The sequence below is a fragment of the Apium graveolens genome, chromosome 9 (genome assembly GCF_009905375.1).
Source record: "Apium graveolens cultivar Ventura chromosome 9, ASM990537v1, whole genome shotgun sequence".
NCBI classification, from domain to species: Eukaryota; Viridiplantae; Streptophyta; class Magnoliopsida; order Apiales; family Apiaceae; genus Apium; species Apium graveolens.
The window spans coordinates 1,631,602-1,703,321 of NC_133655.1; the positions used below are offsets into that span (position 1 = coordinate 1,631,602).

Sequence of the window (71,720 nt, forward strand, 5' to 3'; positions counted from 1 at the left end):
TTTTAAGTATATAGGCGTTAAATAACGATCCTTACATTTTTACCCTTCTGGAAGTAATAGCCGTTTACAATATTTTGACGGAACGCTATCGTGTGTTTAAATTTTTTTGTTCGACCACTCATATCATAGTTTCTATATTTGAGCTATTTTACTGTTAAAAAATAATAGTTGAGGCCACTTTACTGCAATTAAGTCTTTATTTTATCATTTTAGATATTCCAATTTATAAAAGTGGACATAAGTTGGCTAATTTTTTATACTAGAAAAAAATAAAACATTTAATCACTACGATATACATTAAGGCTAATTAATATTTTCACTATTATGTGTTTTTTCAAGTTTCAAATTTGGAAAACAACAAAATTCGGAAGAAGGGGATAAACAACTTGGTTTTATGAGTTTTTTTTATCGTTAAATATTTATTGTTGCCTAAATATTCAAAGATATATTTATGTCTTTTGCTTAGATGATTAATTTCTTAAAATAAAAAAATATCTTTGAACGTAAATATTGTATTTCGACACAATTTATATACATATATTTAGACTTGACGTAAAAATTTAATCAATATTATCTCTCAATAATATTTCAACCCATATTTAAATCGGGTTAAATGGCTATTTTTCACTGAAGTGAATCGTAACTTGCAAGTAGGTACCTAAACTAAAAAGGCTTGCAGTTGGGTAACTAAACCTCTATTTAATGTTAATTCGGTACTTGAACTATAAAATAACTTTCACATCCGTTAAGTTACTTTGACTTTTGGAGAAATCCGTTAAACTTAATGGATCAATTACCATATCAAATAGAAGAAGTACCTACCTGCAAATTGAACTCCAATTAAGTGACCAAATAGCCATTTTACAATATTTTTCAATGAATACGCAAACACTCTATCTCTGTTCATTAAACAACTCCATCCATTAAACGATCATCCATCAAACGATAATACCATCCAAAACAATTCTCAACAAAAAATGAAATGAACAAGGAAAAACCAATCAGGTTCTTATTTTCAAAACATCCTCCACCTCTAAATACTTTTTGATATACTTATTTTCTCATTGGTCATGAAACATACATGTACCGAGTAATCACTACCTAATTTTCGGGATTGGATTTACCTTGTAAAAATCTATTGGTAACTAAGTTATTTGATGGCAACGTGCATCACTTATGTTAAATAAACAAACATCACTGATGTTTTTAGAACGAAAAAATGTCAAAATAGCGCTGATAAATTTGTTCAAAATAATTTTCAAAAGATAGTGACCTAAAAGGAAATTACTAAAAAATTTTTGATAAATAACACAAATAATGAAGGTGAAAAGTTGTCAAACAATCAATATAATCAAATCTTTGCATATATGGAAATGATTTTATACGCATACGTATATATATAAGCAATTTAATTAAATCAAAAATACTATCCTTCTTTCTTATTCAAGTATAATCCTTGTATTTTTAAAAACAACCTGGTTCGCACGATCAAAATAAAATTTACGATAATCTGGATGTGTTTCTAGTTCTCTCACTAAAAAGAGAGCTCTTTTAAACCTCCTCCTCACACACATATATATGTATATATTGTATATATAATGTATGTATGTTTAATGTTCTTAATAATAATTTCCCCAATTTGTGTGTATATGGAGTGTTATTAAGTCGGGATGTATCAAATTTGACAGGTTATGGTTATGACAAATATGTTAACGGCGGTGATGTAAATGTAAGTTTATATTAGTTCAGTTAGTTAATCTTTAAGTTTTTTGAGTTGAAGTACCTAATTGTAAGTTGAACTACACTTCAGTGACCAAATAGCCGCTTAACAATGTTTAAATCAAACAGTACTTGCAATACCCAAGTTTATATCTCAAGTATTCCCATTCTTGTTTAACTCAATATAATGCATATAATCATCTCAAAATTAGCCACCAAATATACCAAATTTGGTTCCAGACTTATTATACAAACCTCTCATTTTTGGTACCTAATCATCTAGCTGTCAGATCTCAGAAAACATGTGATAAATCCTGTCGTAACAAACTCATGAAGTCGATACACATTTCATTATTCGTTCAAATATCGGATTGCTAGCTTGATTTATAAAAACTTAAACTATATTCTTTTGAATTCTAGCGAGGAGTCAGAGTCTCACAGGGAACATAGAAAAAGAGGTCTCCGAAAGGACCCTCCCTCATAACAGAACAGAAGCTGTGAATTTGTGGTAGCAATGATGCCACAAACAATTACAAATAATTAGGCTACCGCCTAACTGTGTTCTTACTTATAAGTTACTTTTGTCTTATAAGCCGTAACAACTTATCGACTATTGTTTATCGATCCAGTTTATAAGTTGAATTTGCAATTTATAAGCTGATAAATAAAATATTGGTAATAACGTACTTTTTTCTTGACTTATTTTAATATTTCGCATTTTTATTAACATTAATTTTAAAATATATGTTTTAAATGTTAATCTAATTTAAAATTTATGAATTACGATAATTATATTTAAAATTAATTATTTTAGTACATTTAAGTTAAAAAAATTATGACTTATAAGTAAAATTATTCAAACACTTATATAACTTACTCCCTCCGTCCCTGCCAATTCTTTACGTTTGGTTTGGGCATGGAGGTTAAAAAATATGTATAAAGTAGTGAAAAAGAGAAAAAAGAGTGTGTGAAGTGGTGGGTCCCATTGAGTTTTAATATATAAAAGAGAGATTGTGGAGTAAAAGTAGTGTGAAAATGAAAAAAAAAGTGGGAAAGTGGTGGAATCCATTGACTATTTTTGGTAAGTTTTGAAATGTAAATAATTGGATGAGATATCCCTAAAAGAAAAGTGTAAAAAAATGGTTGGGACAGAGGGAGTATAAGTTTTCATTTACTTATTACTTTTAAATTATTTATTCATTTTAAGTTATAAGTTAATTATTTTAAAATTTCACAAACGGGCACAAATATTAATTAAATTATTAGTTACCAAAAAATTGTATTATTTTTCAAAAATATTAATGAATACTTAAATTATCATATCAACTAAAAATGAACGATAGTTTTGAAATAGACCAAATAAAAAATGTGGTCCCAATGAATGAGACGGGGAGTACAATTTTTACGGTGTATCAAAGATTACGAGACCCATCATTTTCTATTCACAAATTGTGGGTTCTAGTGAAGATGAGAAATTCATTTTTTTCTTCGCTAGGGAAATATAGATGGCGACTAGTCTAACTAGATTTTTGCATCAATTTAATTTGTTATTCTGAAAAATAATCAATTACAAAATTTAGATATATTCGCGATTTTCTTAATATTAGAATTGTTGGGTTCATCTAGTTATGTATAGTTTTGCCGGAAACGATCACAAATAGCCCGGCAAAGATCGAAATACTGCTATTGATGTGGACTATTTGGAAATTGGAATCCATATATTAATTTGCAATAAATGTTTTCTTTGTGTGTTTTAACTCTGTTTATTATAATAAGGTAGATCTGTTAAACGGATAATTCGGATACAGACCCGCCTATATCGGTATTCGTAATTATCGGATTAAAATACGAATAATATTCATTTTATTTCGAATACGGATAATATCCGTTTTTCTCGGATACGAATGTCGATATTCGAACGAATATCGGATTTTTAAAATTTTTGTGATGGCCTTGCCGTATTGATGATGATTTCAAAACGTTTTTTTACGACTGAATTCAAATGATATTATATATATACATATAGTATTTGTAAGTATTTATATAATTATATAAAATTTGTATAAATATATTATTTAATATATATACACACTATAAATTAATAGAATAAATAATAAATTAAATATATAATTTTATATCATATATATTTAATTTCAGATTTGAATATTCCGAATTCGGAAACGCCTATTATCCCCGTTTTCCGTTTGAGACGAGGAGGTTGATGCAAAATACTAATGCCCGTTCCGGAAATGGGTGCCCATCCCAGCGTTCACTTTCAGCGTTGGATGTGGACAATTTACGATGCTGGTCTCTGACACATGTACAGTTATCAATGGCTTACTGAGCCCAGCCATTCAGTTTCGTTATCTAAAATGGCCCAATGGCCATTAACCCATTTCTAGTCACATTCCCATAGACCATAGTGTAGTTAGATCATATTGATAAATTTCACGGTCCCGAAAATGTTCCGGATTCCGAATTGTAAATTTACTTTTGATTATTATTTTATAATATTTTTTTAATTGAATATTAACAGGACCCATCCTAATTTTTGAGATTTTGTGCCCGCCCAATTTTTGGTAAAAATGAATCGAAAAAATATTAAGCTCTCATTAGATGAAAATTATTTGATCGAACTCATCGTCACCATGGGTTTCAATGAAAACATGATAATAAACAATATAAGAGTACTAGGATTTAAAGACAAATCGAAAACAAGCATCAAAGTATCAAATATATTGAAGAATATAAAAGTCTTCTTCTCTGTAGCCGTCTTGTGCTCTCTAGGTCTTCGTATTGCTCTCCCTAGACTCTTTATTATTAAAAACGTCCTTTTATTGGTTTATATAGGTTTCTAGATGACCTGGACTCGCTAATTCTTCAAAACAGACTCAAATCAGGATTCTTGGCCAGACGACCCCGCGCGGCCGCGGGCTTCATATTGCTCTCCCTTGACTCTTTGTTATTAAAAAACGTCTTTTTATTGGTTTATATAGGCTTCCAGATGACCTGGACTCGCTAATTCTTCAAAACAGACTCAAATCAGGATTCTTGGCCAAACGACCCCGCGCGGGTGCACGCAAAATCTAACAACCTGGCGCGGACGGCCCCCTTCCCGCGCGGGCACGCTGTGCCTATGTACTTTGACTGCAATTTCTTGTTTTGGCTGTAACTTGAGTTCCGCTCGTCAGAATTTAATGATTCAACAGTCCATGCAAAGCTATCGAGATGCTCTTCAACATGAACATGACATAAGCTTCCAATTATGATCTCTTTTCAGCATATTTCTTTGAAAAGATCATTTATTCATCCAACTAATGCCTGTGAGGCAAAAACACAAAAACACATCTAAAATACCAATAACTTGAGTCCAAAATACCAACTCAAGCCTGTAATGAAGCGTTCCAAATAGATATAAAATCCACTTATCAGTTCCTTTATTTATAATATTTTTCAGGTTTTATTTTTTTCTTACACTTGATAAATTTATTTTTATTTTTGTATCTGTAAACACCATGTCACTTTTTCATATTAATTGCACAAACATAGACGAAAACAATCAAGGCTTATTTTCAGTTTGTTCCAAGTAAACTCACACATACCCGATAGTCGAACCCTTGCTTGAACCCCTCTGGATGAAGCAAGAGAAGATCAATTTTTCGTTCGCGGAAACAATCAATACCTGCCTGCAAGGGTTGGTTCAGTTGTTTAAAAAGGGGATAATTATCCTCTTGGTCACATGTTCGAATCCCACAGGAGGAGAATTTATGATAATGTCTTCTGAGTCAGAGCCTGTCGCTTAAATACGGTTTACCTTGGTTCACGTTACCCAAAGGATAGCGGCTGCGGGTTACCTACGAAAAAAATAAAATCAATTTATAAATATGTGAGTTAAACGGATAATTTTTTTTACCTCGAGATTTGTTGAAATACAAATTACATATGCTGAAATATGTATTTAGCCGAAACTGTTATCGTTACATTAATATCTATGATTTTTTATACTCTTCTCAGAAAATTTGTAGTATCAAAAATCAGAAACAAAAAACTCAAATGTTTCAAAACCTAATTATCATAAAAGTGTGTTGATTATCTATTTTGCCTTTTTTCCCCTCTTGTTTTTAAAAATATAATTGAGGAACAAATTGTGTAAAGACATTCTCTGCCTTCAATTCTTTGTGAAAAAAAAAATGTTTATCGAACACGGTTTTATTGTTTCCGCACCGCACATTTACTCGATCTCGAATAAATATTTGACATGAACAATTAAAAACCTGGGAAACCCGTTAAAGCCCTAAATACAATGTATGTGGAGCTAGCTAGCGCTTGAACACGGACACGCGTAAGCTCACTTATGGCCATAGCCAAAGAATGGAAGAGATAACTTAAATTGACAAGACAGAATGATATACACCACATGGAAGCTGAGAAATGAAAATTCAGGACCCTATAATTAATTACAAACTTCTATATATACCGGTAGCTTGTTAGCTCTTAGATGCAGCAAGCAAAACAGAAGCAACACAAGAGGAGAGTAGAGAAAGAAGGAGGATAGTTTTTTAGGCTACACAACACAGTTCTAAAAATCTTTTATCGTTTGTTAGGTTTGACAATGGCAATAACTCTTAACAGCGGCTTTAAAATGCCCGTTCTGGGTCTCGGCGTCTGGCGTATGGACCGTAATGAAATCAAGAATCTCCTCCTTTCCGCGATTAACCTTGGTTATCGTCACTTTGACTGTGCTGGTATGGCTCCTGTCAATTTTTCGGTTTTACATTTATTATGTTTACTGGATCGTATACTATTCAACACTTACGAGTTTTTTTATGTACATGCATCGTTCTTGCATGGCAACGTGATGCTTAACTATTGCTGAATTTGCTTGCAGCTGACTACAAGAATGAGTTAGAAGTAGGGGAGGCATTTAAAGAGGCTTTTGATACTGATCTTGTCAAGAGGGAGGATCTGTTTATTACTACCAAGGCAAGGATCTGCTGCAGACCTGCAGTATTTACTAATTCAGTATCTCGTCGTAATTTTACCTCTAATAAAATTAAAAAATACAGATTGTTAATATTTTCAGACCCTTAAATTACAGTTAATTTCGTTCAAGATTGCCTGAAAACAAACAACAAATCGAACTGTAGTCATTTCCCATCCTGCAATACAGTACAGAACGTGGACTGTTAAAATGTGTGCGTGAATATTCAAATTTCATAGATCTTTACCGGAAGGCAGAAAAATAACGAGTATTATAAGGTTTGTGTTACAAAAACGTAGTACTGGTTCAGTGGTTCTCATAATTTTTTTGTACTTTGTTGCAGCTCTGGAACTCAGACCATGGACATGTAATTGAGGCATGCAAAAACAGTCTCAAGAAGCTTCAGCTAGAATATCTTGATCTTTACCTCATTCACTTCCCAATGGCTTCTAAACATTCCGGTGCTAATTCCTACTCTCCCCTCTCATGCTTGTTACTTTACGTTCCCTACTTTCGTGTTCGTGTACTGAACGAACTTAAAGATTCGATAACTTCCCTCTCATGTTTGTTACTTTACGTTCCCTCCTTTCATGTTCGTGTACTGAACGAACTTAAAGATCCGAAGCTTCCGGGACTCCCGAGAAAAGAAAGTTACCACTGGACTATCTCATCACGCAACATGTCGTTATTATATATATTCAAAAAATATCTTAACTAAAGTTATGAGGTCAAACATAAGATATTAAAAAGTAATCACACTCCGACCATCATATTAAACATGGTCCTCAGTCCTCACTATTTGGAATGACATAAATATAATAAATAAAAAAGTCGAAAATATAATAAATACACACCACAAGCACCTGAGATAAAGGGCCAAGTTGATAAAACAACGACAAGCTTTCACGTTCTTTCAATTTCAGTTCTATTACGTGAACTTTGCATATGATGGTACTTTTAAACTCTTTTGTTTTTCTATGAATACTACTTCTTGTTTCCAACTGGTCCAGCCATTAGTGTTTGATGTGATGTACACATGCAACACTGTTAATTGGACTGATAGTTTTAGAATATTATTTATATTTACCATTTTTGTTGGTTTGTAGGAATTGGTACTACTCGAAGTATCTTGGATGATGAAGGTGTTTTGGAGGTTGATGCAACCATTTCACTGGAAGCTACATGGCATGAGATGGAGAAGCTGGTTGAAATGGGCTTAGTCCGTAGCATAGGAATCAGGTGATCCCGTAATTTTATATGGTCGAGTGTCTACTTATTATTTATCCATTCACTAGTCTATATATAGTCGTGGTACAGGAATCAAGTGGTTCCCTGTACTCAAGTGTCTACTCATTATTTATTGATTCACGAGTCTATATATAGACGTAGTATAGGAATCAGGTGGTTCCGTGCAGTCGAGTGTCTACTCATTATTTATTGATTCACGAGTCTATATATGGAAAATAAGAGACTTTTAACCTTACATCTAACAAAAGGCTGATAGCTCGATTTCGGGTTCATCTAGATTCTAGAATGATTCTGATGGTATTTTTTCTGTCTGTGCAGCAACTATGATGTTTACTTGACCAGAGATATCTTGTCATATTCCAAGATCAAGCCTGCTGTAAATCAGATCGAGACGCACCCTTACTTCCAAAGAGATTCTCTGATCAAATTCTGTCACAAGTATGGCATTGCTATCACAGCACACACACCACTAGGCGGCGCATTGGCTAATACTGAGCGATTTGGATCAGTTTCGTGCTTAGATGATCCAGTTCTTAAGGTAGGTTCAAAACTCCGCGATTCACATACTATAACAAAACTTTCTGAGAACTTGAGTGCATACTAATAAGTGTTTGATTGTGTCTGTCTCAGAAATTATCTGACAAACACAACAAGTCACCAGCTCAGATTGTTCTCCGTTGGGGTGTGCAGCGCAACACAATTGTAATTCCCAAGTCATCGAAAACTAAAAGACTCGAGGAAAACATCAACATTTTTGACTTTGAGTTGAGCAAGGAAGATATGGAGCTCATCAAAACAATGGAGCGCAACCAAAGGAGTAACACACCTGCTAAAGCTTGGGGAATAGATGTTTATGCTTGATGGCATAACACATTCTTCACTGTATTTTTATCATTGTTATTCCACAATTCAGAGTGGTTGTCATTTTTACTTGCTATTGTGTGTGGAGGGGAATGTGTGTTGAGTTGTTGTAGTAATTGTACAAGGCATAAAGCCTTTAAATAACCCATCATATGTAAATGGGAAATGCCATGATTTGGTCACTTTGTATTCTTATTTATTCAACCACTTCCCCTCATTCTCTATTGTTTGTATTGCTTTATTTCCTAAACATTTGAGCAATTTATATCACCATTTCATCTTATTTAGTTGATTCATAATGTAGAAAGCACAATGACAATAAGAAGTTCATCAAGTGCACTTGCCTTGCTGAAATTGATCATAGAAGAAGAAACCTGCTTCCTCACAAACGATTGTTGCTAACCATTTGTCTGTTATAAGCACGGATAGACCTATATGTCACTATTTCATCTTATTTAGTTGATTAAAGACAAGTTTATCTTTGTATTCATTTGAATCATGCATAATGTAGAAAGCATAATGACAATAAGAAGTTCATCAAGTGCACTTGCCTTGCTGAAATTGATCATAGAAGAAGAAACCTGCTCCCTAACAAACGATTGTTGCTAACCATTTGTCTGTTACAAGCACGGATAGACCTATACGCGAAAAGTTATAACAGATAGATGATTACAACAATCGTCTGCCACAGGAAAAAGTGCGTACACATGATCAACGGAAGGTCCCAGAAAAAGCAGGTACAAGGCTTCACGTTCTCTCGCTGTCGTTACTGATACGTGTCCGTTAACAAGTCAAGTCTTCCACAAAATAGTCACTTTACATAGTGATTCATTTAGTGGAAAACGAGCAGGGTAGTGTTTTTGTTTTTGTTTGTTAGCAAACACTTGTTTGTTATTGGTATAACCATCTGTGTTTCCATACAGTGATGTGATTTACACATGCTACACTGTCAAGGACAAATGTTTGTTTTCGAATGGTAATGAATTTAACAATTCAAAATTTCTTGGATGATGAAGGTGTGTTGGAGATTGATACAACCATTCCTCTGAAAATTACATGGCATTACAGGAAGAGCTAGTTGTAAGTTGTAAGTTGTAAGTTGTAACTTCTTAGTTGCACAAAATCACGTCGTTTGTGAGAGAGGCAGAGCAAGTGCTTTGCAGCATATGATAAGAGTCTGTACGATATGGTATGATGCTCACAAATAACAATGAACATAATCTTATACTCTTTGACACTCCCCCTTAATCGTAATCGAATTCGTATCCCTCCCGCTGATACCACATTACTTAAGCAGTCGCACTACGACCTCAAGGTGAGGAAGGTCCGAACATGATCTTATACTTTTTAACTACGTAAATCCGATCACATTGTTAAAATCATCCCATGTTAAAATTGTTAAAATCATCCCATGTTATCACATCACATCACATCACATCACATCACACACACACCACTCTGGACTCTGGAGTTTGCATTGGTATATACTGTGAAGATTCGGATCAATTTTGTGCTTAGATGGTCCAGTTATAATGCTACTTCACAAATCCTCCTCTCACACTCTTGTTGAACATTCAAGAACACACAGTGCTTGTGTGTTCTTAAAGTCTATCTCACGGATAGAAGATAACCTCAGCTCCGGTCATTTAACACTGTGTAGCAGAGCTCTTTATCGAAGAAACTAAGAAAAATAAAAAGAGAAGGCAAGATAATAGTAACAAGTATTTCAAGTTATTGTAAAAATATTTTTTTAGTTTTTATTTTGCAATAATATAAAAGGGAATTTATAAAAATACAACTTTTTGTAAAATTACTTGAAATTTTAATAACTCCTGAAAATATTTTCAAAATATTATTTTATTCTAAAAATATTTACAAAAATACGATGTTATATAATAGGTTTCATTTATTTTTAATTGTAAAACTTATTTAGCTGGCATTGTATGTTGCATTTCGGTTAGAAATTATGTTGTAACTTCCAAATATGATTACAAATTTGCAGAACGTATTTTTGTAAATATTTTTTAAAATTCAACCTGCACACATAGTTACAAAATATTTCCAAAATTACAGAACATATCTTAACAAAAAATTTAAAAACTTATACTCACATACACTATTTGCACGCATTTCGAGATTTTCATAAAATATAGTTTCATAATATATTTTTTTAATTTTTTTAATAAAAACTTAAACATAAAACTTTTATTCAGAAAAAAATTAAAAAAAAATATTAAGGAATTAAACTATAAAAGTAACATAAATAATTCACTCGTAGTATTTTTGCAATTGAAGAACTTGGTTTTTGTGAAAAAAATCTATAAAAGTACGAGTTGCAACCAAGTATCCTATGTGCAATCATTACAATTTCAAAGGGAATCAAAACAAATACTCCCTCCATCTCATTTTAGTTGTCACATTTGAATTTGTGTCCGTCAAATTGACTTAAGTTTGACCGAAGTTTATTAAGAATTTATAATTTAACAAAATAAAAAAGTTACATCACCGGAAAGTAGATATAATCTACTTTAATATATCATTTTAAGTTTTTTAAAAAAATATAAGAGTAATGTGTAATATTTGGTCAAAAATTGGTCAATTTGACTTCTATAAAAGGAATTTGACTTTTCTGCACTCATTTTCAAGTATTTTGACCGTATATTAAAAATAATAATATTTTTAATTTTTTTTCTGAATAAAAATGTATAACTTAAATTTTTATTTATAATTTTTTTTAAAAAAAAATTATAATTTTTATTATACAGTTAATACATCTTGAAATGTGTGCACAAAACTAAGCCGTAGATAAAATGAAACAGAGAGAGTATTTGGTAATTTTGTTAATTACAAACTTAACTCGTGCACCCAACACTTTTTTTTATATAGAAAATCACCAAAAAAAAGGTTCCGGCAACAACAAACAGTAACCTACTTTTTGTCAGAAAAATGAAACAAGGCCAATAAGGGCCTTTGAACCCAACTACCCAACCAAAGAACTCAAACTGACCCAATAATAATAACATTAAACAACACACTCTCAGCTCAGACTCTACACTCTACAGCGAGATTTAAAGAGAAATCAAGCAAAAATCTCAACTTGAAAATGTCGATAAAACTAAACAGTGGATTCGAAATGCCAATTATTGGTCTTGGTGTCTGGCGTATGGATGGCAAAGACGTCAAGAATCTCCTCCTTCACGCCATCAAAATTGGTTATCGTCATTTCGATTGTGCTGGTATTGTTTTTATTTTGTCTCTTTTTTATGAGATTTATGAGTTGTGTGTGTTTCTGCTAATACCCTTTTGGTCTTTTGTGTTTTCTTGAATGTGGTAGTGAGTTTTGGTTATGTTAAAGTTGTTATTTTTTTTTTACATTTATGATTTGTGTGTGTATCTGCTAATACCCTTTTGCTCTTTTGTGTTTTCTTGAATGTGGTAGTGAGTTTTGGTTATGTTAAAGTTGTTATTTTTTTTGACATTTATGATTTGTGTGTGTATCTGCTAATACCCTTTTGGTCTTTTGTGTTTTGTTGAATGTGGTAGTGAGTTTTGGATATGTTAAAGTTGTTGTTTTTCTTGACATTTATGATTTGTGTGTGTATCTGCTAATACCCTTTTGGTCTTTTGTGTTTTGTTGAATGTGGTAGTGAGTTTTGGATATGTTAAAGAAGTTGTTTTTTTGAAATGTTGTAAAATTGTGTTTAGTTTTGGTAATGTGTGCGTTTTAGTGATGTTGCGAGATTGATTTTTAAGTAGAGTTGGTGGAGTGATTGAATGCTTAGTAATGTTGCAAGATCGAAATTAGGTTGAAAGCTTAATAATGTAGGAAGATCGATCGAGCAAGTGATTTGAAGCAATGTTCAAGGTTGGATGCTGTGCTACGATCTTTAGTGCTTGATTTGTCTAAGAGGATATCCGATTAATTATATAATATGTTAGAGTGTAAGCAGAGGATCTTCTAGCGAGTGAGTAGGGAATATGGTCTTGGCACGAATTTCAGACAGTTATTTAAAGTGGTAGGATTAGGTTCGTTCTCATATTAAATTGCAATTTTGATGATTTCAAGATAAAAGATTAAATGACCTTTTAGCGAGTGACTAATTGATTGAAAGGTTAATAATGTAGCAAGATAAATTATGGCTAGACTTATTAGTTGAGCAAGTGATTAAAGCAATGTTTGAAGAAGTTAGACGTTGTCTAAGATCTTTAGTGCTTGATTTGTCTAAGAGGATGCTATCCGATAATTTATTTAATATGTTATAGTGTAAGCAGCCTTAAATGTAAAGTCGGTAGAGGATCTACTAGCGAGTAAGTAGGGAATATATGGTCTTGGGAGGTATTTCGGACAGTTACTAAGTGGTAGGATTAGGTTCGTCCTCAAACTGAATTGAATTTTTGATGATTTGAAAAAAGAAGATTAAATGAATGGGCTGAATTGATTTAGAAGATTTTATTGTTTGGATTGGTTGGCTATATACAGTGTGTCTCCTTCATTTTAATTTTGTAACTTCGTCGTGGTAGTTTAACCTTTTGTTGCTTTAATGATGATTGGCTACTTATTACTGCTTGCAGCTGATTACAAGAATGAAGCGGAAGTAGGGGAGGCACTAGCAGAGGCATTTAGTTCAGGACTCGTCAAGAGGGAAGATCTTTTCATTACAACCAAGGCAAGGATGGTTATATTTATTGATTTCTGTTTTAAGGATTACATATTCTAGAGTTAAGTTGGACAATGGAGGGTTTTTCTTATATTACATGTCGTGATTGCAGCTTTGGAATTCAGACCATGGACATGTCGTTGAGGCTTGTAAAGACAGTCTCCAGAAGCTGCAGCTAGATTATCTAGATCTGTACCTTATTCACTTCCCTGTTGCTACAAGACATACTGGTGCTTCCTGCTTTAACTCTCAAGTCTCACCATTGACATGTTTCTGATTTACCCACATATATATATTATATATTTTAGCCAATCATTGTATATATAATAAACAGTATCCTATATCTATAACCCAATTAGAAGTTTTTAAAATTATTAAAAAAAAACCCAATATTTTTTCAAAATCTGCATTTCAGCTTCAAATGTATATTATTATAATTTATGGAAGCCCATGCTATTTGAGATCTGATATGCCTAGGGTACCAACCAACCGATTATCTCTATCTTTAGTTGGGATTTAATTGTATATAAGTATACAAAAGCTGCATATGAGAAAAATTAAAAAGAACGCCTTGGAATGAAATGATTCTTGTGAGTAGGCTGTATTGTCAAAACGTTTGTACTTTTAAAAATTTAGCTAATAGGTAGCTTACCACATGCTAGTCCCTTTCTGCGAGGTTTATGTTAAACCATATCTGTTCTGCCTCACAGGGAATGCTATTGCTAATTAAACGCTTGCTTCTGGCTTATTATATGCAGGAGTTGGTGCAACTGGGAGTGCATTGGGTGAAGATGGTGTACTGGATATCGATACTACCATAACCCTGGAAACTACTTGGCGTGATATGGAAAAGCTGGTTTCAACGGGCTTGGTTCGTAGCATAGGAATCAGGTGGCTTCACAAACTCTAATACATTTCTATCCCAGTTTGTTCTGTTTATGTGTGGAGTTCATGAAAACATGTTATGTACCGTAAGATAATCATATATAGGATGAATGCAACCAAGATGGACATCTTTAATACCTTGGTGTAATGTGTCTATGACAAGAATCAATATTAACTTTTTTGAGTGATGTCAATTACATAAAAATTAAATACTTATGCACACAATTCACTAGGAGGCAACCCAAGTGAACTGAAGATGCATAATAGATTATTCTTCATGTAGGGTTTAGTTAATTACAAGAAATTTCAGTACTCATTTATCAGCCTGGAGACTTGAACCTTCGATCGCTTTTTAGCAACGGTGAGTGATGTCGGAGCCCAAGACGAGACTTAGGTTAAATATTATATTAGGCTTTGGAAGCCTGTAAGCCTATTCTAGAGCTAAGTTAGTTGATTATCTTATAGTAGGAAATTTGTAGTTTTAAGAATCTTGTTCTATTTAGGATATGTTATTTTTCTTTTAACATACACTAGCTAATAAATGCACGGGTTAACTGATAACTAAATAATAAAAACATAATCATTTACTTGGTCATCCGGAACTCCAAGGAGAGTAGTGCCAACCCAAAGACATCTTGCAGACGCGATCAAGTTATAGGAGTAGTGGAGTACAAGTATACAACTAGGGGAATTTTTAAGACACACTTCAAGAGATGTGTTTCTTGATTGGCTACACAACTTAAAGCATTTTTCGGATGACATAATATTTCATAATATTATGAAATACAAGGAACAGTTCCTATATTAGGAGAGCAATCGTCATGTTGGTAAAGTAGAAATACAATTTTGAGATGAGATGACAGCTTTAGACAAGCAACAACATCATTAACAAAAATTTCATAATTGAGTTGCATGTCTTGGTGAACTATGTTCTATGATTACTGCATTTGACATGTGTAGTTGTACGTATGTAATGTCTAGTTATGCAGTTCAACAGTTGGGTTTAAAATGGAGCATCATTTTGAACCTTACGAAATATAGCCGGGACAGATGAGACAAAGTTCCGAATTCGGGAAAGTTATTTGGTGACCTGAGTTCGGGAATGATGTTTGGGAACATTTCTTAGTTGGGAAGTTTAAATGATAATGTTATGTGTGATGTCTTGCACGAAAAACTCTTTCACCTCATTTAGGACATTCATGCCCTTTAAATCGTGATGCCTGCTTGCCTGAACACCTTTTAGGTAAAGGAGGTACCACATAAAATTATTTGTGTTTGTCTCATGCGCCAATCTTTGGTAATTTATTTTCTTCCTTCTTGTTTATTGAACTCGAGGAAGTCGAGTTCTTTTTAACGGAGGAATGTAGGACTGCCCTAGAGTAAGCCCAAAGAGACTTGGGTTGAACAATATTTCAGGCTTTGGGAGTCCGTTAGATAGACTATTCTACTATCCTACAATTAGCAAGTATTTATCCTATAGTTGGAAATCGTGATGCACATAATGCTGCCTGTCTGAACACTTTCTATGTTGTCAAAGAAGGCACCACATATACTCTTCCTTGTGCTCTCTCTCATGCACCGGTCTTCGGCAGGTTATCGTCTTCCTTCCTGTTTATTTAACTAGATTCTTTAGCGGACGAATGCAGGACAACCTAAGAGGAAGAGCAAAGAGACTTGGGCTGAACAATATTAAGGCTGTGGAAGCCCGTTAAATAGACTATTCTAGAATTTGTTAGTAATAATTTTATAGGCGAAAATTTATTTATAATCTTGTTTAGTTTTAGTATACTCATATACAGGAGTCGATATTGTTTGAAAGCAAAATTTTATTTGTATCTAAACAATCGAATTAAATTTGTTTTCTCTTTGTGAGAAATATCTATCGTATTTCCACCGGAACCTTAATTCCAGCCTCTTACCCCATCAGTGAGGGGTATCCACTAGGCTGTAATTTTAGGAATATTACTTGTATAAATTATTGGTTTTGTGCTTCAACTATGATGGCATATTGACGTACATTTTGTTGGCTTGCACTGATACAACTTCTGTGTGCAGCAACTATGACATTTTCCTAACTAGAGATTGCTTGGCATACGCTAAAGTGAAACCTGCTGTAAATCAGATCGAGACGCACCCTTACTTTCAGCGCGACTCTCTTGTCAATTTCTGTCAAAAGCATGGTGTCTGTGTTACAGCCCACACACCACTAGGTGGTGCTGTGGCCAACACGGAATGGTTTGGTACAGTATCTTGCTTGGAGGATCCAATTCTTAAGGTTGGTTGACATACTTAATAAATGTACTATGTTCAGATTCAAGCTGAACTTAAGTTCCTTGCTTATGCTTTGCTTCACTGCAATTTTTTTTGAATATATTTGCCTACTCCCTATCAGGGTCTGACTGAGAAATATAAGAAGACAGCAGCTCAAATTGTTCTCCGCTGGGGAATCCAGCGAAACACAGTTGTCATCCCAAAGTCATCTAAACTCGAACGGCTCAAGGAAAACTTTGAAGTTTTTGACTTTGAGTTGAACGAAGATGAAATGAACACCATCAAAACCATGGAGCGGGACTACCGGACTAATCAACCTGCCAAGTTTTGGGGAATCAATCTTTATGCTTAAGGGCCTCCTACCTTTCAAGTATAAACAATGTTGTATGTCGAAAAGTCGGTTCACAGAACCGTGCGCTATTCTACAGTGTGAACAATGATATTCTCTATGGAATGCCATGGACTTTGTACCCATGCTTAAGACCTTCTATTTTAGAATAGCTATGATCGCTAACAGTGAAAAACCATAATGTTCATTTCCCTTTATGCATTTTATTATCTTTGTTGCATTCTATAGATTGTCCTTTTTTAACGAAGGGGTTGGATTATGAATCCTATTTGGTTTCAGGTTTTCTTGTTTTTACGAATCCTATTTGGTTTCAGGTTTTCTTGTGTTTACGAATCCTATTTGGTTTCAGGTTTTCTTGTTTTTACGAATCCTATTGGAAGTAGAAAAGCCTCTCTGAATCTCATTGATCCATCTCAGCACATTGTTCAGACTTGCTTTTCTCAGGAGAGCTAGGCAGCTCGAGGGACTCCGAAACTAAAGAATCACTGCAGATTATAAAACCCCCATTGGCTATATCTTCCCGGAAACTCTAACTTGACTATTTTCTAAATAATCTTGAGATCAATCCAGTTAATGTGAACTTATCATTTAGAGTTGTCAGTAAAACCATGGACGGGACTACCGGACCAATCAACCTGCTTAAGTTTTAGGATTCGTTGATTCTTCACTTTTCGGAAAGATCTTTAATTATGCTTAAGACCTCTGCACATCACTGTCATTTAGCAAAACAAGGCTCTTAACAAAAGGAAGTGTTCTCGCCAAGGATGAGCATTGTCCGACGAAACCCAAATCCTTTAATTTTTTGGTAGCAAAATCATATGAAAGTATCTTTTCCGGCTTTGAGTCTGATCTCTGAATTAGTGCAGCATCACCATTGTTTCTACAACCTAGCAGAAACAGATCTTTGCCTCTGTCATCATCTAAATCTAGCGAAAACTTAGTGAGATTCTCATCATATAATTCCACGCTACTACCATTCCGCGATTGGAGTGAAGATTTCCATCTCAATCTAAAAATAGCAAGGAAGTCGGCATGTGCTCGTGTGAGAAAAAAAAGAGTGCATCGACACGGATCTCGTATAAATTTAAGTCTTGAAGATTTCATAGTCTTGAAGTTAAGGTGAGACAACTTTCATCGACACGGATCTCGTATAAATTTAAGTCTTGAAAATTTCATAGTCTTGAAGTTAAGGTGAGACAACTTCTTGTGCAATAGGCAACTTTCATCTTGACTTGCCTTGCTAAATAGACAAGTGACAGATTCTGCATTTGATGAGTTGAAGTCAGCTAAATACACATTTCCTTTTCTCACTCCAGTAAGAACCACTTTGTTGTTTTTCTTGTTGGTCACAACACGGGCTTCAGAATTAAATGTTATTGAGTTGTCCTTATCACAAAGCTGGCTGATACCCAACAAATTGTGCTTGAGTCCATCCACCAGGGTAACTTCCTCAATGATGATATTTTCCTTTGAAATCAAGCCATATCCCACGGTATAACCCTTGTTGTCATCTCCAACAAAAAAAAAGTGTTTGGACACGGATCTCGTATAAATTTCTCTTGAAACTTTGCATTCTTCATATCCACCGAAACAAAACTTATGCACCCATTCATTTGTTGTGCCAACCAGTACAATGTTCCTTTAACATACACTACATTAGAATCAATTATGTGGCATGCACCTGGAAAGGTTTGATTGATCTTCTTCCAAGAATTACTATTCAGACTATAGACTTCAACAAAAGACGTCTCTTCTGTATAAGCAATTCTGACAACATTGTAGTCGTTTTTCTCAGCATCAAACCAAAATCTTATAGCATTTTTTACATAAGTACCAGATTTTCGAAATTCTGGAAGAACTTTCAGTTTTCTCAGGGCCGTTCCATTCCATACAGGGGCCCGGGGCGAAATGAAAAAAAGTGCCCTAATTTTCTTCCCTAATCTATAACCAATTCACCTAGAAACAATCTAGAGCACCCCGTGCATTACACGGGTTTTAGAGCAATCGATCAACTTGAACTTTTCAAATGCTCAATGACGGTAATTTAACAAATATGATAATACCTTACTTGTATTTGGATCACGTTAAATATGATAACTGCATAATATAATGAAAGTACAAAAGGAAAAAATTGAAATAAGTTCAGAAGAAAATTATCATTCGTAAATTTAATAACTCTAAACCAAATAATACATTGATAATTCAAATAAAATTATATTATTAAATCTTAAACCTAACTTATTAATTAAAAATGAAAAAGTTCAAGTTTGTAAAATTTTGAAATAACACACACTAAAATTTACAACTAGAAAAGTACAAGCACATATTTATAATATTTTTGATTTTTATATGAAATGTGTGTATATATTATATAATATATATATATATATATTATTAAAATTTTCTGAATTTTGGCCCCTTTAAATGTATGGCCCAGGGCGGTCGCCCTCTTCTCCCTCCCTCTGGGCCGGCCCTGAGTTTTCTAATACTAGGATTCCAGAGATAAACAATATCTCCAAGCTCCCTATAGCAAATAACTCCATTGCAGCAGCCATGTATCTGGATAAATTATGGGAACCCTAATGTTCAATACTTCTCATATGGTTCACTATCCGTATATAGCGAGATTACTTCATGACATCCATGATGCTTACACAATAAATATTTGGTATGGTTTGGATGAGAGAGATGAGTGTTAATGAATTGCGGAGATTTAACTAGAGAAAGCCATGATTTACAGACAGCGGTGCATCTTAATATAGTTCTTATACATAATATCTTTACAAGAATCTGCTCTACAAGTTCTTCTGAGAGAAACTTACGAAACCGTTTAGCAGCAGCCATTATATGTTTTCAAGGAGCTATTGAATTGCAAACATACATGATGCAGGTAACTGATGTCCTATAAATATATTAACATCCCATGTCCTTACTAATCCTATTTGATTTCAGGTATCTTGTTTTCACCAATCTTATTTGAAGTAAAAATTATTTATCTATTACTCTTATATAAAACACTAAACATTGAAAGTTTTGTTAGAGTACTGTATTTTGGTACACGCTAAATTATATTTTACATATTTATCTAAATTTTATCTAATTACCTTTAGAATAAATAATCAACCGATCGAACAAATATGAAAAAATTTGTATACGAATTGAATTGTGATTTTCTTTTCAAGATCCTGATTTTGTTCCTAAATATATATAAACTTTTTAATATATTATGTTTTCAAGTCTAATCGTACAAAAATAAACTATAATCTTGTAATTATAAAGCTGTAATAATTTATATATATATATATATATATGCCTCTATGTTAAGTTGTTAACGTTAATGCATTAGAGACTTTATTTCAAACTGATACACATGTCATCAGATATCAAACACAAGTAACAATAATTATTATTCATCGTCAAACACAAATTTAGGGCCAAAATATTTTAAATATATTTTAAAGATATAGATGGTCGCTCGATATGGTACTCAGGCTTTATTACTTAATTATAAAAAATTTAAACCATCGAATTTCACGTTTTAAATATCTTTTAAAATGATGCAGTCGATCGGTCGGTACGATATTTTGGTTTTATTAATGAATTTTAGAATTTAATACAAAATAACATTTGTTATGCCCAAAAATTGGTATAAACAATATTCAGATTGAGATTGATAAAATAGGCAAAATCGAAGAAGAAACGCCTAAAATATGGGAAAAGATAAGATTGACTTTCCATAAAAAAGAAGGTGCGCCCTAAGAACGCGCTCCATTGACTGAATAGCTGATTGAAAGTTGTGGTTTTCATGCCTTAAAGGCGCGCCCTCAAATATAATGAGGAGGCGCGCCCAATTATTTAAGAGGAAGTGAAGAGTTCCTTAATTGGATTCTGTTCCATGGTGAGCCTTAGGGCGCGCCCTGAGTAAGGAAGGCTTCTGGGACGGATTACTTGGATATGATTACTTTGACAGACTCATGCCTTAATTTTACTGGACAAAGTAGGGACAAGCCCTAATGGCGAGTAATTTAAGGTGCGCCCTATGATGTAGTTAGACAAAGGGAGGGTCAAAAGCAGATGACACAGGGCAGCGCCAACATGCAGGAATGTTTGGGCGCGCCTTTAACTTCTACTTGGCACACAAATGAATCTTTGACATGCTACTTGGATGAACTCTTTGGAAGATTCAAGGAAGATGGAGAATGTTATTACTAACCTATTTGATGCAGGTACTCTATTGAAAAACTGCTCCTCGTAGCACATCTACAGGAAAGGCGGTATCCGTAGTCAGAGACCTCCAGGGGTATGCCTGGACTGAAGGCCTCCTCCTGTAGTCAATGGGTGTCCTCATTGGGGATGTGGGGTGAAATCTGGTGTGTGCTTTGGGAGCTCTGTCTCTGTAGTCAACGGGTGTCCTCGTTGGGAGACTTCGGAGTATCCTGCACTTTGCGCCCAAAAGCTTGGGATCACTTGTCCTGTAATCTGGTAGGGGCTCCTTATCGGGGGACAAGGATGCGTCCAATATTTGGGGTGAACCACGGCTATACCTGCGTCCGTGGACTAGAGAAACAGCCGGTAGCGGAGGGTTATCCTTGGCCAGGGAGATGCCTCATCCGTGAAGTCTCGAAGCCGCGGATGAGCCTTGGGCCTTTGTGGTTGGGCCTCATCGGCGGACATTCCTAAAGCTAGTAGAAGACGGTTTCCAGTGGATTTCCTACTGGGCCTCGGGATAAGAAATCTACGCGGGCTTGATCCCCTATAAATAGGGGTACGTAGGCAAATTGTAAGGGTTCAGAAGCGAGAGCGCAAAGGAGGCACCAGTAACCCTAAGCAATCTCAGCCCCCAATAATCAACACCACCAAACACTGTTCATCTTTTCCGACGAATACTGTTCATTGGATCCACCGACTACTGCTCACGTTCCGACAAAGAACCGCCATCACAGATCTTGTTTCCGGCTACGAACCTCAAACTTTGTTGATACCAAATTCCTCCGTCAACAAATTGGCGCTAGAAGGAGGGGCGAACAGGATCTGCATCTAGGAGGAAAGATGTCTCAATTTCGTGATGGAAGTTTTTATGATGGAAGTTCTGAAGAAGATTCTAATCACTGCTATGAATATGAACCCTATGTTCCGCCAATGACTGATCGTCCCACGCCGGACGTTGGGGGACAGTCGCCTGTGCTCATCAGCAACGTCGATTTACTGGAACAACTATATCGCATGGGCGATGCTTTGAACGGCTTCGATTCAAGGTTGAGCACTGTGGAGCGGCGCAAGGCTAAGAGGGGTCTTCTCCGCGGCCGTGCCACTCATGCACCTGGAAAAACACCCATGATTGATAGGGATGCCTCAACCGGCCATGGCCGCACCGAAGGAGGGCGTGTGCCGATAACCCCGCGGTGCCTGAACTATTCCAATGACACATCCCCAATCATCGAGCTAGTGGAAGAAGATGCTAATGGTCGGGAAATTCTGCGGGCAGATACCCGGGGAGCCACCCATCCTCACCGGTCTGGACGTAGTCTCGAGGAATGCCGACAGGCGGAGTCGATGTCAGAGAATCAGCAACGGGTGTTATTCCCAGTGGACTAACAATGAGATTTACAGAAGGGGGGTTGAATGTAAATCTCAAAACTTTTTCAAGTTTTGAGTAGTTTCTAAGGCTAAGTGTTTAAGTGAACAAATGTGTGTGAATTGCTTGAAGCTGATACAGACAGATATATATTCAAACACAAATGTAAAGAACACAAAGAACTTAAAAACTTTTCTGGTGGATTTGTTGTTCCACCAGAGATGTGTTATTTCAGAAAATCTGTGATTAAATCACAGCTGCTTCCTAGTACAAACTAGATGATTTTCTCTCTGGATATTTCTAAACATCTCAGGAAAAATTCATTTCTAATTACTAGCTGCTACTTGGTTTATATATCACCAAGTTTACAAGTGAAGACAAAACTGTAAAATACAATTAAAAAGATTCTTCACATGTTTCTTCGTCATTTCTCTATCCAATGCAATCTAGGATAATTTGTAGATCTTTGAATACTTCCTTGTTTGCATCAGAATGGAAATGCTGCATTTTCTTGATTCCTCCTAGAGGCTTCCACATTCCAGTTTGTCTCTGTCAACCCATGTGCCTCTGTCAGCTTGTGAATTGTCACTATCAACTGCTAATGAACTAAGCATCCGTTGAAGCTTTCATCCGTTGATGCCTTATCCGTTGAGGCTTTATCCGTTGAAGCTTTATCCGTTGATGCATTATCAGTTGAAGTCTTTATCCGTTGAAGCACTCATCCGTTGATGGATATTATCCGTTGAAGCATTGGAGACATCCGTTGAAGCGTTGTTTCTTATCCGTTGAAGGTCTTCAATATCAGTTGATACTTCTTCACTTATACAAAATTACAAGGCATGAAATATTTACAATTAGCCCTCCTATTTGCATATCCACTAGTAGTCAACATGACTGATAATTTCCTACAACATCTAAGAATTACAACTTGAATCCAGAGAATGAAATGTGCTACAATACTAAACTTATTGCTAAGTAAAACTACTCCTTCAACGGACAGCCAAGATGGTCTTATCCGTTGAGGCTACAAACACTATATTTCTACTTAAGTGTTTTGTTTAACTTATCATCAAACTAATACACATATTCCTAACAATCTCCCCCTATTTATGTCTACTATAACTGCAGGCATAAATTTGGGTTTAGCTTGATGATAACAAAACACTTGACAAATATATAAACTGTAATAAAGCAGAAATTCAAAAGTGCTACAAAAATGTGTATGCTGAGATGGAATTGAAGAGTTACATTGTTTCCAAGGGTGCTCCTTTAGCCTGAGCAGATTAGTTTCTTTTCTTTTGATTCCTTGTTTTCTTTCCTAGCATCCTGTCATTCTCCTCTATTTGAAGTTGAAGTTGTCTGTAGAATTCAGCTTCATCTTCTTCATTGATGTCTAACTTAGATTGCATATCCTTGAGAGTTTCATTACTGGCAATCTTGAGCTGATCTTCAATTCTGAAAAATCTTCTGACTCCTTTGTTGTCTCTGAACTCCATCAACCAATGAGGTGATTTGTAAATTATAATTCCTCTTTCTTGAATGAGTAATGTTCCAGGCAAAGCATTGGGCTCCCTCCAAGTTTTCCTTATGTTGGCAATCTTGTTGAGAATCTCAGTCTTGGCAGTCCTGGTAAAGCCATAATCCCTTTGTATGGATGAGTAGACTCTAATCAAGGTAGAGTAGCCTTCATTCAGAATTCTGTAAAGAGGTCAGGTTCTTTCCCCATATCTTTTGTATTTGAACACTAGTCTTTCTGGTAGCTGTCTGTAGGCAGCTATTCCCCTTACTTCCTCCAGCTCATCCAGATAGAGTTCAATGTCTGAAAATTCTTTTATGTCACAGATGTGAAAATAATCATCCTTAGAGGCTTGAGGCTTAGGCTTAGGCTTCTGTGTGAATTTGATTGAGGCTTTAGAGGGTATTGATTTGATTCTTCTTTTCTGCTTCTTTGATGGTGGAGAAGAGGTTAGGAAGGTGGGCAATTTGATGGTGTCCCAATCAATTGGTTCCTTCTTGGGAATGATTGTTTCACCATGAATGTTCATGAAGGGGTCAGGCACAATGGGTTCAGGAATAGAGGGTAGTGATTTGGATATTGATTGGGTTTCTTCAGTCTCATCTACCATCTTTCTCTTTGCATTGACCTTCTTTCTGTTCCCTTTTTGCCATTCTTCTCTTCCCTTACTTCTTTCCTCCATATCAGTATCAACCATGTCCCCCATAGCTTCATCTTCACTTTTGTCTTCAATTTCTTTCTGTTCTTCAGCCTGACTTGATTTTAGCTATTTTTCAAGCTTTGCTTGTGCTCTTTTGTCAGCCTTTAGCTGTTTGGCTTCTTCCTTCAACCTTCTGGTTTCTTCCCTCTTGGCTATTGAGAATTTGGGATGTCCTTGCATCACACATATGCTCTTTCCCTCTCTGAAGATAATAGCCATGTTCCTCCTTACAGCCACATTCATGGTCTCTTTGAGTTTTGAGATACTTCTACCCAAAAGCTTGTCCTCATCAGCCTTTGGAAGAGGAAAATCCACTTCTTTCAGAGGATTCTTTGTAGAGTCCTTATTGGATCTGTTGTTGGGCTTGAGAACCATAGGTTTCAGATCCTTGGAAGAAGTCTCTCCAACCTTATTCCTCCCTACTGGCTTGAGCTCCATAATAATTGATTCCACTTTTGTGCTATGCTTCACATATTGTGATTGAGAAGTTGTAGAACCAAATATTTGTTGCATCTTTTCATCAATCTTCTTCCTTTGCTCTTTGACTTGCAATTCAGCTGCTGCTATCTGGATTAGATCAATTCCATCAAGCTTTCCTTTGATTGGAATAATTGGAGAAGTGGTGATGACAGGAACTAGCACTTGAGAAATTTGAACTGTTGTTGATGGCTCTCATTCCCTTTCCCTTTTATTCTCCCCCTTTTTGTTATCATCAAGGGTAGGGGTCAAGCCTTGTGCATTTGCCAGCTGCATGAGTAGATTTGTTTGAGTTTGTTGATTCTGAAGAATGGTGACCATAGAGTCTTCAATGATCTGAACTCTGGTTTCCAATCTGGCCAGTCTCTTGTCAACATCAGATTCTTTCCTCAGTCTCCCCAACAAATCTTGCATAGTACCATAAGGTATGACTGAATCCAACTTCTCAACATTGTAGGATTTTAGATCAGCAATATCCTGCTTGAGCTCATCCACACTTAGATTCTGTTTGAAGTGCTGCAACTGCAGGAGATGCAGAGATTCCAGATGAGCTTGAAGAATTGTCTTGGTACCAGCATCTGTAGTCTCCTGAAGGGCCTTCTGAATTGTCATGACTTGTCTGACCAAAGTGACACCAAACTCTCCTGGTGTTGATGCTTTTGCCCATGCCCATTCAGGAAGATCTGGAACAGAACTTGGGCCTGCCACTCCCCCTAAGTTCATGCTCTCATCCAAAGAATCAGAGTCATCATCATTAGAATTTACTCCAAATTCTTCAGATGGCTCACCAGCTTGAGAAGGCAGCTTGTTAACAGCAGCTTTGTCTCTGAGAAGAGATTCTGAAGTGTGTACAATGTTTACTGTCTGTTCTGCCTCCACATTGCCCTGAGCAGCCAATAATTGATAGGCTGAGACAGGATGAGTAAAAGTGTCAGCATCCAAGGAAATATTATCAATTACAACTTTGTAATGTTGCTGAAATTGTCTTTCCTTTTCTGCATCATCCACTTTCATTGACTCACTAGCAATGGCTGGATCCACCCTTATAGCTTCTGTACCTGTCTTTCTCTCTTTTTCTCTATTTACTTGCATCAGGGGCTCCCCCTGGCTCACACACACCCTCACACCCTCACCCTCACCTTCTAAGGTGGCACTCCCCTCACTCATTTTTGCCATGCTGGAAGAAATAGCATGCATATGGTGACTCTCAACCTCTCCTTTTGCCTGGGAGCAACCCAGCCTCTCACTCAAAAGATCACTCCCTTCCCTCAAACCTAAAAGTGATTGTACAGTAGCCATGTCCTCTACAGTTGGAATTGTTTCTGTTATGTGTGTAGAGACCATCAACGGATAGGGAGTATCCGTTGAAGTGAAAACTGATGGTATCAACGGATAACTGCTGTTAAGCTTATCCGTTGAAGAACAACCACTTGTCAACGGATGAGAGATATCCGTTGAAGAAGGAAAAGATGTAGATATAGAAAGTGACATAATTGTTGAGTCTGTGTGAATTGATTTTAAGTGAGGTGACACAGATTCTTCAACCATATCTGAAAGAATTGGCTGATGATCCAACAAATTATCTAAAAGATGATGATCATCAGGTTTTGAGTGGGGCTCCTCCCTGAGTTTTAATGAGGGAGAATCAGGAATTGATGTGAATATCATATCCACATCCAGAGAGGGTGATGGAGAGTTTGATGATTGGTGTATTTCTATTATGAGAGAATGGGGCTGTGACTCCACATTTGCTGGAATCACATCAAGCTGAATTTGAGAAGGCTCAGATACAGGTGGATGTATCTGTGCTGTGTGTGCCCCTTGTGTGGAAACTAGGGTCTTGGCCTTCTTCTTCCTTGAAAAGGCTTTAATTGGTGAATGTGTGGCTTCAGTGTCCCTCCCTCTTTTGTTCTGTGTCCCTGGTTGGGGACTATTTTCAATAGTTACATCCTATTGGGAGGATGCAACTAGGGATGTGTTGGACTCCTTTTGAACCACCACAGTCTTTTGAGAGACTGTGGCTTGGCTGGCTTGGGTACCACTCACCTCTCCCACCTTATCCTGGGGGGTTTCTTGATGTTCACCCCTCCCCTCACTACTCACACCTTGTTCACTCCCTTCAGGGTTTTTGGTAGTTGTTACAACTGTTGTCTTTTGAGAAACAACAGAGGTAGTTTTCTTTGACTTGAGTTTTGAAACTTTAGTTTTGGTGGCTTTGGTAGGAACCTGTTTGGACAAAGACACAGATTCCATGGCCACACTAGAAGGCAAAGAAACAACGGGGTTGGAAATAGTAGGAGTTATAGAAGTGTTTACCTCACTTACCTGTGGTGCATTCATGATTGGCAAATATACCAATGGCACCTGGCTGTTGAGGTTCATTCTCACAAGGTCTGCAAGGACCCTTTTCTCTTGTGCCCAGCATTTGAGTTTATTATTCTCATTTGATATGACCAATCCTTCAGCAACATGGTTAGCCAATAACATAAAAAATCTAGCATAATAGATGTTATGTGGTCTATTAGCTTTGTTACCTAATCTGGAACCTAATTCTAGCATGACACAGTTGCTAAAATTAAAGTACCTATCAGAAACTAGCATATAAAGCATATTAACAAGAGATGAAGTTATGGCATCAAAATTGCTAATCTTCCCAGAGAAAACCTTGATAAAGGCATCTCCAAGAAAACTCCATTCTTTCCTAAGGCCTTTCCTTCTAATACTACCTAAACTAGCAGAATCAAAAGCGTAGCATATGGAATCTAACATAGCAGATACATCTTTATCAGTGTGTGGTGTCATGGCATTATTCTCAGGCAACTTAAAGCAAGACTGTATATCATCACAGTTAATGCAAAAATCCTTACCTTTGAGAGAGAAGGCAATAGTCATATCTGTGGAGTTGAACTCTGCAGTTGTCCAAATCTCCTCAATTACCTCACAGTAGATGGTTGGGGCTTCCAGCATTGCATAGCTTAGTTTGCAGTTTTTGATGAAGTCCATCATCTTGTGATAATCAGAATGGGCTTCATTCTTTTCAACCAAGGCTACGAAATTATTCTTTTCATAAACAAATCCTGTTTGAGACATAATTTTGACTACTGGTGCCATTGTTGTGAGTAGAGGTTGCAGAGAAAAACTTGAGAATTGTGGGAGAGAAGGAGAATGAAAATTGCAAGAAAGCGTAAAGTGAAAATAAGAGTTCAATGGGCTTTTATACTTTCTTGAATTAAAACGTAAATAAAATGATACTTTTAAGTAAATTACAGCCGTTCAAGAATAAATAAAACTGTAAAAATTCTAAACTGCCTTTAATACAAATACATACAACAGTGTATATCTGTATCAACGGTTAAGTAAAGAAATCAACGGCTGTGACTTACTGAAAGTAACTGATGTGACACTTCAACGGATAAGGTAAGTAGTTATCCGTTGATGACCAACACTATTTTATCCGTTGAGGGATAAAATTACCAGAAATGTATTTGTCTTTCAACGGATAATGATCATCCGTTGATTAGACAATTTTGGCTTTCAACGGATAGGGAATATCCGTTGATAGGATAGGTCTTTCTTAAAGCCAACTTTGTTCTTGCAGCAAATTCATTTCAGGCTTCAATGCAGATTATATAGAGGATATAAATTTATGAATAATTAAGCATACCTAGCTCACTTACTAATCTTGTGAATGTTGATTCATCAAGTGGCTTGGTAAATATGTCTGCAATCTGCTTTTCACTTGGAACAAAATGAAGTTCCACTGTACCTTTCATCACATGTTCCCTAATGAAGTGGTACTTGATATCAATGTGCTTGGTTCTTGAGTGCTGCACTGGATTTTCAGTAATGGCAATGGCACTTGTGTTGTCACAGAATATTGGAATTTTGTCAACAGTCAAACCATAGTCAAATAGTTGATTCCTCATCCATAGTATCTGTGCACAGCAACTACCAGCAGCAATGTACTCAACTTCAGCTGTTGATGTAGAAACAGAATTTTGCTTCTTGCTGAACCATGACACAAGCTTGTTCCCTAGAAATTGACAGGTGTCAGTTGTGCTTTTCCTGTCTATTTTACAGCCTGCATAATCTGCATCTGAGTAGCCAATTAGATCAAAAGCAGACTCTCTAGGGTACCAAATTCCTAGATTTGGAGTCCCTTTGAGATATCTGAAGATTCTTTTAATAACCACTTAGTGAGATTCTTTAGGGTCAGCTTGAAATCTAGCACAGAGACATGTAGAAAACATTATATCAGGTCTACTAGCAGTTAAATATAAAAGTGAGTTAACCATGCCTCTATAACTTGAAATATCCACAGACTTTTCAGCCTTGTTTAATTCAAGTTTGGTGGCAGTGGCCATGGGAGTTTTTGCAGATGAACAATCCATTAAGTCAAACTTCTTTAAAAGATCATAAATATATTTAGTTTGACTAATGAAAATTCCATCACTAACTTGTTTAACTTGTAAACCAAGAAAATAAGTTTGCTCTCCCATCATGCTCATTTTATATTTACTTTGCATTAACTTAGCAAACTTTTTACAAAGCTTATCATCTGTAGATCCAAATATAATATCATCTACATAAATTTGAACAAGTATTTTAGAGCCATTAACATTTCTAAAGAAGAGAGTTTTGTCAACAGTACCTCTTGTGAAATGATTATCTAGAAGGAATTTTGACAAAGTGTCATACCAGGCTCTAGGTGCTTGCTTTAGTCCATAGAGTGCTTTCAACAGATAATACACATAGTCTGGAAAGTTTGGATCTTCAAATTCTGGAGGTTGGCTTACATAAACTTCCTCCTCCAATTCTCCATTTAGAAATGCACTCTTGACATCCATTTGATAGACTTTGAAATGGGCATGGGCTGCATAGGCTAGAAAGATTCTGATGGCCTCAAGTCTGGAAACTGGAGCAAATGTTTCATCAAAATCTATTCCTTCTTGTTGAGAATAGCCTTTAGCAACCAATCTGGCTTTATTCCTTATGACAATGCCATTTTCATCCATCTTGTTTCTGAATACCCATTTTGTGTCAATAGAACTCTTGTTCTTTGGCTTGGGTACCAGCTTCCATACTTTGTTCCTTTCAAATTGGTTTAGCTCCTCTTGCATTGCTAAAATCCAATCTGGATCCAATATAGCTTCTTCCACTCTCTTAGGTTCCTCCTGTGATAGAAAGGTACTATACAGACATTCATCTTGAGTAGCCCTTCTAGTTTGCACTTTAGATGTAGCATCACCAATGATCAGTTCAAAAGGGTGATTCTTGGTCCATTTTCTTTGAGGTGGTAGATTAGCTCTTGATGAGGTTGCCTCAGTATTGTCATGATGTGAGATAGAATGTTGATTGGTTGAAACTCCCCCTGAGTTGCTGATCCTTTGAAAGGAATTGGGAGCTCTATCAACTGATGAAGTGAATTGATTATCCGTTGACAGACTGTGATCAACGGATGCTTCATTATGAACTTCAACGGATGATGCACTTTGTCTTTCAACGGATGCTGCATTGCTTCTTTCAACGGAAGCTGAATTATGACTTTCAACGGATGCAGCATTCTGTGCATTATCCAAAGGCAGATTCTGAATTCTTCTTGAGATGCCTTCTTCATCATTCTCATCTTCACTATCATCACAATATATCTCAATGTTGTCAAATTTGAGTCCTTCATGATGTCCCTCATCTGTTAGTCCATCAATCTTTTTATCATCAAACACAACATGCACAGATTCCATGACAATGTTGGTTGTTAGATTGTAGACCCTATAAGATTTTCCAGCAGAATAGCCAACAAATATTCCTTCATCAGCCTTTGCATCAAACTTCCCTTTGTGATCAGATTGATTCCTTAAGATGTAACATTTGCAGCCAAAGACATGCAGAAAGTTTAAAGTTGGTTTTCTTCTCTTGAATAATTGATAGGGAGTCATGCCTTTTGCCTGATTGATTAGAGAAATATTCTGAGTGTAACATGCACAGTTAACAGCCTCAGCCCAAAAGTAAGTTGGGAGTTTTGACTCTTCAAGCATTATCCTTGCAGCCTCAATTAGTGATCTGTTCTTCCTTTCCACCACACCATTTTGTTGTGGAGTCCTTGGAGCTGAGAACTCATGCATGATCCCATTTTCTTCACAGAACAACTTCATGGTTGAATTCTTGAACTCAGTTCCATTGTCACTCATAATATTCCTTACTTTGAAATCAGGATGATTGTTGACTTGCTTGATATGATTGATAATGATTTCACTAGCTTCATCCTTTGATCCAAGAAAATAGACCCATGAAAACTTAGAGAAATCATCAACAATCACTAGGCAATATCTTTTCCTTGAAATTGATAATACATTGACTGGTCCAAAAAGATCCATGTGTAGCAGTTGTAATGGTTCATCAATTGCAGATTCAAGCTTCTTACTGAATGATACTTTCTTTTGCTTTCCTTTCTGACAAGCATCACACAGTCCATCCCTTGTGAATTCCACTAGAGGCATTCATCTAACTAAGTCCTTTTTGACTAGATCATTCATTGTCTTGAAATTCAAATGGGACAGCTTCTTGTGCCATAGCCAACTTTCAACTGCACTTGCTTTGCTGAAAAGACAAGTAATGGATTCTGCATCTGTAGAGTTGAAGTCAGCTAAGTACACATTCCCTTTTCTAACTCCAGTTAGAACCAATTTATTGTCCTTTTTACTTGTGACAATACAGGCTTCAGAATTGAAGGAAACAGTATTCCCTCTGTCACATAGTTGACTGATGCTCAATAAGTTGTGTTTGAGACCATCAACCAATGCAACTTCATCAATGATGACATTTCCTTTTGAAATCAAGCCATATCCCATAGTGAATCCTTTGCTGTCATCTCCAAAGGTTATGCTAGGGCCAGCTCTCTCCTTAAACTCTGTGAGCAGGGTGAAATCTCCTGTCATGTGTCTTGAACAGCCACTGTCCAAGTACCATAGATTTCTTCTTTGTCCCTGCACACAACAAAATCAATCAAGTTGATTTTGGTACCCAAGTTTCCTTGGGTCCAACCTTGTTAGTCTTTTTCCTAGACTTCATTCCTCCTGCATCTTTTGACTTAGGTAACTTTGGGTCAACCTTGATCTCAGATGTGGTTGGTTGAAGTGTAGGGTTAGTCACAGAATCATTTAGCACATTTGATTGATAAGACATAGATTGTGCAAACATGTTATTCAACATAGGCATATTGTATGGCATGTGAGGCATACTAAATGCAGTAAAATAAGGATTATTAATATATGGCATGTTTGCAAAATGTGTATGAGGATTCTGATGAGACATAACAGGCATATCATGCAGAGGTGACATAGACATGTTAGGCATGGAGGGATTTGAAGGCATGGGAGCATTTTTAACAGATTTGCAATTATCAGATTTGTGATAACACTTTTACAATGCACACAGCTTTTTTTTGGAGCATACCTATCAGGTGTGTAATTGTTATATTTGTTAATCCCTACCTTCCCATTTCTTTTAGATTTTCTTTTAATTTCCTTCTTATCCTCAACCAACTTAAGCCTATTTTTCAGCTGATCCAAAGTCATGTGTCCTATATTCACCTTACTGGCATCTTTGGATGTGCTAGCTCCTTCTTTGACAAAGTTCTTGAGAGTAGAATCATTCTTCTTATTAAGGTTTTTATTTTTAAAATTACTTGCCTGTTTTAATTGATGAGCCTTCAACGGATGCTCCTTTTCTTCCTTCAACGGATAACTTTCATCATCCGTTGATTCCACATCCGTTGACAATCCATCAATTAATTCTAACTCCTTTTTGTTTTTCTTCCAAGCATCCTCACAGAATGATTCAATTCCCTGAATCTTGGCAATTTGAACACTAACATCCCTAGATGTTTTCCAGGCCTTGATTACCTCTTGCTCACTTTCTAACTGTTTAGAAAGAATTTCTACTTTCTTAACAGCTTCTTCTAGTTCACTCTCAACAGTCAAGCACTTAAGTTTAATCTTTTCAAGCTCAATCACCTGATTCTCTAACACAGCATTCCTATCACTTAAAAACACATTATTCTCCTTGATCCTAGTGTTTTCTTTTGCTAGTGATTTAAGGGAAACATGCAAATGATATAATTAATTGGACATATCATTTATGGCTTCATTGCATTCATGTTTAGAAAGCTGAGAGAGATCAGTAGTAATTACCTAGTTGCTTGATGAACTAGTTTCATTTTCATCAGAATTAGCCATCAGGGCTAGGTTGGCATATTCCACATCATCATCTTCATTGACCCCATCTGCTGCCCAATCATCTTGAGTGAGAAAAGCTCTTTCCTTTTGTTTGAGCAAATCAAAATACTTCTTTTTATAATCAACTTGTTCAAATTTCTATTTATCAGAAGTTGGCTTCCTACACTCACTTGCAAAGTGTCCACTAATGCCACAGTTGTAACATTTGAACTTTGATTTGTCCACCATGTTTTTGTTTGGCTTAGTGAATTTTGTATTTTTCCTGAACTTCATCTTTGCAAACCTCCTGGACAGAAAGGCCAGATGTTCATCAATATCATCAGAGTCATCCTGACTGGAATTGTCTTCATCCTCAGCAACTTGCTCTTTACCCTTGCTTGATTCTGATTTGCTTGTGCCAATTTTGAGACCTGGCATTGTCTTTTCCTCATTCCTGGCTTCAACTTTTTCACTGTCAGCTACAAGTGCAACTGATCCTCCTTTTCTCTTTCCCTTTTCCAATAGCTCATCTTGCTCCATCTCAAGTTCATAAGTCTTCAAAATTCCATATAATCTTTCAAGTGTGAAGTCCTTATAATCTTGAGAATTTCTTAGAGAAACAGTCATAGGCTTCCATTCCTTTGGTAGAGACCTTATAAATTTTAAATTGGAGTCCTTGACTTGGTACACTCTCCCATACAGCTTCAATCCATTCAACAATTTCTGAAATCTGTTGAAGGTATCATTCAATGATTCTCCTTCTTCATAGTGAAAATATTCATACTGTTGAATGAGAAGCTGCATTTTGTTTTCTCTAACTTGCTCAGTACCTTCACAGATAAGCTGCACAGTATCCCAAATTTCCTTAGCAGTTTGGCTGTTGATGACATTGTCAAACATATCTTGATCCAGGCCATTAAACAGAATGTTCATGGCTTTCTTGTCCTTGTGGACCTCTTCAATATCTTCAACAGTCCATTCTGCCTTTGGTTTGGGAATAGATTGTCCAACAGCAGCTGTTGCCACCTTGTGTGGGATGTGAGGACCATTATCAATGCAGTTGATGTAGCTTTCATCTTACGAGAGAAGATGTAAATGCATCTTCACCTTCCAGTGATGATAGTTATCTCTTTCCAGGATTGGAATCTTTACACCAATATCCTTCTTACTCATGATATTAGCAGAATAGATCTTTAAACTCTTTGTATGTTAAGATCTTGCTCTGATACCAATTGTTATTCCCAGTGGACTAACAATGAGATTTACAGAAGGGGGGTTGAATGTAAATCTCAAAACTTTTTCAAGTTTTGAGTAATTTCTAAGGCTAAGTGTTTAAGTGAACAAATGTGTGTGAATTGCTTGAAGCTGATACAGACAGATATATATTCAAACACAAATGTAAAGAACACAAAAAACTTAAAAACTTTTATGGTGGATTTGTTGTTCCACCAGAGATGTGTTATTTCAGAAAATCTGTGATTAAATCACAGCTGCTTCCTAGTACAAACTATATGATTTTCTCTCTAGATATTTCTAAACAGCTCAGGAAAAATTCATTTCTAATTACTAGCTGCTACTTGGTTTATATATCACCAAGTTTATAAGTGAAGACAAAACTGTAAAATACAATTAAAAAGATTCTTCACATGTTTCTTCTTCATTTCTCTATCCAATGCAATCTAGGATAATCTGTAGATCTTTGAATACTTCCTTGTTTGCATCAGAATGGAAATGCTGCATTTTCTTGATTCCTCCTAGAGGCTTCCACATTCCAGTTTGTCTCTATCAACCCATGTGCCTCTGTCAGCTTGTGAATTGTCACTATCAACTGCTAATGAACTAAGCATCCGTTGAAGCTTTCATCCGTTGATGCCTTATCCGTTGAGGCTTTATCCGTTGAAGCTTTATCCGTTGATGCATTATCAGTTGAAGTCTTTATCCGTTGAAGCACTCATCCGTTGATGGATATTATCCGTTGAAGCATTAGAGACATCCGTTGAAGCGTTGTTTCTTATCCGTTGAAGGTCTTCAATATCAGTTGATACTTCTTCACTTATACAAAATTACAAGGCATGAAATATTTACAATTAGCCCTCCTATTTGCATATCCACTAGTAGTCAACATGACTGATAATTTCCTACAACATCTAAGAATTACAACTTGAATCCAGAGAATGAAATGTGCTACAATACTAAACTTATTGCTAAGTAAAGCTACTCCTTCAACGGATAGCCAAGATGGTCTTATCCGTTGAGGCTACAAATACTAGATTTCTAGTTAAGTGTTTTGTTTAACTTATCATCAAACTAATACACATATTCCTAACAATGGGGCTTTGCAGCTTTGAAAGATCGCTTGGGGATCCGCTTGGGCGATGATGATTTAAGAATGTTGTTACTTGAATGGCAGAAAGAAGCTGATCGCGGAGATGTGACGCCCCATGATACCACGCGTGTGCCCCTGGATTCCCAGGAAAATCGGGAGCGGCACCGCGATCCAACGCGTGTGCCCCTGAATTTCCAGGAAAATCGGGAGCGGCACCGCGATCATGAGAGAGCTCCTCCCCGCAGATCGCTGGATCGATATGGTCGAGGGTATGAAAACGATCGTTGGAGAAGACCTCAATGGAGGGGAAGAAGTGGAGGCCGAGGTAGATACTTAGAGGGCTACCGTCGCGACAATTACCGCGGTCACCTTAATTCCCGCTGGAATAACCGAGCAGACAACTATGACTATGCGGAACATGATGATCACAGAGATGTGGAAAACTACGATCGCGGTACGGCTCGAGGACACGGCCAGGGTCAAGACAAAAATCAAGGGAGAAATCAAAGACGAAATCCTGAGGTAATTGTGATACCCGAAGACGCTCAGAACACGAACCGGCAGCAAGCCCCTCCAAGGGGACATCAAGTGGAAGTACCTCTATTACAGCTCCAAGGCCCGTAACCTCAAATTCAGACCATTCCAGGGGTGGGGACTTTTAATGTGGGAGATCTAAAAAGGCTACTTAACCACCTGGAAGGCAGAGTGACGGCCACAGCTGAAATCCCTTCCCCATTCTCGGTGGCGGTAAGAGAGGCGCAATTGCGGGCGGGTATCGCAACACTACTAGCGATCTCCGTTTCCACGGGAACTCAGATCCAGTGGAATTCCTGTTTCGTTTTAATATAAAGATGGATGTGTACCAAGTCCCGGACTTGGCTCGACGCCGTCTCTTGGCGGCGACCTTCAGAGAAAGTGCCCAACAGTGGTTTCAAAAGCTCGGGCCAGGAGTGATCACCTCATGGGATCAAATGAAAACTCTGTTCTTAACCAAGTTCCAAGCCGCGGTGAGATACGCACCCTCTGTCACAACTCTTGCCAATGTTAGGTAAAGGGAAAATGAAAGCTTGACATCGTACTTCAAAAGGTTCAACGCTGAATCTACCAGCGTGAGGGGAGCATCAGACGAAGCCCTGAAAAGCTTCTTGATCGCAGGATTAAGGGTTGGCTCGGACTTTTAGAAACACTTACAAGGGAAAGACCCGGCTACTCTAGCAGATGTCTTTGCTTTGGCAAAATCATTTAAAGCTATCGAACAATCTCTAGCAGAGGTGCAACCGACTTCACAGTCAAGTCAGAGAAGCAAAGCAAGGAAGAGAGATAGGTCTCCAAGCCCAGGGTACAGAAGGAGCAGTAGAAGCCCAAACCGGGTGAATACCGCGAACACTAGGAGGGGATGGAGTCCCCCTCAAACTATGACTACAGAACAAGCCGGTACACGCCCTTGGTCGCATCTATCGAGCATATCTTCGAAGTAAACAAAAATAGAGGGCAATTTAGAAAACCTGGAGCTTTATCATCATGGCAAAACAAAGACAAGAAAAGGTATTGTGAATACCATGAATCTTCTGGACATAACACGCATGAGTGCAGACATTTAAAAGATGAAATTGAAGCATTTATCAAGGAAGGATACCTTGGTGAATGGGTAGTAAAGGAAGTAAGGAAGCACAAGGATGACAGAGCAAAGGAAGAAGAAAGGCGATCCCCGCGCGGGTCGAACAATGATACCCTGGAGGAAAATAAATTTGTCAGGGATGGCAGTATCCGAACAATCTACGGGGGAGACCCCGGGATGGAATGCAGTAACCGAGCCTTGGCAAGATACGCCAGGGAAGCTCGATTCAGGCCTCTCACGGACATTCATAGGGTGGAAACTTGGTCGCCCAAAATATTTAAGGGCAAGTCCATGGATATTACCTTCAGAGAAGCTGATGCCCGATGGGTACATCATCCCCACAATGATGCGCTGGTTATTTCCATCTAGATCGGAACCAAAAATGTCCATAGAGCCTTCGTGGATAATGGAAGCTCGACAAATATCCTCTATTACAGCACCTTCAAGAAGATGGGACTACCTGATCAGGATATGTCGGGGGAAGACTCGTGGGTCTATGGCTTTTCCGGTGCAGGAGTTAGAGTCATGGGATCAATTCGGCTGCCATGTACATTGGGGGAAAGCCCGTTGTCGGTAACAAAGATGCTCAAGTTTAAGGTCCTGAATCAGGAGTCGTCCCACAACGTGTTGCTGGGACGCCCCTTTCTGCGAGAGATGAGGGTTATTACTTCAATCCATCACTTAACCATCAAATTTCCAATCCCAAATGGGGTGGGGAGTATAAAGGGTTCCCAGTATGACTCGGGAGTGCTACAGGCAAGCTATGAAAGGCTTTAGAAAAGGTTCCTACGCCGAAGATACTTCGGATGTAGATCAAGAAAAGAGCATTGAGCAACCAATCGAGGAAATCCGAACCCACTATTATGTTGAGCAAGAAAATGAGCATCCCTCCGGGCTGCCCCCAACAACATTGTACCTAGAAGACACAATCAGAATTGAGATGTTGGAAGAAGAGGAGGCAATGGACACCGTAGTCCAAAAAGATTTCAATGGGGAACGGTTAGAAGGAAAATTCGATGTCTTGCAAAGCCCCGAACAAGATGAGGGCGCGCCTTCTAAAGACGCCGACGCTCCTCCTAAAGGGGATGCGCCTTCTCTACAAGACAATGAAATTCATGATTCGCCCGACCTAGATCCCCAGATACCGATGCCAACGGAGAAGATGGGGCCAACAGAGGATACAATTGAAATCTCTGTCGATGAAAAAGATCCGAGTAAAGTTTTGAGAATAGGATCTCAGTTGGCACCAAGGTTGAAGGAGAGTCTTTCAGTATTTCTCTTGGCGAACCTTGACGTATTTGCATGGATCCATTCTGATATGGTAGGGATTGATCCATAGATGATGTTCCATCGACTGAATATCGACCCCAAGCATAAAGGGGTTCGACAAAAACACAGGGCCGTAAGTGGGGAGAGAGCTGTAGCCCTAGCAGAAGAAGTAGAGAGACTCCTGGATGTCGGGCTAATTCGAGAATCCTTCTACCCAGAGTGGCTAGTAAACCCGGTGCTGGTAAAAAAGCCCAACGGTAAATGGAGAACGTGCATGGATTTCACCGATCTGAATAAGGCGTGTCCGAAAGATAGTTTTCCCCTTCCAAGAATCGACCAGTTGGTCGACGCCACGGCAGAACATGCCCTGCTCAGCTTCATGGACGCATACTCCGGGTATAACCAAATTCTTATGTATGAGTCTGACCAGGAGCACACCTCTTTTATTACTGATAGAGGGCTCTATTGTTATATCGGAATGCCATTTGGTCTGATCAACGCTGGTGCCACTTATCAAAGGTTGGTGAACAAAATGTTTAAGAAGCAGATTGGAAAGACGATGGAAGTATATGTGGATGATATGCTCGTAAAGTCTAAAAAGGCGGAAGACCACATCGTTGACTTAGCTGTGATGTTCCATATTCTGAGAAAATATAAGATGAAGCTAAACCCGTAGAAGTGTGTGTTCAGTGTGGAGTTAGGGAAATTCTTGGGATTCATGGTCAACCACCGGGGGATTGAGGCTAACCCGGCAAAAATCAAAGCTCTGCTAGACATGAAATCTCCCACCAGCATCAAACAAGTACAGAGCCTGACGGGAAGGATTGCGGCCCTAAATCGATTTGTCTCAAAGTCATCAGATAGGTGCAGAGAATTCTTCAAGGCAATCAAAGGAAGGGGGAAGGATTTTCTGTGGACCCCAGAGTGTGAAGAGGCTTTTCTGAAAATCAAAGAGCAGTTGGAAAATCCTCCGATGTTGACCAAGCCAGAAGACGGAGAAACATTGATTCTTTACTTGGCGGTATCTGAATACTCCGTTAGCGCGGTGTTAGTAAAGGAAGAAGCAAACCACCAGTGGCCCGTATACTATGTAAGCAAGAGGTTGTTGGATGCGGAAACAAGGTACACCAATATGGAAAAACTGGTGTGTGCTCTTATTCTTGTGACACGAAAGTTAAGACCATACTTTCAGGCTCATCGAATAGAAGTTCGCACCACTTATCCGCTTCGGCACATTCTACATAAACCCGAATCATCGGGAAGGATGTTAAAGTGGGCAGTAGAGCTAGGACAATTCGATTTGGAGTATTGTCCTCGCACGGCGATTAAGGGACAAGCGTTGGCTGATTTCATACTTGAGTTCGATGTAGAATTTGACGACAAGGCCATAGTGTTGGCGGAACCTACCTCGCAAGGAAGCTCTGATGATGAAAAGAAACAGGAACTCCCACACCCTTGGTGGATATTACATGTTGACGGGGCCGTGAACAACAATGGGTCAGGCGTCGGGATTGTCTTGATCACTCCGGAGGGGCACCGTTTGATGAATGCTATCCATTTCAAGTTTTATGCTACTAACAATGATGCTGAGTATGAAGCCTTGATCAATGGTCTGAAATTAGCTCTGGAGGTAGGGGCCGTGAATCTGATAGTTCGGAGCGATTCCGAATTAGTTGTGAACCAGGTCAACGGAGGTTTCCAAACCCGGGGACCGCGAACAGAGTTATATATGAGATGTGCGCAATGCCTACTGAATTTTTTTTTCAAATGCCAGGCTAGAAAGCGTTCCGCGAGAAGAAAATAGTAATGCGGATGCTTTGGCCAAGATGGGTTCACAGATGGACAGCGTTCAACTTGGACAAATCCCTTTGGGAATCCAGGAAATCTCAAGTATTCCTGAGGTAGAGGTGCTTCAGACGCAAGAAGTCTCGCGAGAAAGCTGGATGACCCCCATTCATAACTATATTCAGACAGGAGCTGTACCAGAAGACAAATTACAGGCTCGACGCCTTCGGTACCAGGCTGCAAAGTATGTGGAATATGATGGGATATTATACAAGAGAGGATTTAATCAGCCACTATTACATTGTGTGGATATGGAAGAAGGAAACTATATTCTCAGAGAGGTGCACGAAGGAATTTGTGGCAATCACTCGGGGGGTGGTTCGTTGGCATTAAAAGTACTCAGACAAGGATACTACTGGCCAACTATGAGAGAAGACGCCTTTAATTTTGTCCGGGCTTGTGACCGCTGCCAGCGATTCGCCAACTATTCCAACGCCCCGGCATCCACCATTACCTTATTGGCGAGTCCGTGGCCTTTTGCCATGTGGGGAATTGATCTCATTGGAGAGTTGCCCAAAGCAAAAGGGGGTGTGAAATACGCCGTGGTGGCTGTGGATTACTTTACCAAATGGGTAGAAGCTATGCCGCTAGCCACGATCATGACAAAGAAGATAAGGGATTTCGTGTTCAATTCCATAGTATGCAGGTTTGGTATCCCCTACAAACTCATCTCTGACAATGAGAAGCAGTTTGATAGTAAAGAGTTAAGGAAGCTCTGTGAGGACTTGAAAATCAAAAAGGACCTTGCCGCAGTTTATCATCCGTAGAGTAATGATCAGACGGAAGCCATAAATAAAATCATAAAACATACCTTGAAAGCAAAGTTAGAAGAGAAAAAAGGAGATTGGTCAGAGGAGATGCCCATGGTCCTTTGGTCTTACAATACGACCCCTAGATCGACCACGGGGAAACCCCCTTTCTGCTGACTTATGGATATGAGGCCATGGTTCTCGTGGAGGTAGGAGCTGGATCCCTCCGGAGAGACGTGTTTGTTGAGGAAAATGCAGAAGTTAACCAGAGGCTTCACTTGGATCTGTTAGACGAAGCCCGAACGAACTCTCAATTAAAGCTTGTTGCATATCAGCAGAGAATCGCGAGGTATTTCAATAAAAAGGTAAAATCCGTACCGTTCAAGGTTGGAGATCTTGTGTTGCGAAAGGTTATGCCTAACACTAAGATAGCTCAGCACGGGGTGCTTGGAGCTAATTGGAAGGACCGTACAAGGTTAAAGCTATACTCTGGAAGGGAACCTATCGCCTAGAAGATCTGGACGGTAAACTTATTCCTCGAGCGTGGAATGCGGAACATTTACGGAAGTATTATCGGTAGGGTGTGGCTGTGTCCCCCTTATTTTTCTTATTCTTATGTAATAGGCTAGTAGAAAATAAATTCCTCCTACCCTAGGGGGGTAGTACATGTGACTGCAAACCTTGGAACTAGCAGAAGGGAGAAAAAAATTTCATATAATTTCCCCATAGAGCATAGTAGCCATGGGACTGGTGTAATTTATACACTAGAGCGCATTATCAATAAAAAGGAAAAGTTACTTCAAATTGCTTTATTTGCTTGACATGAAATTTTTCATTAAAAAACATTAGAGGCGCGCCCTATGTCAAGGCGCGCCCTATCTAATAACTTCTGCTTCATAATCAAGATAAACATAGTGTACAAGGATGAAAGGAATAAACATACATGGCCAGCAAAATAAGCTAAGGCAAAAGCTCCCCAGATTAAGGCGCGCCCTTGGACTGATACTTAAGTAAAATATCGCAAAGGCATTACTGATAAGAAAAAGTACGTGTTATTTGCAACTTCGAGAAATAAGGCGCGCCCTCATATCTAAACGCTACGATAAAAGGGACGTTAGATCTTAATGATACAATAACAACTTCGAGATCATGAAAAAAGAAAAACACCCACAAAAGTGCTAATTAATAAGTTCTGATATCAAAGGGCGCGCCCTGTAGCAACATAAGTCATAATGAACTGACAATATTTATGGTGATATGAGGGCGCGCCATCCTGAAAATATGAGCCTCTTGTTTTTATAAGTAACCAAGAGAAGGTCAGAGTGCCTTAACAATTTTTTATGCATACTGAGAAAGATAAAATCATATTAAGTCATACGAAATGTCATGATGCAAAGTAAAAAAGTAGCAGAAAAATAAGTCGTACAACTTTGCACAACATCAAAAGAGGGCTGGCTCCTCAAGAGTATTTGAAACTTAAGCACAAATAAAGGAAAGACATAAATTAAGGCGCGCCTTGAGACTGGTCTGTTGGAGGAATGGTTTGAAGAGGAACAGTGGGATCAGCTTCAGGTGCGTCCTTGGGGATTTCCTCTTGTGGCACGCCCTCACCTTCTTCCTCCTCCAACCCAAGTTCGACCCTCCTTGCCTTGATTTTAGCAGCATGCTCCTTCTTAAATTCCACCATCTTAGCAACGGTCTCTTCCCCAAACTTCTCAAAAGTATAATCAGGGTCATTGGCCACAAAACCAACCCTGTAGAAGTGGAAACCATTGGAAAATGCTTCATCAGTCACTTCCCTCTTCTCATCAGGCCAACCCATTTTCTGCTTCTCCTGCAGATACTCAATCCTCAAGTTAGCTCCACCAAGCTCAGTGTGGAGAAAGGTAGCCTTCTTGTTGGCAATCTCTAGCTGAGAAGTAAGATTGGCCACCTCATCATTGAGAAAGGAGATTTCAGAATCCTTAGCTTTGATATCCTTAACATGCAGAAGATCTTTATCATTGAGGGTGTTCCTCAAAATATTATTGTCGCCCTGCAACCTCTCTAGGCGCGCCCTCTCTTCAAAAAGCTTGTCCACCACTCGGGTGGAGTGGACAAACAATTGGCAGATTGCCTTTGTAGAAGCACGGGTGGCCTTTTCCAAGTCCATGGCTTCCCACTGTCCCACTTCTTCATCTGAGACATAAAGAGAACCCATGGGGCCAAGAGCGTTCAAAGCAGCAGATGAGCCTGAAGGCGCGCCCTCTGCCCTATGCCTCTTAGGGGGGCCCTGTTTCTCTGTAAGATCAATTATGGGCCTTTTAGGGACATGTGTTGTTTGAGGAATGGAGTCAGAAGTTGGAATGGATGTATGTGCTGCAGGAGCATCTTTCATTGGTTTGGGCCTAGGTTTGTCACCAGGGCGCGCCCCAAAGGATTTGGGGATTCTTGGAGGAGCCATTTCTGCATAAAATATAAAACATGTTAATTGAACGTGACAGTTAAGTGTGTTGAACAGAGCAATAAATAAAAGCAATTGATAAAGGTAACATTGATAAACACGTATAAAGTGCTACGCCTACAGTCAAAGGGCGCGCCCTAAAGGGCGGAAAGATTAACCACATGAACAGGAATTTATATCTATTATGCTAATACAAAAAGCTAACAGAAAAGAAGTTAAGACGCGCCAATTGCATGAGGGCGCGCCCTTAGGTTCTACAATTGTTGAACCTAAAGGATCTTGACCTTGAAAAGAGCTGTCGTCTGCTTCTTCTTCTTCTTCAGCCTCTTCTTCACTATCTGGGTCGACTATACGGGAAACGGGGGCGCCTTTCCTAAACTTTACATATTTACACTTTGTCCCTACTTGGTCAGAAAGGATTCCGACCCGCATCAGATTAGCCCGGGTGACTAAGGTCTTTAGGTTCCACCTGTCAGCAGCCACTCTGAGAAGGGCTTCAACTCGTTTTTTGGGCTCGCCCTTAATAGGTTTGGCCACTGGTCTGTCTGAAAAAGTATAAAGACGTGAAAAGGAGCAAACAACATAGAAACAATACAAGGAAAGAAAGAAAGGGCGCGCCTTTACTTGGTGACTTGTTGAATCTTATCCTTATTTTGGGAACGTCATACAAGTAAAAGATGTTTTCCTTCCAGCCTTTTTCATGGCTGAGCTTGCCAGAGGAGAAACCCTTCTTGTTATGTTGCTTGTCTACAACCAAGTAGTAGTACCCATGGTCAGATTTTCTCTGGTTAAAGAAATAGGCGACTTCAGCCATGGAAGGTTGAGGGAAGCCCAGGTCTGTATAGAGAATGAACAGGGCCAGAATAAACTTGTAGCTGTTGGGAGAAAGTTGGAGTGGAGCCACGTCGTAAAGTTCTATCACTTCCCTAAGATAGGGGTGTAAGGGCGCGCCTATTCCTAAGGATACCAGCTTAGGGCTGGTTACCATCCTAGGGATCTTAAAGTTCCTCCCATAATTGAAGATATGGGGCCGCATCATATTTAAAGGGTGCGCCCATATGCCCTCTATATCATATGAGCCATCCCAGTTGCTCATTTGAACAGGCCGAGGACAGGCCCACGCAGAAAAGCTTCACATGCTCCTTCCTGAAACGTTTTTTCACAGCTTCATTGCATGGCTCGAATTCATCCCAATCAAAGTCTAATTCGCTATCAGTAACTTCCCTGTATTGGAAGGGGATTGGAGAAGGCTCAGGAGAGGTAGAGAACTGGAAAGAATCCTCATCAAAGAAATTTGCTTCATCACGAGGCGATATATTTTCTTCAAGCGCGCCCTCAGAAATTGGAGAAGTAGGCGCGCCCTGTATTTGTTGAGGAGATGGGCTTGGAGAAACAGCCCTAGGATACTTTAGAAGGTCCAGCACCTACATTGACACCCCTCTCGACACCCCTATATTTGTCGGGATTCAAACTCTCGAACCAGTCATCATCGTCTAGATCAGTCCTAGTTGGGACTGGGGATCTATCCTTTTGGATCAGTTTTTGCTTTTCATGTCTACGAGATAGAGGGATGTTGTCCGTGGAAGAACTGTCTGAAGAGCCTGCCATCAAGATACCCTTTTTGGAATCTTAAAGAAGGCGCGCCACCCGGTTCAGAAATTCAGGAGTATGGTGAGTGTTTGGAGGCTGAGGATCGAAGTAAGTGTTTGGAGGCAAATAGATCCCCAAATGTATAAGGAAATTCTTAAAAGGGTGAAAAGGAGAGGATGCGCCCTCGTCTTCCAGCTGTCAAGAAAACCAAAAGAAATGTTGAGGGTGCGCCCAATACAAAAGAAGAGGTACGAAAGTATGTAGAAAACAGAAAAGGTAGAGGTATACTTAAGAGAAGGGCAAGACGAGTCATATACTAAAAAGGCGCGTCCTATTATAAAATCTATAGAGACTGCTATGAAGTATGAACGTAAAGCTATTGGAAGATTAGATGACGATGGCGTGGTTAAAAATAAAGGGGACGCGCCTTGTATGATAAAAAGGCGCGCCTTATCTTAAGATATATACTTTTAATAAACGGTTGAAATTTCTAGAAACATAGAGTTAAAAATTGGACCCGATGATTTTGGATCTAGAACAGCAAAAATTCAAAATTAAACATATACATACACAGATACATACATCATTTTATGTATATCATCAAGAACAGTTAAGGAAGTTGAAGAGATAATGTAGCATGCAATATGATTATATGATGAAATCCAGAAAAGAAAGAAGTTTTACATACCTTTTCGAATGGAGAGGGAGTTGACTGGAAAAGATTGGGAGAATGGTAACAGAGAAGGCAGGTTCTGAGCAAAAGGTCGCCGCCAGAGTTGAAGCTTTTGGTGAAGAAAGAGAAAATAAAAAGAAAGGGGAGAGTAAGAGTAAAAATGAAAGTGACTGACAGTGACTCGTATTTATAGGTAAAAATGACAGTTGTCAAATCAGTCGTGTCCATCACGATTCCCGAAGAATAAGGAAAACTGTGTCAAATCATTTCAAAATTTTAAAACGCACCCTCTTGAAGGCGCGCCTTATCAGGTTGACAGCAATCTAGAATGCACGAAAAATAAGAACATTGAGTATACAAATCCCTCTGCCTTTTAGGCGCTCCTAGAAAAACAGATATTGGAAAATATGTTTATACAGATTTTAATAAGGATAAGGAGAAAAATTCCAATCCCATTTTTAATGGCATATGGAATTTGGGGGTAGTTGTTATGCCCAAAAATTGGTATAAACAATATTCAGATTGAGATTGATAAAATAGGCAAAATCGAAGAAGAAACGCCTAAAATCTGGGAAAAGATAAGATTGACTTTCCATAAAAAAGAAGGCGCGCCCTAAGAACGCGCTCCATTGACTGAATAGCTGATTGACAGTTGTAGTTTTCATGCCTTAAATGCGCGCCCTCAAATATAATGAGGAGGCGCGCCCAATTATTTAAGAGGAAGTGAGGAGTTCCTTAATTGGATTCTGTTCCATGGTGAGCCTTAGGGCGCGCCCTGAGTAAGGAAGGCTTCTGGGACGGATTACTTGAATATGATTACTTTGGCAGACTCATGCCTTAGTTTTACTGGAAAGAGTTGGGATAAGCCCTAATGGCGAGTAATTTAAGGCGTGCCCTATGATGTAGAATGACAAAGGGAGAGGTCAAAAGCTGATGACACAGGGCAGCGCCAACATGTAGGAATGTTTGGGCGCGCCTTTAACTTCTACTTGGCACACAAATGCATCTTTGACATGCTACTTGGATGAACTCTTTGGAAGATTCAAAGAAGATGGAGAATGTTATTACTAACCTATTTGATGCAGGTACTCTATTGAAGAACTCCTCCTTGTAGCACATCTACAGGAAAGGCGGTGTCCGTGGTCAGAGACCTCCAGGGGTATGCCTGGACTGAAGGCCTCCTCCTGTAGTCAATGGGTGTCCTCATTGGGGATGTGGGGTGAAATCTGGTGTGTGCTTTGGGAGCTCTGTCTCTGTAGTCAACGGGTGTACTCGTTGGGAGACTTCGGAGTATCCTGCACTTTACACCCAAAAGCTTGGGATCACTTGTCCTGTAATCTGGTAGGGGCTCCTTATCGGGGGACAAAGATGCGTCCAACATTTGGGGTGAACCACGACTATACCTGCGTCCGTGGACTAGAGAAACAGCCGGTAGCGGAGGGTTATCCTTGGCCAGGGAGATGCCTCATCCGTGAAGTCTCGAAGCCGCGGACGAACCTTGGGCCTTTGTGGTTGGGCCTCATCGGCGGACATTCCTAAAGCTAGTTGGAGACGGTTTCAGTGGGTTTCCTATTGGGCCTCGGGATAAGAAATCTAAGCCCATTAGGTTTCTTGTTCCCCAAGAACTACGTGGGCTTGATCCCCTATAAATAGGGGTACGTAGACAAATTGTAAGGGGTCAGAAGCGAGAGCGCAAAGGAGCCACCACTAACCCTAAGCAATCTCAGCCCCCAATAATCAACTCCACCAAACACCGTTCATCTTTTCCGACGAATACTGTCCATCAGATCCACCGACTACTGCTCACGTTTCCGACAAAGAACAACCATCACAGATCTTATTTCCGGCTACGAACCTCAAACTTTGTTGATACCAAATTCCTCCGTCAACAACATTCACCCAGGATTAAAATAAAATTAAATATAATTAGGTAATTGATGCGAATATAACGAGTTCTCAGGTTAAGACAAAATCATATCTGCCCTAAAATCAAGAATAAAATTCAAATTATATAAAATTCTTATATTGTTGATCCGGCCAAAAATAAAATTAAAGTGTATTTCATTCGTTGGTAGATAGAATGAGATTAAAAGTGAATCGGATTACGGGGGATACACCTTTAAAAGCGAAAATATTAAAATTTTGATAGTCGGTAAAAATGTCTGGTTTCGTATAATGACATACTTTTTCAATTTTTTATATTATTCATAATAGTTTATTAAAACCAAACAAAAGATAATTCGAATATTACTGATATGATTTAAAATTACCTTTTAATTTAAATATAAATTATCTTCTCTGAACATGCCTATAAATTTCAATAAAAACTTTATTTTTCAATCATTAATTTTATTTTTTAAACTAAAATACCAATTATCTAAAAAATATCCTTAATTTATATACATGTGTACATTTATATTTTTTATCAAAATTTTTATATAAAATAAATTTATATCTTAAAATTTTCATTTCAAAAATAATTCAAAAAATTATATAATATCAAAAACAATCTGTGCATCGCACGAGTTTTATGATATAGTCCATACTATTATATAATAAACGAAATATTAAAAATTTGGTTCGTACTGTCCTAAATCAGCTAACATGTTCAACAAATTTTGCATAATCACTATTTTATATTATTTTAGCCAATTATTTTAGGAAAAATTGTTGTAGATGCTCATCCCCTTAAATAATTAGTTAAAATCGTTAATTTATTTCGATAACAAGGCCATTACAAACAAATTAATATGACGACGTGTACGAAGGAGGCCCTAACCTGATAAAAGAACATGGTTATGTAATTATCTGATTGAAATTAGCAATGAAACTATTATACTAATGACCTTTTAACATCAAAGTTCAAGTAATTATAGCAAAATAGTAATAAACAAATTAAATAGTTTCAAATTAAATTCTTAATTTCAATCAATTTACTTTACGCAATTATCAACCAACATTTCCCCCCCACATGTATAACGTGCAAGAATAAAATAAACAACATTTTGTCAAAAAAGTCCACAAATTAGCTTCATGACAAAAAAGTAAAATAATAATAAAAATAAAACTAGAGCGATTAATTGCAACATAATCTGCGTTGATAGTGGGGAAAATATATAAAAAAACATAAAAATATATTACACCTCGAAATTCAGTCGGAATGTAATTCAAATTAAACCCAAATTCAAATTAAATTCACATTAAATTCACGCGCTAATTTTTTATTTTACTCGTAGTCGTCGTCATGATATCCGTGTACATATCACCGTCCGTCGATATATAGAGAGAGAAAGTACACATTTCTAGAGAGAGAATATTTTAGAGAGAGAAAGTATGGATTTTTTAGAGAGAGAAAGGGGTTAATCAGCTTGGTTTTCTTCGTCAACGCTTTGGTAACTTCGGGAATTGCCGCCAAATGTGGGCGTTGAAACCCTAGCTCAACTACTTTAAATTGGTACCATTTATGTATTTTTTTTAGTCATTTTTATAATAAAGTTGTAATCTTTATGTCATTTTAGTGATATTTGTTTGTTTCCTTGGTGGGTTTTGTTTGGTTTGTTATAAGGTTGTGATCTTTATGTGTTTCTAGTGATTTTTGTTTGTTTTCTTGGAGGGTTTTGTTTGGTTTGATATAAAGTTGTGATCTTTACATGTTTTTTAGTGTTCTTGGAGGGTTTTGTTTGGTTTGATATAAGACTGAAACTTTAGTGATTAAGATTGTTTTGGAGAGTGGTAATTTAAGTGGGTTTCGAAAGACATTGTTGAATTGAGTGAGAAAGGAGAATGGGTGATAGTGAGGAGGGTAATATTGATATGATGTATTTGCAATCATCATTTGGGAATTCTTCGTCTGCTCCGAAAGTGAGTCATTCGATTAATCAGCTTGATATACCTCAGTTTAATAATTCACAACTTCGAGCTCAGATGAGACAGTTTTCGCCTAGTTTTGGTGGTGAGAGTAATAAGAGAGTTGGGATACCGCCATCCCATCCGCAAATGCCACCTATTTCGCCTTATTCGCAGATCCCGGGAACACGGAGTGGGAATCAGCAAATTGGTTCGGGGAATTTTAGTCAGGGATCAGGGGTATCGCATACAAGATCTTTGTCTCAGCAGTCGTTCTTTCAGCTTGATTCTTTGCCTCCATTGAGCCCGTCTCCTTATCGGGATTCATCTGTTACACCGGTTTCAGACGTTGTATCTGCTGATGTGTCGATGGAAGATCGTGATGGGAATATGCACTCGCCTTTCTCTAGAGGGAATTCTTTGAGGGTAGGTGAAAGCCTCCCTCCTCGTAAGGCGCACAGGCGGTCTAATAGTGATATTCCATTTGGGTTTTCAACTATAATGCAATCGTCACCACCTCTCATCCCACTAAGGAGTTCAGCAGAACGTGCAGCCTCAACAAGGGACAGTATGGGGTCAAAACCAGTACAGCTGGTTAAAAGGGAAGAATGCTGGGAAAAAGGGGGTGAAATTAATGCAGAAGGAATGGGAGAGAGGAAATCTGGAGAAGTTGTGGATGACTTGTTTTCTGCATATATGAATTTGGATAAGCTTGAAGCATTAAACTCTTCTGAAACTGGTGACAAGCAGGGTACAGAAAATCGTGAAGATATAGACAGTAAAGTAAGTGGTACCAAGACAAATGGTGATAGCAGTGACAATGAAGCTACAAGCAGTGTAAATGAAAGTGGTAACAGTATGCAAAGACCTGGAATCTCCTCATCTGCTGAAAAAAGGGAAGGGCTCAAAAGAAATGCTGGAGGAGATATTGCTCCAACGAGCAGACACTATAGAAGCATCTCAATGGATAGCTTTATGGGAAATATGAACTTTGGTGAGGAGTCATCAAAACTACCTCCTTCTCCAGGAGCACGGGCTGGGCAGCTCTCTCCTAGCAACTCTATTGATGAGAATACGTTTAGCTTGGAGTTTGGAAATGGTGAATTCAGTGGTGCTGAACTCAAAAAAATTATGGCAAATGAAAAACTTTCTGAGATAGCATTAAGTGATCCAAAGCGCGCTAAAAGGTATGATGTTTTCAATGATGCTGTCTATTTTAGTTGAATGTAATATTAATATGGTGCTTATAACGATTCTTGATTTGTTCAGGATTTTGGCGAATCGTCAGTCTGCTGCTCGTTCCAAAGAAAGAAAGATGCGATACATCTCGGAGTTGGAACACAAGGTTCAAACACTACAAACAGAAGCAACCACACTTTCAGCGCAGCTTACGCTCCTTCAGGTGAGCGTCAATGTGTTACACATTAAGATTTAGTTTATATATGTCCATTTTTCTATAATTGTTATCTTAGACTCTCTAATCTTTCTATCTTCGACAGCGAGATTCTGCTGGGCTTACAAACCACAATAACGAGCTGAAGTTTCGCTTGCAAGCAATGGAACAACAGGCACAGCTTCGTGATGGTAAAAATTCTTCTTTATTTGTTTGAATTAATAAGATTCTTATTCCTCTGATTAAGTGAGAATCAGATTTTATTTGTTTGTGTGCCTTTGTGTAGACCAGATTTTCCCTGAATGCTGTATGTTATATGAGTGACGTGTCTCTGTAAACATTTCTTCCTTGAATGTGTTAGTACAGCAGACAACTTTTCTGGGTTCCTTTATTTCCTGGCATCAACTAGACTGGCTTGTTTCATACTTCGTTAAAATAGTAGCTTTTAAAACTAAAGAATTCTTCAAGCTGTTTAAAATGTATGGTTCCGTGCCTTGTGGACTTGAAGAGCTCACATAAATACCATCCATCTGACAGCACTCTTGTGTCCTACAAGATTTTGAGTGTTCTCTAGATAGTCTACTTCTCTCCTTTAACCTTGTTTCCAACGACTTGGAAATGAAAGTAGAAATTTTGTTTCCTTCCTATAGTGACTGGTCTTCTTCCTACATTCCCACTGTATATATGGCCTGTGGAGGTAGCATGATGAGACAGTTTGTGTCAGACTTGAGATATGGTGCGGAACAAGGAATTAATGAATTGATCTGCATGTATTATACTTGACTATTTTGGAATAAAATTAATTATATTTGATTAGTATATTAGTTATATTAAGTAAGTATTGTATTAGGTCATTCTGGATGAAGTGGGCAGGATAAGGCAATTAGTTATAACAATATATCATATCCTATGTAAAGTGCGTGCAATAAATAGATTCGCTCTATCACTTTGTGCCATGACTCGGGAGCATTAATTCTTTGTTACATTAATGAAGCCTAGTTCAAGAAAAGTAACTTCCCGTACTCAGTTGTGATGATCGAGTATCTTGCACTGGTTTATATCTTGTATTTAGAACGAAACTGGTCCCTATCAAGAGATTGCTGCTAACCATTTGTTCGCTATAATTTTAAGCCGATAGGCATAAACCCTAATAGGGGTGTGTTAAGCGCGGATAGATGATGTGGCCCCCGACATTCACAAAAACTTTCAGCGTTAAACCTATCTGCGAAAAATGACAGCGGATAGATGGTTGCAACAATCGCATGCCAGGGTCCCGGACCCTAACAAAAATTGCTAACCTGTTATGTTACATGTGCCAGTAAGCTAGTCTTAATGGACAGTGATAGGTAGTCCTTTAAACTTTTAAAATATAAAGTTCAGTTTAACATAGCATCTTCAACGAGGGGTCAGTTGGTGCATTGAACCACTAAAATTGGATCTAGGCAAACTATAGCGTTGCAGCAAATAGAAAAGGCAGGTAAGGACCAGTATCGGAACATTTCTTTAATTTTATAAGTGGGTCCACCTTGTACATATACCCCACCGGTTGTTGGTTTAATGTAATAAGATATAATAAATTAGGGGGGCAAGTAGGGTCCTTAGATATGGAAATCGACATTGTGGAGGAAATAGCCCATGTTATCAAAAGTGCCCTTTTTATAACTTAACAGAGCAAATTACTGAACAGAAATATATTAAGATACTGAAAATGGATTTCAATTTTTTATTGATGATAATAATATTCTTAAAAAATTGAAGATAAAACTTTCAGTTTTATTTAATCCGGTTCTTTGGAGGGAATCCTAGGTATGATGAAACCAAAAGACTTCTTGTAATAAAAATATATACTTGTACCAAATATAACTTGTATCAATTTTAAAAACTTGCAATGAATACTGGATTTCTCGATACTCTATAAAGATTGAATAGTAACATGTCCAGCAGTCAACAAAGGAAGCTAGAATAAGTTGTGATCCAAGAATGTGGGAAAATGGGATTAAGCATAGGGAATGTCCTCGAGGTCTATAATATAAAATATTATTATAAATATGATTAAACTTGGACAGTGCTTGAATGATCTAGCTATTACAGCTTTACTGACTAGAGTGTAGCAACTTGGACATACAGATATTTCTATAACTTCTTTTGAAAGTGCATGAATATGGTTTTTTGCTTCGCCCTTTGTGGGCTATATCTTTGATTATTATGTAAAGTCACTTGTATGCTATACTCTAACCAACAATAGGTCTTTACATTGAATTCTTGAGTTTAGTTTTAGAGATGAAGGAAATAAAGGGGGGTTTATTGTCTTTCCACCAATTGTTCCCGAGATTCTAGGTAAATCTGGAAAGAAATGGAAGAGAAATAACAGTGTTTTTATCTTCAAAAATTTCTTCCCAAATATAGGAAGATATATTTTTTTTAAAGCAAATATAGGAAGATATTAATAGAGAAAGGAAATAATATAGTATAAAATCATTTCATATATTTGATAACTAACTATGTATTTATATTTGCTTTTCTAAATGTCATCACAGCTTTAAATGAGGCTCTAACTGCGGAGGTTCAGCGCTTGAAGATTGCAACTGCAGATATGGGTGGAGAGGCAGCAAAGTTCCAACAGCTTTCACTTAACTCTCAGATGTATCAGATGCATCAGCAACAACAGCAGCAACAGTCAAATCAACTCAACATGCATCAACTACAACAGCAGAAGCAGCAATCCCAGTCACCGCAGAATGATAGTACAAACACAAAGCATGAATCTGGTTAAAAGGTTTCGGCAGATTAGGGATGTTTAAGCGTGATACAGTTACTTGTCTATTATGTCCGGTTATCATGATTCGTGTTTCAGTATTGCATTCATTCTTTAGTGTTGCGTCCACAACAAAACAGATGTAGTATCTGCAGGACAAGAATCTCATTCTTCTTGCAGGTTCAGCCTAAATGTTAGTCACATACACAAGTATTAAATAATTACAGATTTTAATTGCTCTGCTATATTGTACTGAATATATTACATGTTTTATTAAGATATTTATAGAGCTGAACTTTGAAGATTTTTCTGTTTTTTTGTTTATTAGAACAAATTTCTTCGATAGCTTTAGATATTTGATAGCATCATCATGTTTCCTGGTTCTGATTCATTCCATGGTGCATAAATATTCACTATTATGTTCCAAATTTTCAATACAACACTGAAATTTTGCAAAGTTTGATTAAATTTTATACTTTAGCAAATCAAACAAACTATATTCATTCGATTGCTATATCATTATCATCTGGAAATGAGAACTTGAGATGCATTTGATGAAAGAAAAAAAATGAAATAGTTTCATTCTTCAAAGTTTTACAACGGTGTTACAAAGATGTTTTGGAATTGAATTAACCTATATAGTCTATATTGCTCGAATACGGGTGTAGGGATTGTTCTGCAGTTCTTGTGATAGTGCTTTAGGGATTGTTCTGGGGATTGTTCTGCAGTTCTTGTGATAGCGCTTTATTGCTCGAAGACAAGTGTAGGGATGGTTCTGCAGTTCTTGTGATAGCGCTTTCCGTTTGAATTCCAAATCCCTAATTAGTCTAGACGCTGCCTTCTCGATTGCAGACGTAGGGATCGTTCCACAGCTTTTGCACATGCGTAGGGATCGTTCCACAGCTTTTGCACATGCGTAGGGATCGTTTTTGCACATCCGCTTGCTTCCCCAGATAATCGTCCTCTGGTTCTTGCAACTGTGCTGCCCTCTGCAATCCAAATTCAAGAAGTGATAAAGTTTTGCACACGATCTTTAAAAAAAATGAGAAAAAGACCTACCCTCGCTTTGTACTAAAGCATGCTTCATTCCATCCCCATGGTCTCCAGTCTCCACCACTGCCAAGGCATGCTTCAAGCCATCATGGTTTAAAAATGTATGTTTAGCGCTTTAGCTGATCACAAGAATGGATGATTCCTGCTTTGAGCGAGGCAAGGAATAACGTACTATATTCTAGCATAACGTCGGCACAAATAAGTAGGTATAACTTGTGTAAATACCAATCCGATAAACAGTGAACTTTATCATCAAAACTAAAAAAATAGGTTAACAATTAAACATATTTCAGGATTCTCAGAAGTTCATAATCCATTATCTATAACATCACAACAATTGAACTCAAGGGACAAGGGAGACCAAAACTGTTGTCCTAATCTGCTGACCAAAAGAATAAGTTTTGTAGTATTGTTTTGAAATCATTTAGTCACACCACATCCCGAGTAACCCCAATGTTTGATAATGACAGCAACAATCTTGTTCAGGCAACAACTTCATCTTTCTCCGGAACTGGACTAATATTCTTCTCATTGTCGTTCTTTGCTTCTTGAATCCACCCACCATCAATGTACTCCATGCTGCCACTCAAACCATCATCAACGGAATCACCTATATGTTTCACTTTGCCAGTAGGCAGCACTGGGTACTTCCCAGAAAAGCAAGCGTAACAGAAGTTTGGAGAATCATCTCCCAAGAACTCTTTCATGCTCTCGATAGGCAGAAAGGCAAGTGAATCTGATCCAATATAATCCCTGATTCCCTCCACGCTCAACCTATTTGATATCAACTCCTCTGCACTAGGAGTATCCACTCCATAATAACAAGATCCGATAATAGGTGGACTTGCAATCCTCATATGAACTTCTTTCGCCCCTGCCTCCTTCAACAACCTAACTATCTTGGAAGAAGTTGTCCCTCTAACAATCGAATCATCTACAACCACAACTCTTTTCCCTTCCAAAACCGCCCTCACAGGGGACAACTTAAGCTTAACTCCAAAATCACGGATCTTTTGTGAAGGCTCAATAAAAGTCCTCCCAACATAATGCGACCTAATCAACCCTTGTTGAAACGGCACACCCGATTTTGCAGCATAACCAAGTGCAGCCACAACCCCAGAATCCGGAACAGCAATCACTACATCACATTCAACTGGAGCCTCTGTAGCAAGAATTTCCCCATACTTATGCCTCGATGCATAAACCGACCTCCCAAAAACAATCGAATTAGGCATAGCAAAATAAATATGCTCAAAAATACAAGCTTTCCTCACAACATGAGTCAACAAACAAAGCGACGACTGAACCCCCGTCTTATCCACAACAATAACCTCCCCCGGATTAACCTCTCTCTCATACACAGCCTCAATCAAATCCAAAGCACAGGTCTCCGACGCAAAGACAACAGCACCATTACTCTTCCTTCCCATAACCAAAGGCCTAAACCCATACGGATCCCTAACCGCAACCAACTTCTCCTCTGTCAAAAACACCATACTATACGCCCCCTCAAGTTTCCCACAAGCCTCAACAATCCTCAAAAAGAAAGGCCTAGCTTTACTTATGGCAATCAAATGCAAAACAACCTCAGTATCAGAACTAGTTGTAAAAATCGAACCATTATCTTCCAACTCATTCCTAAGTTTTTGATAATTAACCAAATTCCCATTATGAGCTACCCCAACAGAACCATACCTATATCTAGTAACAAAAGGTTGTACATTTTTCAACATAGAAGAGCCAGCAGTAGAGTACCTTACATGACCAATAGCCGAATCACCGGGAAGTTGATCAAGCTTAGACTGATTAAACACTTCAGAAACAAGCCCAACTCCAGTAACAGAATGAAGCACTTTATCATTAACAGTCACAATTCCAGCACCTTCTTGACCCCTATGTTGAAGAGCATGTAAAGCTAAGTAACACAATCTTGAAGCTTCTGGGTCAGCAAAAATTCCAACAACACCACACTCTTCTCTTGGCTTATCATCATTATATTCAAAATCATCATCTGGGTCAGTCAAATTGGCCTTAAAGATTGAATCTTTAGACAAATTATCACCTGGCTCAGTCAAATGGGCCTTAAAGATTGAATCTTTAGACAAATTATCACCTGGCTTAGTCAAATGGGCCTTAGAGATTGAATCTTTAGACAAATTATCACCTGGGTTAGTAAAATGAGGCTCAAAGATTGAATTTTTAGAGAAATTATCACCTGGGCCAGTGAAGTGAGGCTCAAAGATTGAATTTTTAGAGAAATTATCACCTGGGCCAGTGAGATGAGACTCAAAGATTGAATTTTTATCAATTGGGTCAGTGAAATTGGGCTCAAAGTTTGGGTTTTTAGAGAAGAGAGTGAAGTTGGGTTTTTGAGAAAGTGAGGTTTTGGGGGTTAGGGTTTTGGGGAAGAGGAGTTTAGAGGGAGAGAAAGAGAAGGGTTTGGTGGTGTCTAAAGGTGGTGGGGAGAGAGGAGAGAGATTTGTGGTGGTGGTGGTGGTGGTTGTGGCGGCCATGGTGGAGTGAGGGGGAGGAGGTAAGATTACACACACAAACACACACAGTGAAGGTGAGTGGGCTATGAGTAGCCAAAGTGGTACTTCTAGGTTTTCATTATTTATACTTCTCTATAGGAGCGTGTGTGCGGGGGGAGTTTATCTTTTTTGTTTTTTTTTTATAAAGTGAATGGGATAATTAGGGCGAGTCTTTATTTTTTTTGATAAAGTCTCTTCCGCGTGTAGTTGAAAATTGTTGTGCGGGTAAAAAAAGTGATGTCACAAAAATTAGATGATTGTTTCGTATTTTTTTAATTTATTCATATTTTGAGATATAATATATAAAAATAATATTTTTGAAAAGTTTTGATGGTGAAACTAATAGTTACTTTATGCAAAAGCCGAAAACAGTTTTTTCTAAAAATATGTGGACATACTTTTGCTAATAGCATCTTTCGGACCAAAATTGTTTTTCCCGCAGCAGCTTTTAAAATTTACCAAATACGTTTCCGACAACTTTTTAGTAAAAAACTGTTGTAACTGTCTATAACAACAATACCAAACGGAGTCTAAATGGAATAATTAGGGGCGACTTTTTTTATATAAAGTAAATGGAATAATTAGATGCGAGTCTTGTCAGGTTTGTGCATATGAAATTTGAGTAGAATTTGTTAATCCGAAGAGTCGAACCAAAAAAATATTGAACAGGGAAATTATATTTGAATTTGATCAGTGAAATAAATGAGCTGAATTCGAGCTTTTGGCGAGTTTTTGAATTTATCGCGTTTTTTTATTGAGTTTTCGATTATATTCCGGTTTAGGAAGTTCGGGTTTACCGAGTTTTTTAACGAGTTATCGAGTTTATCGAGTTTCGAGGCGAGTTTACCGAATTTTCGAGTTTATCGAGTTTAATTACGAACTATACACCTTAAATAATAGTATAAGATAATAATAACAATGACAAAATCTGTTTTTTTCAACAAATTTGATTTTTGTCTTTTCAAAATTGACAAAAAAGACCAAGAATCAATAACAGTTGTATGCCCGTACTCCTGTGTCATGATTTTTTCTTGGAATTTTTATTTTTTTCTTATTTTTTAACGCGAAATCTTACAAAATTAAGAAATATCTTGACACTGTATTTACATTTTTCATTAAAGGAACTAATAAGTCAAAAAAATATCAATTTAAAATTTAAATTTTAAAATTAAAATTGATTTTAAAATACTAATTATAAGAAAGGATAAATGAATATATTATAACAAAATATTTTAATTCAAAATTTTACCAAATATAATTATAACATAATAATACTTGTAAATATATAATAACCTAGCAAATTAATTTGTAAAATTAATATTAATAGATAATTAGACGGCGCAAAATTACCAACCACATGAATATTTAGAAAAATAAAAAAGAAGTAATCGAGTTCGAGTTTGAGCTTGAGTTCGAGGCATTTTTATCGAGCATTCAAATTAGGGATGATATCTACTACGAGTATCTGACCATTTATATTGATTAATCGGATAATTGATTAACTAAATTAATCATATAGGTGATTCTTTCAAAAAAAAAATTATATAGGTGATTAATCAGAATCTAATCAGATGTATTCAAAGAAAATATAATAACAATTTATTCCCTCTATCCCATTGAATTTTCTACATAACATTTTGACACGCTTTTCAATGTTCATTTAAGATATAACTCCATTATATTTTTAAAATTTTTTTTCTATATAAAAGTTTTATGTTTAAACTTTTATTTAAAAAAAAATTAAAAAAATATTATGAAACTATATTATATAGAGGTTTCAAAATGCGTGCAAATAATAAAAGTAGAGAAATCAACGGAATTATACACCCTCGTGATCTAATCATAACAAGCCAACGTGCAATATAACGTGCAATATAACGTGCAATATAAAGTGTTACAGATTTCGGAAATCGGAATTATTCGGTTGAGGTACCGATTTATGATTTATCGGGCGATTTTTAAAAAATCAGATGATTAATCGGCGATTTATCGGAAATCGGTCAAATCGGACAAATATTTTTGACCGATTTTTGAGCGATTTATCCGTGATTTTTGAAAAATCGGCCGATTTCTATAACAGAGGCAATATATAACAAATTTCTACTTTCGGCTGAGCTAAATAATAAAGTATTACATAGATAATTATATTCCTTGAGCCGTGTACGGGAAAAAGAGAATCATATCTTAATCCACTAATACTAAAATAAACAAAATGCTCTTTATCGTCCATCAATTAAGGGAATTTTAGTACTACTACTATTTAACATTCTTGCTTGAGAAAAAAACCAGGCATGAATAGTATAAAATATGTTTCAAACCATCCGATTATTATAAAGAAAAAGGCAGCTTTCTTTTGCGGGGCGAAATGATTAAACTATTTTACATTCTTACTCGGTGTTCTAAAAATCGGCCCAGTAATCGCTTAATCGGCCGATAATCGGAATTCGGACGAGTCCCGTCTCAATTAATCATTAATCGGGTTAAAATACGATTTTTTAAATAATCGGTCAAAAGTCGGGGAGATCGGGAAAAATCGATCGATTCGGGTAAAAATTCGGTCGATTCTGGAACACTAATCTTACTTGAGAAAAATGAATGATCTATAATTGCACTTTTAGTGGGTGGATATATATTTTTGGAATCTAAAGAAAGAAGATAAGAATCTGATTCATTAGAGAGGAGTACAAGTTGTATTTGACACTTTTGGGTTTGAAAGTGAGGCTTCAATTTTCATGCACCAATAGCTTAAGCTAACAAACATATGGCTCAAGACAACAAAGGATATACCATGACTGTGTTGCTCTGACATGGATCTATTGGATGAATACATATCCATAATGTCCCCATTTACGGTATGTTATAGAAATCGTTTGTCCCGATTTCAATATCCATTATTTCGCCTATTTTGATGATTTGGAAATCCGCAAATTAAGTTGATACGGTCATTTCTAGGAACGATAGAAGAAAGAGTGTATAGAATGCAATTTAAATCTCTTTAAAGAAACAGGATCTGTACCAAAATATTGTTTTAGCAAATTTATTACTTTACCGAGAGTAAAAATAAACTGTATCCATTATGGTTGGACCGAAAAAAAATATTATTTTAACGAGATTATTACTTTATCGATTATTACTTCATCAAGGTAAGATTTAACTGTACATAGATTGCATTATATAATAAATATTATATCATGGTTCTGGAAATTGAGCACTTGAACAAGCCACTCAAAAACAAATACCAGTATGTAGACTAGAATCACCGTTAGAAGATATTTGAGGGACTGATGTATGTACAATTAGATTGTAGTGACTGCAATATCAATCACTTTTTAAGAGTTATGACTGAACTCCATTGGTCCATTCTTAGTACACTAACCACAATTGCGATGGGTAATGTGATACTACAAACCAAAGAAATTTGATAGCTAACATTCTTGAGATGACAAACATAGACGCCAGCTCCTGTGATTGTTGTCACACTGCGAGTGACTTGGCTCAACGGCAACGTTTTCACCTTCTTATCCCCTCATTACCCTCACCTATAGCGCGTTGCATATCTAATACTCAACAAGTTCAGATTTCGTAGTGATTTTTGAAATCGAAGAACTAATATTAATTCATTTCGAAGTACTTGTGGTCTGCAAAATATAAAGTCGAAAACAAATTCCTAGGAAGACATTTCCATTTCAAATTTTGTTATTTTAATGTGTGCTTGGTTCGGGGAGAAATAACATTAAACATAGAAGGCAATCACATACAGTATCTAAGCTGGCGAGGAAAAGAGAAAGGGCCAAAAGCTACAACTGAAAATTTGAACTTGCATGTCTCTTGCAGACAAAATGATGTTTCATTGTTACCATCCTTGCTTTCCCATAATTATGCAGTTCTCATGATAATGTGCACGCCACTGTCAGTATCAACTATTTCACTTATCTCACCAACCTCCAACGCGTATGTTGCTTCTTCAAAGGGTTTCTGCATCTGTCCACGACTGAACGGACCTGCACACAATGGCAAAGAGAATTCAGACGAATGCAGCATTGATGACCTATTCCGGTACTTCCTTGGTATCAAACATTTTGTTTCTAATTATATTAACTGCATTGAGAACAGGGTAGCTTGATATTTTAATTTATTTTAACATCTTGATCATAGTCGATTTTCAACAAGTTATTCCGGCAGTCGTACAAAAGCCGCAACAGACAATAATTTGGCTTCTGAAGAATGTTTTGCTAAACATGTTTGGCTAAGATGTTATAACTAAGCCAATTTTATAGGCATATAACATTAAAGCTATTCGCCATAAATCTTGACATATTAAACATTTTTCATTTATAAGGCAATAAGGCATTATTACAAAATAACAACTGTCATTAAACTGCAGCATGAGAGCTATTTAATTAATCCCACGACTTCCATTAGCGACAGGTACAAAAACACTACAAAAACAGCGAAATGTGAGCAAAATTCGGCACCAATACAAAAGTGATTAGCTTAGAACAAAGAATTGATATATGACTATGTGTCCATCAATCACGGATAATGTTTGAAAAGAAATGCCAAATCAAGGTAGATATCGTAGCCAGTCAAACTTAGAACTGAATCCATATTTTTATGAGGGCTCACCACATAAGCATGATCCATGGAGCTATGTATAAGTGCACATTATTGAAAATTGACAGATTTAGTAAAAAATATTGACGGTCATCAAATTAGTATAAAAGGTCTAACTATTTTGACAGAAAATATATTTGGGCAGCCCACATAAAACTTGTAAGGTGTATAAAGGAAAAACTAAGATAGAACGCAGGAGTAAAAAAAAAGAAGAAAAAATGATTGAAATAAAAATAATATTATTCTTGGTAAGCGATTGAAAAAGAATAAGAAGAATAAAAAGTGTTTGACTAAAGGCATAAAAGAACATACTGATGAAACGGTGAAAAGAAAAATCAAAATAGAGAGGAAGAGAAGCTGTTGAAGAAGAAAGTGCAATCCGCTATCTGCACAAATGTGGCGCAATGCACATAACATTAATGCTGCACTTGAAGCACGCCACAGTAAAAGGTACATCACCTACGGTGAAGCGGATGTATTGTGCATAGCGAATAGCGGGCATTAACAAATATTAATGCAGTGTTATTAAATGCGCTACTAGAGCATAAGCGCAATGCACATTCATTGAAGACAAGTACACACATATATATATATATATGCATGGTATAAAATATAAAATATTATAAATTTAAAGATAATAAGACATTTTTAAGCAAAACAAAATTTTCATTAATGATAAAAAGCAACTAAAAATTCAGCCCAAAAAGTCAACATAACAAATTAATGCGTAGTTAATATACTTTTCCTCATATTCAAATCCATCTTCATACAACAGTCATATTGGATATGCAGTCAGATATTTACACTGATAATCAGCATAAATAGCTAATAGCTTAGTATAATCAGTGATGTATAACTATCTGTAGCTTTGTATCGATCAATTGTGAGAAAGAAACAATTAGAAGATAATTATAAGCATAAACAGTGCGTAAAACCAGTATATCAGTGTGTTAAAAAGAAATCAGCAGTGTTTTATTCAGCATTTGTTGTGATGGAAGTGGAAGACGTCATGTATATGCACACTTTAAATAACAATGGTCAATGCAGTTGAAGCAACCATATCTCCGCAGTCATCGTATAATAACACATACATCCGTTCACAAATCATAATACATGATGGATCCATTTTGACAATATATCATAAATTTGTCAACACAAATTCGAAACAAAACAAGAGCACTAGATAACTCCTAAATCAAAAATTTTAAATAAAGTCACCTATCTCAGCAAATTAAGCGACATACGATAAACTCATAAAACCATACACGTAGTTATAAATACATGGCATATATACAACAAAACAAGCAGTTGTTTAAGTAGAATTAAACAAGATCAAATCCACAAATACACAAACAATGCCGAATGCTAAAAATATACCTACAATCAGCAGCAATATACAAAGCTAATCGATTAGCTTGTATCGCTGTTGATAGATACTAAGCTAACTAATCGATTAGCTTAGTATCATTAATTAATACTAGTAGCATAGATATAGATATAGAGAGGTACCTAGATCGCCGCCGCGTTTGGCGGAGGAGCAATGGGAGAACTGAGAAGCTACATCGGAGAAAGAAGCGACGCCGGCGAGAATGTCGGAGCGGAGAGCGGAGAGCTGAGAAACGGCGGCGTCACGAGTGGTGGAGGAGATAACAGAACCTTCTGGATCTTTCCAGGAAGATTTACGACGCGAGCCTTGGTGTTTGATTAGTATATGCGACGCACTTACTTTTTTTGGTGCCGATGCCATTTCAAATCCCCCTGTTTTAATTCTCTTTTCTCGGCGAGATAAGATCTCGCTGTAAAATTTGAATATATATAGTGGACTAGTGTAGTGGACTGGGCCTTTTTTGATTTTGGGCTTTGTTTGAAACGGGTGGAATATAATATATTAAAGGCACAGTAAAAATCGGTAATTCGTATTAATCGGTTTACGTTAATCGACAAATCAGGGATTAATCGGAACAAAAATTTGATATATTTAAATAAATATTTTAATAATATTTAATATATTTATCTTATTTATTATGAAATATATAATTTATAAATAATTTATAAATATTAATCGGATTTCAAAAAATAGATCGTTCAAATACTTTTTTAAGAATTAATCGGGGATTAATCGAGAATTTTTTAAAAAAATCGGAGATTTTTAGAACACTAATCGAAGTACGCAAACAAATCAGCTCGAATTGACACATTTTAAGATCTACTCCCTCTGTCCCTCCCAATTGTTATCGTTTCTGGGAGAGTGTCCGGCACGCATTTTAAGATAAAGAAAAAGTATAGTTCTTTAACTTTTTTTAAAAAAATTATTTTTCTGAATAAAAGTTTAAACATTCTATTTTTATTCAGAAAAAGAAAATTTTAAAAAAAAGTTATAGAACTATACTTTCTATTCATCTTAAAATGCGTGCCGGACACTCTCCCAGAAACGATAACAATTGGGAGGGACGGAGGGAGTAATTTATTGAGAGAGAATGAGAGAGATCGAGAGAGAACAAGAGAGAGAGAGGGAGAGAGATTAATGGCGCCACCATCAGGACCTTATTCGGGAACCAGTACTCTTGCTTTGGTATACTTACTCATTTCACCTGTATGTATTTTTATATTGATTGTTTTGATGGTTTAGTGTAATTTGTATGTATATGTTAGGTGGCTCGTGTGTCTGCTTTTTCATTTGGAGTTGTTTATGGAAGCATGAAGCTCAAGTATCTCAAGGTTTCTTCTCTTCCCCCACTAAATTTTAAATTTTTCCTAGTAATTTTATTAAAATAATGTTAATTTGAGTAATCATTGTGATAATTACTAATGGGTTTGTTAGAATTTGCTCTAAAAGGTTATATGGGATTGTTAGGATTAATATAAGATCCCGGAAAAAATCATTCTCTAACACCTTGAGATTTTAGAGTAACTGGTTCCTTGACATGTCATCATGGCATCAGAGCCAGGTTGGCAGAGGACACTTTAACGTTTTAGATGAGCTACCTACTTAACAGAGATGTTTGGGGATCTAAAATAAACTATAATGTGATTAAAGCTGTTGATGAAGTTAGTTTAAAGGAATTTAAGTACTTATAAACTTTAGTTGAAATTTGGATAGTTCGGGGTTTTTAATTCATGGCCTGAATGTAGCGTATCATACATTTAGAGCAAATAAGCTCGTAGTCCGGGATTATATCCGAAGAAGCAAACATGGGCTTACTGATCCCTTTCTACTACTTTTTATATTACTTAAGCAACTGGATTGGTTTAAGTAATCTACTTATTCATTTTACATGAGATTAATAGTAAATTGCAATAAACATTGTTCTTATAAATAAAAAACACTGTATGTGTACAGATTTCTTTAACCTGTGTTCTACGTCACTTGTAAGTTGTGACTTTACAGTGTATGTCTTCTCGTTTGCAGGTGCTTGTTCTAACCACAGTATCTGCTTAGTTATCTGTATTCATGTATATTGTTAAGGTTTTTTAGTTACGCTAACTGCCAAGAATTTGTAGTGTCCAGATTGATGCATTCATTTTGCTTCTGTCAAACATTTAGTTAAATTTTGGATGAAATGACATGACTATGATATTTATTTTGGTACTGTTTCACACACACACAAACTCATATGTTGCATCATTTAGCATGATTTGAGATTTGACTCGGCACAACCTAACGATACATCCAATACCAATACCATGGTTTAGGAAAGGACTTTAGAATCGGATGTGCTTGCCCAGCGACTGTATTTATATACCTCAGAAAAGATGTAATGCAGTATTTTTAGGAAGCTATTCAAAGGTTGCTAGCTGAATAGAATAAATTGTTCGCTTACTTGAGCTGTTGGAAAATCTACACACTATCATTTTAAGGCCTTATATCAAAACAGTGAAGGGGATACTAAGCAGCAGGTTTACTTGTTTACTTCGTCAAAATTACCTACTCATCTTTTCATCTGTAGGGTATGGTGTAGTTCAGTTCAGTCCAACTTCCATACTGCAGTATACTAATCAAGATTGATCCACATATTGTGAATAAAACCACTGTGCTTGTATTTATCACATGCTAGGCCATTTTTAAGCATATTTGTTGTAGCTCCTAACTGGAATTTCCATATTGGAACTTTAAAAACCTTTCTGGTGAGCAAACACTTGTACTTAGATACTATTGTTTTGACTAGCACATTGATGTTTTTCATACATCAGATACTCTGTTTGCACTTTTCCCCTAGTTCATATATAGACTACTTTCTTTAGGCATCACAGCATTTGTATTACATTTGCACAATATTGACCAACTTTTGGACAAGTCACCGCAACTCCGCAAAGATATATTTGTCCAACTTTTGGACAAAATGCTTGTGTTGTTTTCCTCAATTACATGATGTTGTTTCATTGATGTGATCCGCTGTTTTCTTTGGCAGGCAAAGGCCAAGTCTCAACAGAAAGCCGCGGCCAAGGCACACCACTGAAACAAACGGTCTGTCTTTGTGGAGTTTGATAGAGAAATAACTGATGATGATAGAGATATATTATATCATTTTGTTTAGGCATTATAGTCACTGATTCTGTTTGTATCAGTTTGATATTATTGAGAAGTGCTCAAGGTGAAATGAGAAACATCTAGAAATAATCTTGTATGATCTGTATAAAGAACAAGTGCAATATTTTAGCAGGGATTTTGTTTGATGCTATTTAGACCAAACTTTCAAAAAAATGCCAAGTATTCCAAGCTGCAATATGAAGATCTTTTGCTATGAATGCAAATGTTAATTGGCTGCTTTGAAAACAAATAAGAAAAGGGTCCAGTCAGTTTCAAGGTGCAGCTCCTAGGAACCATGTCAGAAAATTAAATTTTGCAATACAAATTTGTTTAGATATAATAACCTTCTATTGATTATTATTGTAAATAAAGAATCTGAGAAACAGAATCACTGTGCTGCAAAAATTGTCTATCAATACAGTTATAAAGTTCCCAAGAACACTGGTTAGAGGAAAAAAAAGAAAATCTGCAATCATAATTTTAATAACAAATTTCGAAGAAAGTATTGCCAAAAACACAATACTGGGTTTGGTACTTGTTGATCAAAAAACCAATTTGTTACAAGGATTTAGAATATTTGTAGTTTTTTTGACAAATATGGCTTATAGCCTTACAAATGAGTATCTGTTCTCATAAATTCTTTCTCGGGATGAGCGAGGATCAAACCTGGGACGACAAAGGATAAACTCTTAACCACTTGAGCTATCCAACCGTGCTCAGAATATTTGTAGTTAATTAACAACAAATTCTTAAGACATTACTATTGTGCAGACAGACAGTCTAGTAATGGAAAGAAAGTGATAATCCAGTAAACCACCCAACTAATGTCTGAAGTTGTTTACAAATTGTAGGCTATGGTTAATACATTAAACAAGAGATATACTATTTCATACAATGGAGCAGCTAGTCTGGAGATCATGCAAGATCAAAAGCTGTTTGCCTGTGTTTAGATGCATGGTACGTATAAAGAAACACGAATGTGCAGTAGAGCAAAAAAAACCTAATACTTGTAGCCTAATCACTGAAAATGAACTATTAACCAACAAATAGCCGTTGCGTTCATGATCTTCAAAGCTCATCATTGAAGAGCTGAGCAATCTATTTTACATAAATGATGCCGTCTTCATCGGGATCATCCCCATCCCAGCCATTATCCTCGGTCAAATCAGAGGAGTCCTGGTCATCTGGACTTTCTACAACCGTCTTCTCATCTTTTAACCTATCTAATATTGCAATGACCTGAAGAGAGTTGGAAAATACCTAGTTAGAAAATAAGAATATCTATATATTTATTTTACACACTGTTGGATAAATTGATAATGACGAGAAGTTAGGTACCGACTGAAAGTGAATGATTACAACAGAACAAAAATAATGATACAAGGAGGAACAAGTGAGAAAAAGATTAGCTAGGGAACAAATGAATACTAGCTCAAGAAGCAAGTATAAGTATAAACAAAAGTCAAATATTTCTTATCCAGGGCTCACAAATAGATACATTTCTTTCTTATCCTGTAATTCCTGCCCTTGCTGGCTCATTATAAAGGTATTGAAGATTAAAATAGAATCCCTCTTTAGCAAAACCTGTATCCAAGCAGAAGTTACAGTGTTCTTATACATTATTTTCTTATCCTGTTATCGCCCTCATTGGCTCATTATATAGGTATCGAAGACTGAGCTGGAAATCCTCTTCAACAAAAATTGTATACAAGCAATAGCAACCATGTTTTTATCCCTTCATTTCGGTTTCTGGATATCGAGGATCCGACCACATACCTCAACTAAATCATCCAAAATATGTATATATCTGAAATGAAGATGTGGATGTATCTTCAAAGAAACTGATAATCTAAGACCATGCAATATCCGACAGGAACATGTGGCATACTGTACTATTCATTGGGATGAAATACCGCTTAACCAAACAGTTAGGTGTTACAAAATAGCATCAATTACCGACAGTTCTTTGACACAAATCAGACATAAATTTACACTTACTAATGTATAAATTGAAAGGTAATACAAAGTCCTAATAGAAAATAAGACTTCCATGTTGTCATTAAGGATTCTGTTCTAGTAATCTAATATAAACTGTGATCTGGGTTAAGGAATTCAGATAAACTACTTCTGCATATTTTTAATATTACATTTCTTAATTTGTACCAAGAAAAAAATATATTACACAGACTTATTAGGTAGGGGATAGAAGGATTTTATGTCTTGATCAGTCTTTTTTTTTTTGCTGATTTTAACAACACAACTTGAGAAGATATATATATATATATGATAGAAGAAATTGTATGTAGAAACATTAGTACAGAGTCTTACTCTGCTTCCCCTCTCTATTGATTCATCCTCGATGAAACGGATCTCAGGGGTCAACCGCAGTTTCATACGCCTTCCCAACTCACTGCGGACATATTTTGCTTTTGATTTAAGCCCGGAAATGGCTACATCCTTCCCTCTCTCATCACCAAACACAGATACATATACTTTCGCAACCTAAAAGAAAGAAAAAAAGAAACATAAAAAATTATTTCTGTCAAAAAACAAAGATAATACATGTACTTATTTTATAAAACAATCGAACATGATACAAGAGTCTTATTGATGTAAACATTGTTAAACTAAATATGAACTACCGTAGTAAAATTATAATTCAGATCCCGGTATTGCTGTTTGAAGTTCCAATATTTCCCACCATACTTTTCACAGTGTTTATGATCTATTTATGAAATTTAGGGTGCATTCACACAGAAGGAATGATATAAACGAATGAATGGAGTGGCATTTTATGGATTATAAAGAAAGTCGCAAGAGAAGGAAGTAGGAGCGAGTGAAAATTTCTTATGATCAAAATTCTGAAAGAAAGGATGGAAGGAAAGACCAGTCCTTTTGACATTGGAGGAATGAATTATACTTTAAACCTAAAAATATAAGTGAGGAAGGGGCAAGTATATGTTTAATACTCCCCAAAAAATTAATTCTAGTTCCATTTTATTCTCCTCATCCCATTTCCTGTGCATGCCAACACATTTAGTCATCAAAGAACCAACTTTTAAGTACGCTTTCCTGTCCACTGTACTTGGCTACAAAGTTCCTTCTTAACAAATTTCTACCTGTGGAAAACCCATATTTCACTAATAAATCTGAAGAAACCTAGTATTGATAAATTTAAATCATTTCACCATTATATATCTTGTACCATCTTTGCTAGTAACTCGTTATAATTGCATAAATTTTCTCCACAGGTTGCTCGTTTTCTATATATGTGCCGTACACTTCAAAATTATAGCTAGAATATGAGAAGGTCAAGAATGCAGTTGCAGTCCAACTAATCCACATTCCATGAGGTACTCCAACTACAAAAGTTTCAACTTCTACCTACTGATTATAGAAAAAGTCTGCAAAACAATAATAAAAAAGGCAGCAAATGCTTATTAGCGAAGAAAAAGGACAGCAAATGCTTATGCTTCGTTAGGCTGCAAGGGATAACGATATATTAGGTGGAAATGGAATACAATTTTTCTTCATTCCTCCTTATAGGGATTTTCTACAAGAACTCGTCATTAAAATTCTGCATTTATCATTGCTAACAATTTTCCACCCTATTCCGCAATAATACGAAGATATTATAGAAAAATTATATACTTTTAACAGTTTGTGTGATCTATTTACGGACTTTAGGGTGCATTCACATGGAAGCAATGATATAAACGAAAGAATGGAGTGGCATTTTGTGGATAATTTAAAAGTTGCAAGACAAGGATGTAGGAGCTGGGAGTTAGAAATATGAGAGTGGAAATTTCTTATGATCAATATACTGAAAGAAATGACATAAGGAATGACCAGTCCTTTTGACATTGGAGGAAAGAATTATAGTTTAAACCTAAAGAATACAAGAGAGAAAGGGACAAAATATATGTTTAATACTCCCCAAGAATTAGTTCTAGTTCCATTCAATTCTCACCTCATCCCATTCCCTGCGAAGACCAACACATTTAGTCACCAAAGAACCAACTTTTTCCTAGGCTTTAAAAGTATACTGTCTATTGTACTTGGCTACAAAGTTCTTTCTTAACAAATTTCTGCCCGTAGAAAACCCATATTTGATGAATAAATCTGAAAGAACTCAATATCAATAAATTTAAACCATTTCACCATTACATACTTTGTACTATCTTTGCTAGTAAGTTGTTATAACTTATAGTTTTCGTATGATGATTGCTCGATAACCTACCCTCACGGCTTGTTCCTTTGGAACCTCTGTGTCTTTACCAACTCGGTCCACCCAGTGAACGCTCAACTGCATTCATTTTTCTTACGAGTTCCTCGTTTCCCTATATATATGTGCCGTACACTTCTAAATTATAGCTACAATATGAGAAGGTCAGGAACACAGTTCCTCTAATCCACATTCCACCAGATGCTGCTTAACTACAAAAATTTCGACCTTTACCTACTAATTTAAAAAAATCCGCAAAACAAAAACTAAAAAGGCAGCAAATGCTTATGCCTCGTGAAGTTGGAAGGATGAAACGTACAATATTAGATAAACATGGAACAAAATTTGTACTTCATTCCTACTTCTAAGCATTTTCTACAAGAAACCGTCATAAAAATTTCTACATTTAACATTGCTCGCAATTTTTCAATACAATCATTTCTATCAATACAATATAAGGTAATTAAAAAAAGGCAGTAAAAGGAATACATTGTCCTAACATATCTATATTTAGACCGCAAACATTATTCATTGGAAAATGTTATTTCCAAAGCTATTTTTTATTTCAACAATAGTGTGAAAAGACAAAACTGTCCTCCCTGCATTTACAATCAAAGCCCCGAAAAATACGAATGTAAAGGTAATTTGGTCTTTTCACTTTTTTTTTTGCTCCGGAAACAGAAAAAAGAGCTCCGGAAATAACATTTCTCTATTCATTTGACGATTATTCATTTGACGAGATTATTCAGTTATCGAAAAACGTAAAATAGGCGGTAAAAGGAAAACCTGCAAATCAGAGGAGACTTCAA

The 71,720-nt window shown here is 36.9% G+C and overlaps 6 protein-coding genes across 6 annotated transcripts in view; 3 read left to right on the forward strand and 3 right to left on the reverse strand.

Annotated features, from left to right (window-relative positions):
- The first annotated feature begins 6,208 nt into the window (after positions 1–6,208).
- Positions 6,209–9,026, forward strand: LOC141686762 (NADP-dependent D-sorbitol-6-phosphate dehydrogenase-like). Its single transcript, XM_074491820.1, has 6 exons — positions 6,209–6,464; positions 6,608–6,702; positions 7,044–7,161; positions 7,807–7,939; positions 8,267–8,486; positions 8,579–9,026. The coding sequence occupies exons 1-6, from the start codon at positions 6,332–6,334 to the stop codon at positions 8,807–8,809; spliced, it is 930 nt and encodes a 309-aa protein (XP_074347921.1). The 5' UTR covers positions 6,209–6,331; the 3' UTR covers positions 8,810–9,026.
- A 2,692-nt stretch (positions 9,027–11,718) lies between these two features.
- On the forward strand, positions 11,719–17,250 carry LOC141684642 (NADP-dependent D-sorbitol-6-phosphate dehydrogenase-like). Its single transcript, XM_074489714.1, has 6 exons — positions 11,719–12,045; positions 13,382–13,476; positions 13,580–13,697; positions 14,226–14,358; positions 16,408–16,627; positions 16,745–17,250. Exons 1-6 carry the CDS (start codon positions 11,913–11,915, stop codon positions 16,973–16,975), a joined length of 930 nt encoding a protein of 309 aa, XP_074345815.1. The 5' UTR covers positions 11,719–11,912; the 3' UTR covers positions 16,976–17,250.
- Positions 17,251–49,221: 31,971 nt separating this feature from the next.
- Positions 49,222–54,264, forward strand: LOC141686886 (bZIP transcription factor 29-like). Its single transcript, XM_074491979.1, has 4 exons — positions 49,222–50,999; positions 51,082–51,214; positions 51,312–51,396; positions 53,743–54,264. Exons 1-4 carry the CDS (start codon positions 49,750–49,752, stop codon positions 53,976–53,978), a joined length of 1,704 nt encoding a protein of 567 aa, XP_074348080.1. The 5' UTR covers positions 49,222–49,749; the 3' UTR covers positions 53,979–54,264.
- A 984-nt stretch (positions 54,265–55,248) lies between these two features.
- On the reverse strand, positions 55,249–57,612 carry LOC141682700 (amidophosphoribosyltransferase, chloroplastic-like). Its single transcript, XM_074487399.1, has one exon. It carries the CDS (start codon positions 57,524–57,526, stop codon positions 55,496–55,498), a length of 2,031 nt encoding a protein of 676 aa, XP_074343500.1. The 5' UTR covers positions 57,527–57,612; the 3' UTR covers positions 55,249–55,495.
- A 3,582-nt stretch (positions 57,613–61,194) lies between these two features.
- LOC141682758 (peptidyl-prolyl cis-trans isomerase Pin1-like) lies at positions 61,195–63,949 on the reverse strand. Its single transcript, XM_074487453.1, has 2 exons — positions 63,668–63,949; positions 61,195–61,545 (listed from the first exon to the last, which is right to left on the reverse strand). The coding sequence occupies exons 1-2, from the start codon at positions 63,903–63,905 to the stop codon at positions 61,421–61,423; spliced, it is 363 nt and encodes a 120-aa protein (XP_074343554.1). The 5' UTR covers positions 63,906–63,949; the 3' UTR covers positions 61,195–61,420.
- Positions 63,950–67,470: 3,521 nt separating this feature from the next.
- The window catches only part of LOC141687302 (putative ribosome-binding factor A, chloroplastic), a 4,687-nt gene continuing 437 nt past the window's right edge, over positions 67,471–71,720 (reverse strand). The window contains exons 1-3 of the mRNA XM_074492530.1: positions 71,698–71,720; positions 69,015–69,188; positions 67,471–67,925 (exon numbers count right to left, since the gene is read on the reverse strand). The exon at positions 71,698–71,720 is cut by the window's right edge and continues 437 nt beyond it. Of these exons, the coding sequence (XP_074348631.1) occupies positions 67,785–67,925; positions 69,015–69,188; positions 71,698–71,720 (338 nt within the window). The 3' untranslated portion in view covers positions 67,471–67,784. The remainder of the gene's footprint in view (positions 67,926–69,014; positions 69,189–71,697) is intronic.

What these genes read in the sequence shown, in the direction of transcription:
- LOC141686762 (XM_074491820.1), top strand. Translation starts at nt 6,332, where the DNA reads ATGGCAATAACTCTTAACAGCGGCTTTAAAATGCCCGTTCTGGGTCTC. An exon ending in ATCTGTTTATTACTACCAAG is followed by an intron (nt 6,703 to 7,043) that starts GCAAGGATCTGC and finishes ACTTTGTTGCAG; the next exon opens with CTCTGGAACTCAGACCATGG. An exon ending in GTCCGTAGCATAGGAATCAG is followed by an intron (nt 7,940 to 8,266) that starts GTGATCCCGTAA and finishes CTGTCTGTGCAG; the next exon opens with CAACTATGATGTTTACTTGA.
- LOC141684642 (XM_074489714.1), top strand. Translation starts at nt 11,913, where the DNA reads ATGTCGATAAAACTAAACAGTGGATTCGAAATGCCAATTATTGGTCTT. An exon ending in GTTCGTAGCATAGGAATCAG is followed by an intron (nt 14,359 to 16,407) that starts GTGGCTTCACAA and finishes TTCTGTGTGCAG; the next exon opens with CAACTATGACATTTTCCTAA. An exon ending in TGGAGGATCCAATTCTTAAG is followed by an intron (nt 16,628 to 16,744) that starts GTTGGTTGACAT and finishes ACTCCCTATCAG; the next exon opens with GGTCTGACTGAGAAATATAA.
- LOC141686886 (XM_074491979.1), top strand. Translation starts at nt 49,750, where the DNA reads ATGGGTGATAGTGAGGAGGGTAATATTGATATGATGTATTTGCAATCA. An exon ending in GATCCAAAGCGCGCTAAAAG is followed by an intron (nt 51,000 to 51,081) that starts GTATGATGTTTT and finishes TGATTTGTTCAG; the next exon opens with GATTTTGGCGAATCGTCAGT. An exon ending in CGCAGCTTACGCTCCTTCAG is followed by an intron (nt 51,215 to 51,311) that starts GTGAGCGTCAAT and finishes TATCTTCGACAG; the next exon opens with CGAGATTCTGCTGGGCTTAC.
- LOC141682700 (XM_074487399.1), bottom strand. Translation starts at nt 57,526, where the DNA reads ATGGCCGCCACAACCACCACCACCACCACCACAAATCTCTCTCCTCTC.
- LOC141682758 (XM_074487453.1), bottom strand. Translation starts at nt 63,905, where the DNA reads ATGGCATCGGCACCAAAAAAAGTAAGTGCGTCGCATATACTAATCAAA. An exon ending in CAAACGCGGCGGCGATCTAG is followed by an intron (nt 61,546 to 63,667) that starts GTACCTCTCTAT and finishes CATTGTGTGCAG; the next exon opens with GTCCGTTCAGTCGTGGACAG.